The sequence below is a fragment of the Mesoplodon bidens genome, assembly GCF_964165515.1.
Source record: "Mesoplodon bidens genome assembly, chromosome: 2".
Classification (NCBI taxonomy): Eukaryota; Metazoa; Chordata; class Mammalia; order Artiodactyla; family Ziphiidae; genus Mesoplodon; species Mesoplodon bidens.
The window spans coordinates 167,150,018-167,222,106 of record NC_138177.1 but is presented as its reverse complement, the minus strand read 5'-3'; the positions used below and the strand labels follow the sequence as shown (position 1 = coordinate 167,222,106).

The following is a 72,089-nucleotide window of genomic DNA, read 5'->3' as shown; positions in this document are numbered from 1 at the left end:
TGCTGCAGCTACTGCTTTTAAACAATTTGGATATGCCCTGACTGCTGGGTCCAACTGTAGGCTGTAATAGGCTATAGGTCTATTTTTTCCTCCATGTTCTTGAGTGAGATTGTCCCATTCATGGATGAACAATACAAAGGGTCTAGTACATTTGGGGGGCAATAATGTGGGAGGGTTTTGTAAAGCCCATTTGAGTTCAGTAAAGGTTTCCTTATGTTTTATTTCCCAAGGAAGAGATTCCTGAGTGTTATTTTTAGTTCATAGAGTGGGGAAGCCAATAAAGAAAAATATGAGACTCAGGACCTACAATATCCTGCAAGTCCGAGGAATCCTTACAGGTCTAGGATAATTTTGAATGGTATTTATTTACTTTTTAAATATTTACTTATTTATTGATTTGGTTGTGCCGGGTCTTAGTTACAGCAGGTGGGCTCCTTAGTTGAGGGAGCAGGCTCCTTAGTTGTGGCATGCGACCTCTTAGTTGTGGCATGCATGTGGGATCTAGTTCCCTGAGCAGGGATCAAACCTGGGCGCCCTATACTGGGACTGCAGTCTTAACCACTGCGCCACCAGGGAAGTCCTAAATGGTATTTATTCTTTCTAAAGACAGAAAGATTCCTTTTGCAGAGAAGTCATGACCTAGATAATGAACCATCTCTTGTGGTAACTGAAGCTTATCTTGAGGCCTTATAGCCTTTATAAGCCAGTCATTGTAACAGATATGTTGAATTGATTCCTACGTATTAAATCATCTACATAGTAAATCAAGGTAGAATTTCTGAGAAATTGCAGCAGAGTGTTTAAATCCTGATGTTAAATTTGTGAAAAGTGTGGGGGAGCCTCAGTAAATCCCTGATGCATTATCGTCCGATACGACTTGTTTTCTCCAAGTAAAAGCAAATAAATATTGACTTACTTTGTCCACAGGGATGCTGAAGAAAGCAGAGCATAAGATCACAACTGTAAAGCATTTGGATTCAGTTGGTATATTTGCCAACAAAGTACTTGGGTTTGGTACCCCTGGAAACGTCAGTATCACAGTGGCTCTTACTTATGGCTCTAAGGTCTTATACAATCTCCATCCCCATCTACAGGGTTTCTTTAAAGGCAAGATAGGAGCACTGCAAGAATTGATACAGGGGATAATTACCCTCTGACTTAATAAATCTTCTATTATAGGGGTGACCCTTCATAGGGCTTCAGGCTTTAAGGGGTACTGAGGTGAGTTAGGAAGCAATTTAGAAGAATCATTCTGAATTTTAATACTTTTTATCCCTGATAAAAAGTATCAGGGATTTCAGAGAGATATATAACATCTATACTTCTATGGAATTTAGTAGTCTCCTCTGGACAATCAATTTGGGCTTGGAGAACACATAATGCTTCAGTGTCTGATGAGTCTGGAAAGTCTAAGGTTATTTCTCCTGAGGAAAATTTTATTTGGCCTTGTAATTTAGAAAGCAGATCTTTTTCTCCCCCCAAAACAAACAACTTTTTATTGAAGTATAATTGATTTACAATGTTGTGTTAGTTTCAGCTGTACAGCAAAGTTATATATGTATAACTTTTTCAGATTCTTTTCCATTATAGGTTATTACAAGATATTGAATGTAGTTCCCTGTGCCATATAGTAGGTCCTTGTTGTTTATCTGTTTATATATAGTAGTGTGTGTCTATTTATTTATTCCTCCCCTCCCCCCTCCCCCTTTGGTAACCATAAGTTTGTTTTGTCTGTGAGTCTATTTCTGTTTTGTAAATAAGTTCATTTGTATTTTTTTTAAAATATTTATTTATTTATTTATTTGGTTGCACCAGGTCTTAGTTGCAGCTCGCAGGCACCTTAGTTGCAGCACGAGAGCTCCTTAGTTGTGGCACGCATGTGGGATCTAGTTCCCTGAACAGGGATCGAACCCAGGCCCCCTGCATTGGGAGCGCAGAGTCTTATCCACTGCGCCACCAGGGAAGTCCCTGTATCATTTTTAAAGATTCGGCATATAAATGATATCATACTATATTTGTCTTTCTTTGTCTGACTTACTTCACTTAGTATGATAATCTCTAGGTCCATCCATGTCGCTGCAAATGGCATAATTTCATTCTTTCTTATGGCTGAGTAATATTCCATTGGTGTGTGTGTGTGTGTGTGTGTGTGTGTGTGTATACATACCACATCTTCTTTATCCATTCATCTATTGATGACATTTAGGTTGCTTCCATGTCTCAGCTATTATAAAAAGTAACTAGCTATAGAAAGCAGGTCTTTACCTAGGAAATTCACAGGGGTAGTACTGCATGATAGAAAAGTATGACTTTCAGAGAAAGCCAACAGTTATGGGTTCCAATAAAGGAACTCTTTGAACTTGACTGGAAACTCCCACTACTAAGATATTTTTATTACTCTGAGGAGGTTCTTCATGTATCACAGTGGTTTTAAAGTAAATAGAGTTGGGGGGATGGGGGGAAGGGAGTTCCCTGGTGGCCTAGTGGTTAGGATTCGGGGCCTTCGCTGCCATGGCTCAGGTTCAACCCCTGGTGGGGAACTGAGATCCCACCAGCCTCATGGCACAGCCACAAAAAAAAAAAAAGAAAGAAAAAGTAAAGTTGCTCTGGTATCTATCAACATGGTAGAAATTTCTCCATTTAAGTTTAGTTTAATTTTCATTCTTGAGTTAAAGGAATTATTGAAAGTAGCTTACTGGGCAATTTCTTGGAGCCTTATCATTGTTGACAGTCATCACAAGAATCTGGGAGTTGAGAGCTCTCTCTTATAGGGCAACTGGATTGCTAAAAGTGGCCTGTTTTTGGACTTCCCTGGCAGTCCAGTGGTGAACACTCCGCGTTTACAATGCAAGGGGTGCAGGTTCGATCCCTGGTAGGGGAACTAGGATTCCATATGCTGTGTGGTGCAGCCAAAAAAGAAAAAAAAAAAGTGGGCTGTTCTTCCAATGCCCCTTTTGATTACAGTATTTGCAGGTATCTCTACCAATAGGGGCAAAACTTGGAGTAGGAATGGACCTCTTGAAGTTGGGTCAAGGTTGTTACAGTTGTAGGGCCATGAATTTATTTTCTTGATAGCAGCCTTTTTCTGTTCTGTTGTTCTTTCAAAATGTTCAGCAAGGGCTTCCCTGGTGGCGCAGTGGTTGAGAGTCCGCCTGCCGATGCAGGGGACATGGGTTCGTGCCCCAGTCCGGGAGGATCCCACATGCTGCGGAGCGGCTGGGCCCGTGAGCCATGGCCGCTGGGCCTGCGCGTCCAGAGCCTGTGCTCCGCACTGGGAGAGGCCACAGCAGTGAGAGGCCCGTGTACTGCAAAAAAAAAAAAAAAAAAAATGTTCAGCAAGATGTTGAAGCTCTGGGAGAGAAGTGGCTTCTGATTCTAATTTATGTTCCCGTAAGAAACCATTGAGTTCTGGGTTAAGCCCATTAACAAAATGAGCACACAAGGCAAAACCAGTCCCCAGGTCTTTGAGACCACAATATTGTCTAAGTACTACTTCTAAACTAATTCAGAAATCTGCCACTGGTTTTTTTTTTTTCTAAAACAGGATTGTAATATGGCCCAGTCAATTCTCATAGGGAAAATCTTGGGAACTTCTTCAAGAAGCCGCTGACTTATTTTCTTGCTCTTTTTATTCTACCTCTGGAGGCATGTTTGTTGGGGCCTTCAAAATCTTAGGCAGGGTCTTTCCAATATATTTCTTGAAGCCTATTTTGAGCATTTCCTGGACTCAGTGTTAATAAACTGGTAAAAATCAGGTAGTCCAGGGTCACAGGCACCAAGAATTTTGAAATTCTTCTATAAATTTATCAGTGGTTTAGTCCTTTTTAGGGTCTGGAAAATCATTTACAGTGGTTCAAAGCTTGGCTCAAGACCAGGGTTTAAATTCTACTGATCCCTGGTTCATGAGAGTAACTTATTTTAAAGGACATCTGATATTTAGGGGGTTTGGGGGGAAAGGGTAAAAGATCAAAGGGGTTAGTGGGTTCAGAAATAATCAGGTTAAGGAGAATAAAGAGGAGCTGAGGGATTAGCTGCACGTCACTCAAGTCATTCATGTCGATCAGAGCTTTGGTCTTAAGTTTTTTGTTGGCTTGTGGTAATGATTCCTTTAGAAGAGGCTATTTTAGAGTCATTTTGTCTTTTGGAGGCTTCCATACCAATCGAAAATGCATTCCATTGGGTTTTTTAAAATATTTATTTATTTACTTATTTATTTATTATTTATGTATTTTGGCTGCTCTGGGTCTTAGTTGCGGCATGTGGACTCTTAGTTGAGGCATGTATACGGAATCAAGTTCCCCTACCAGGGATCGAACCCAGGCCCCCTGTATTGGGAGCATGGAGAGTTACCCACTGGACCACAAGGGAAGTCCCATGCACCCCATTGTTTTTGAAAGGTTTGGGATCATATCTTTTCAGGGGTACCCCTAAGGTGGACTACCTTATCTAAGTTAAAGTTTCCCCAAAGTGACCACTGTAATTCCAAGTTACCCTATGTAGGGTGCACTCATTTTTCCAAAAAGGGACAAGATCCTGGTCATTAAGTACATATACATAAGAAGCAGGAGCTTTTGAAGGAGGTAGGGAAAGAGTTTTAGACCGGGTGCAACTAACCTTTGCCTTTATTTATTTTTTGGCAGTGGCACGTGGCTTGTGGGATCTTCATTCCCTGACCAGGGATTGAACCCATGTCCTCAGCAGTGAAAGTGCAGAGTTTTAACCACTGGATCACCAGGAAATTCCCTAATCTTTGCCTGTAGATTCCCTAAAAATGACTGTATCTATAAGAGAGTGTGGGAATTTTACTGCTATCTAGAAACCCAGGGAATCATGGGTTTTCTCCCTTTACAGACAGAAGAGTGACCAAAAAGCTTGAAGACGACACCAGTATGCACAATAAAGTCAGAGAGCTCCAGACACAAAGAGCAGAGCTTGGATCCAAGAGAGACTTACCCTAGAACTCCATGGTCAATGAGAAAACAGTGAGCACAATGGGCTTGTTAGGTACTGGCACCTGGTTACTCACCAGCCTCAGGGCTTGTCAGGGGATAGTCTTCAGATCCCACTTATGACACAAGAAACTGTGAAACAATCAGATCAAATTAAAATGTTAAGAGTTTATTGTGCACACAAAAGAACAGTTCACAAACTGGGAGACTTCAGACTGAAAATGGCAAGAAGCTCAAAGGCATGTTTATAGGATGGCTTATAACATGAGATTGAGGAAGTTGTTTAACTTTTACAAGGATTGGTTATTAAACAATGGGGGTTTCCAAATGGCAGGGGATTGGTTAAAAGTGATTATCTTATACCATTTTAGGAAGATACTAAATTTTGGGTATGGTTATCAGAGGCATTTGCAAGAAATAACCTAAATTTAGTTTTGCTAACATTCATGAAGTAAGCTAGATTAAGTTTTGCTTACATGGCTTAACTGGCTTTGTCTGCTTGAGGGATTTTTAGGCTTAGTCTCCATTTTAACAGACCCAATTCAACATAAAAGGCCCTTCCTTACCACCTCAGCCTAAAGTAATTATTTGGTGATTCTCTTTAGCCACGAATAATTGGTACAGGAGGGGGGAGGGGGGAATCCCAAAGAGAATCCACTTAAAACAGGGACCAAAATTCCATAGTTAAGAAAGATAAAAGGACTGATTGTAGGGAGAGCCAATCTGGGACAAAGCTAAAACAAACAAAAACATACACATATACATCATAATACAATAGATAATAATTATACACAAGTGTCATTACTTTAATATAAAAATATGAAAGAATGGTGTTTACATGTTGTATAATTTATTCTTCATTTACATAAATGTTATTTAAAAATAGGACTAGTTAACAGTGACAATAACAGGACTAATTAAATAATGTATGAGAAATATGTAACAATATCTTTATGCATTACCCTCCTCTGATACAGCAATTTACTTTTTTTAAACAATTGAATATTTAAATTTTATAGGCTATATTATTCTGTATTCTTTTTTTTTTTTTTTTGCGGTATGCGGGCCTCTCACTGTTGTGGCCTCTCCCGTTGCAGAGCACAGGCTCTGGACGCGCAGGTTCAGCGGCCATGGCTCATGGGCCCAGCCACTCTGCGGCATGTGGGATCTTCCTGGAGTGGGGCATGAACCCGTGTCCCCTGCATCGGCAGGCGGACTCTCAACCACTGCGCCACCAAGGAAGCCCTATTCTGTATTCTTAAGACATAAGAACATAAGAATTTTTTAAAGGAGAATGTAAATTCAATAGGATTAATTAAACAAACATTGCTATATTTATTAAAAAATAACAATGGCATGTTCCTTTCTGCCTCATGATACAGGATCTTTTCACTCCTTTGGTTTCCTTTTCCAATAATACTTCTCTGAACTGCCTGCTGCCTTTAGGACATCCTCCTTTTCTTTTATGTAGTGGTAAAACTGAATACATCAAATGTGAAATTCTCTTTGACTTGCAGTTGTGCTCTTATCAAACCCACATTACACTGATTCATGGTGTCCGTCCAATGTGATGACATCAATCTAAATATCCTCTCAATAAAAATATTTGAGGGTGGAATACTTAGGATTTTACTTACTAGCAACAGCAAGTTTTGGGACTTGCAGGAATTAATTTCTAGCTCTCCAAAGATGTCCATCCATTTTTTATCTACAGGCTTATTTTCGTAGACCAGCTGTTTGTCAATCAGGTCCTTTGCATCTATAAATTCATCATAGAGGTTATCCATGTCTAAAATGTCCATCATTTTTAAACATTCTGAAGCACATTGAATGTCCTTGTAAGTTAAACCTCGCTTTCTCAGGGAAAATGGTTTTAAAGCACAGAGGTAATTTGAACTTGTGAAATCAAAATTGGATTCCAAATGAGTTATTGTTCTAGTAAAGAAGTTGAGAAAATCCTGTTTAATTTGGTTGCCCTTTTCTGGTGACATTTTTTTCAGTTCTAAAGCAGTTTTCTTTCCAAAAAGTGAGTCATTTTTTCGCTGTGTGAGTTTTTGTCACAATTTACACATAGTATCAAATAATGCAGGTGCAGACAGTTTATCCTTTTCTAGGCTCCTTATGGACTCTTCAGAGATCATCAAGCAGATCTGGAGAAAAAGCATATAAATTTCTATTGTACTGTAATCCTTTTCTCCATTCTCATCTTCAACGTACTTCCAAATTAGAGGACATTCTTCTTTTCCCACACTTGGAAATAGGATTCTATAGTAGGCCAACATTTTAACATCTTTCCTATGGCTGGCAACAATGACAGCCATCTTGTTGGCATCTGTCTAAGGAGTCTCTCTCCTTCCATTTCTACAAAGTCAAAAATCTCATTAAGTGCTTCTACATGTTTTGAAGAAACTGAAAAGTAACCCAAAACCTTCATTATGAAAGCCTCAATGTCACAGGAAAGCAAATCACACCCCTTTTTAGCAGTCTTGTGTACAGGCTGTGCAGGACATTTAGCAGGTAAGATATTTTCATTGTCTTTGGTAAGAAGTTTATAGACTGAATGGAATTTGCTGAAATTTACATCTGCACTATCTGCTGAATATGCAGACAGGTGAGCAAAGTCTAGTTTGTATTTGGACAGGATATCAACAATCTTTTGTTTTGTACTTTCTGAGGTTTCATTAAAATCTTCATAGAAATCAAGAAGACAGTTTGAAACTCCATTTTTCAAATTGAGGTACCTGAGAGCCAGGGGGAACACTTTTTATTGTCATGATTCAACACATCACTTGATATACCATAGAAAGCATGATACCAGAAAGCTAGTAAGATCTGACAGGATCAGCTCTATACTGTAAGAGGCCAACATATCATGATCGAAATCGTCCCTTTTGTTCACCCACAAGACATTTTAGTTGCAACCTCTGAATCAGGATATGTAACTTTACTCAGCTTCACAGAGCGATCAAGAGAGCAATAGGACAACACATGTTCATTTCATGATATTCCCAAGCTAATTCAGCAGCTGCTATTTTCCATTGAGCACTGGTGTGTTTTTGGGAGACAAAAACACTTTGTATTGATTCAAAAGTGCTTGCTTGTCTCATCCCGGATTTGTGGGATTCGGTCCCCATATGTGTCTTCGCATCCCCTTCTCCACCATGGCCAACCCCGAATTCTTTTCTCCATATTGTGCAGTATGCCCTGTTTGGATTATTTACCTCCCTAATCCAGTAGTAAGTGTCCTTCCATCTGTCATTAAAATAACATAGCCATTTAGTCTTCTTTCTTGGTATTGTCTGGGTCATGCTGGAATTGGTATGGAACTCACTCTCATTTTCATTATCTGAACTCTTAGAAAACATGGTCACAATATTCACAAAGTTAAAAATTACACTAGCACTATCTCCATACAGAGCAAACAGTTAATTGGACTGTTAACACTCCTGACTAGAACTTAAGTTGCTCTGAGAGAAGGCTACTATGGATAAACTATGTGAACCACACAAATGGTTGCCAATATCACTGGTCAAGGGAAGGCTGACAATCACCATATTCATCTGTGGTTAACAGAAGGCAGACTATCATTGTATTCATAAAAAAGGTGTAGTCTTCAGCCTCTTTTTCGGGGGGCCATAATATGGCTTTTGCGCCCCTCCTCTCCCCTGCTAACCTTTGCACTCACCGCTGAAAACCAGGGCATTTTTTTTACCCAGGAGGGATTTCTTGGAATATGGGACTTTCAGGGACAGTTGCAATCTAGTATGGTTGGTCACCAAAAATAAAGTTCATTACTCTCCCATTTTCATGAGTGAGAGCCTTCTAGTACCTTCAGATCTGCTATTTTGACTTTAGCAAATTAGGTTTAGCTAGACTTTCTGAGAAGTGTAGTCTAAGGTAAATCAGATAAAAATGGTTAATCAAATCTTTCTGACGGAAGTTTTTCTGAAAGTTTTGTTTGGATAAATCTGGCTTACCTTGAACTTTGCAGTATCTGGTACAGCTGTTCCACAGTTTCTTTCTTTAGCTACAGGGAACAGTTCTGAGACCAGCTGGGAAGTCAAGGTTGGCTGTTCCTAATGATTTAGCTGTGCTTGCTTTTGCTATTTCTAATAGGTCCATTCTACCTACAAAGAAAACACCAAACGCTCATTAATTCTATAGCATACCCCAAAAAGGTTAAGAATGACAAATTAAGGATGCACTTTATTATAAAAGCAAGATAAAGATGCTCACTTATGTTTATAAAATACTCCACAGTCTTGTTATGCCAGTAAATGTAAAAAAAGGGTGGAGACAGAAAACGCAAAAGAGAAAGGAAAATTAATACCGTTCCTCCCGCAGTCATTAGTTAACTTATTAAAAGCTGAAGGCAAGATTTGTTAAAGCTGCTCAGAGGGCTTCCCTGGTGGCGCAGTGGTTGAGAGTCTGCCTGCCGATGCAGGGAACACGGGTTCGTGCCCCGGTCCGGGAAGATCCCACATGCCACGGAGCGGCTGGGCCCGTGAGCTGTGGCCGCTGAGCCTGCGCGTCTGGAGCCTGTGCTCCGCAACGGGAGAGGCCACAACAGTGAGAGGCCCGCGTACCGCAAAAAAAAAAAAAAAAAAAAAAAAAAAAGCTGCTCAGAGCTGGTAAACTAATGTTGTCATTAATAGACATTTAAAAGTTTCCATTAAGAACTGCCTGCACTAGATTCCTCCACCCTGAGCCATTTAAAGCCACAATTAATCTTTAACCTCGAGGGGTATGAATGATGTCCATTTAAAAATAGGCTATGGATTGTGATTGTATGGTTTTGTCTGCTAATCAGATAATACCGCCCCCGCGGGCCTCTCTGGTGGTGCAATGGTTGAGAATCCACCTACCAGTGCAGGGGACACGGGTTCGATCCCTGGTCCGCGAAGATCCAAGATGCCACGGAGCAACTAAGCCCATGTGCCACAACTACTGAGCCTGTGCTCTAAAGCCCGCGAGCCTCAACTACTGAAGCCCGGGCGCCTAGAGCCCATGCTCCGCAACAAGAGAAGCCACCGCAGTGAGAAGCCCGCGCACCCTAAGGAAGAGTAGCTCCCGCTCGACGGAACTAGAGAAAGCCCACGCGCAGCAACGAGGACACAATGCAGCCAGAAACAATAAATAAATTAAATTAAATAATAAAATAAATAAATTTATTTTTTAAAAAAATAATACCGCCCCCAACCCAAAGCTACAGAGATTTCATACATCAAAAGAAATCAAAGAAATTAAATGACACAACAACCTTGGTTCCCTAGCCTACTCATATACTGTCGCCCTACATGTAAAAAGGGGTGAACCTGTGCGCCTCTCTTAGGCACAAATAACCCACCCACCTTTTTTACTTACAGGAAACGGGGTTCTGCTCTGCGACCTCTTCCTGGATCTCTCCCTCCAAGTGCTGTGTTCTTTCGGGTACACTACAGGGTCAAAGCCCTAGTACTGTCACCCCCGCGTGTTCGAGAAGGTCCTTCTGTAATACGACCTTCCCCGAGAGCGGCACTTCCTGCAGGATCGCGACCCGCTCCGCGAAGAAGACTGCGAGTGGCGCCCGTACTTTCTCTGGTGGCGCCGTCCGGACCGAGACCGTGACCTGCGCCTTCTCCCGGGCGGGCTCTGACTCCTGGACCACGACCGACTCCAGCGAGACGCTGGAACAGGAACGAGAGCGTCTGGAAGAGCGGGCGAGCCCGGCCACAAGTTCGTTCACGTAGCTAAGACATCGTTGATGCCGGCTCTGAAAACGGTCACTTCCCCAAAACCCAGAGTATCTCCTAAACCTAATCCTATCTCCCAACGATTTTCCCCGGGAGGGGATGTCTGGTAATCTGGAGACATTTTTGGTTGTCACCACTGGGGGAAAGAAGGGGATGCAGATAAACACCCTACAGCGCACAGGACTGCTCCCCGCCAAAAACCAGAATTATCTGGCCCAAAATGTCAGTAGTGCCTAGGGTGAGAAACCCTACCTTAATGCAAACGGAAAAAACAGGTCAAGTCTCAGAAGAGGGTCACCGCGCCGGGACCCTCTGGGTCGCCCAAGTAGCCCGCTTCCAGAACCGGGAGGTCCCCGCCTCCCGGGAATGACCCCGCCACTCACGGAGGCGAAGCTACGGCGAGGACGGGTCCAGGCTCTGAGAAAATAAACGGGACTTTAAAACCCCGATTAGTGCTGTGGGGCCGCGAACCCGGACCTACCTTTTGCACCACACGGGACCCATGCCTGAGATAACTGTGTGAGCGACCCCAGCAATAGAAACTTTACCACCTCACTGAAGACGGATACAGAGCCCCAACAAACGCCTTCTTTCGAAAGCTTAGGAGAAAGCAACTTCTCACACCTACCCTGGAACGCTGGACCCAAGCACCACTTCCGACGTACACATGTGAACGCAGCGCTGCGGAAAGTCCCCACAGCCGGCACCCGGAGCATGCTCAGAGAAGTCGGCGCGGTAGGCGTGGCTCTCTCTGGCCCTCCCTCAGCGAGTCCTACTCTCTCTCCGCGCCGCTCCCTCCGCCCCTTTTCCGCATGCGCAAGCGAGCTCCTGGGGCGGTGCTGCTCAATCCGGGTATCCGGAGGCCTGTGGCTGTTTTGTTTTCTTGGCTGGAGCTGGGCAAGTGCGGCGGCCCGGCGCGGCGCGACACCGGGCTCTGGACCGACTGCACGCGCGGGGCTGGACGTAAGTGCCAGGCAGGAGTGGGGGAAGGGGAGGAACTGCCGCAGGCTGGATGAGGCCGGGACCCGGGAGTGTCTGCCCGGCTGATGCTGCCTGAGTCGTTGGGTCCACCCTCTGGGAAGCTGCAGGCTCAGGCTGTGCCTTGCTGTCCACTTCCTGGCCACTTCCTGCTGACTCGTGTCTGGCCGGCGGCGGGAGAGGACGACCGCCTCCGCAGTCCGGACAGCGCCCTCCCCGACACGTCACAGGATCCCTGAAACTCAGCATGCCCCCCTACTTTAGAGCTGCAGAAACTGACACCCCGGAAGGAGTGTAAGCCGGCTGGTTCCCTGGGCGAGGGAGATGGCGGAGCCACAAGAGCTAGAACTAGTTTCCACATCTTCCCAGTCGCAGGCCACTCTCTACACCTCAGATCCCCAGAATCTGGAGGGCGGAGTTTGGGCACGAGTTGTGCGGGTAATAAACCAAAGAAAAACGGATTCGGGGCGGCGTCATTGGGGTGAACCGAAAACAACATACTGGCTTGCCGTTCCTCCCAGGGAAGAATAAAACGAGTGAATTTTCAAAATTGGACTTGTCCTAAAGGCATATTAGCACTGGGTATAATCACAGTTTTAAATTTAATTTTTAAAAGGGAGTTTCCAACTGAATTCATTGCTCTTTTTTAGGATATGTTTTTGAACAACCATGGTTGCTGGCTACAGAGTAGCTTCATGGACAGGTTAAGATTCACTGTAGGAGTTTGGATGTTTGCTTGATTATTAACAATTTACACTTAATGCAGGCTTTTTCATATTCTGAAATAGAGATCCTATGGATGTGTATCAGACCAGGTTTGTATGGCCCAGCTCTAAGGAATGTTTTATGTAAATGTCGTCTATGGTAATTTATCCATGGTAATATAGCAGTGCGTTTTCTTTCTTTCATTTCTTTCCTTCCTTCTTTAATTTCTTCCTTCCTTCCTTTTTTTTTTTCTTTCTTCTTTCTTTTTTTATGGTCTGAATTAATATTGACTTCAATTTTGTACTTTCTTTTGGCTGGAAAACATGTTAGAGTCACAGATAGAGCTTACTAAAATGAAATGGGTGTTCTTTACATAGAAATGACGCCAACAGACAGACTTGGAGAAGGAAAAAATAATGAAGTGAAGGGACGTGAGGCGGGTGCAGTGTTTAATTTCTTAATTAGAGTGTGAAGAAACATGTTCTATGACAAAATGTGTAAGTTGCTAAGAGAAATATTTTTCATCTGAGGCCATGCTTTAACTCAGAACTAAAGTTTTATCACTTGTCTCTGCTATGCTAGTGCTGCTGGACTGTAAATATCTAAGTCACATAATAACTTAGTTTGGAATTAAAATTAATAATCAGTGTAAAATTTTTTCAATATTGGGATGCCCACTTTTGTTTACATTGCTTAAAATATACCAAAGCCATCTTTTAAATTAAAAAAAAAACTTAAATGAGTCCACATTTTGTTTTCCAAAGTTATGTGGAAATTCATCAAAAGCTAAATCAAATATTCTGAAGTATATGTAGCCAGATAAAGTATTTGTAACTTCACTTTTATTAAATTATTCCTAAACTGTTAATTATTTTCTAGAAACATAAGTCAGGTTTGAAGCAAATCAATAGAAGTACTTTAGTTGGTTTTGTTTGTTTGTTTTTTCAAGTGACCTGAAAAAAATGTCTGGATTTCTAGAAGGCTTGAGATGCTCAGAATGCATTGATTGGGGGGAAAAGCGCAATACTATTGCTTCCATTGCTGCTGGTATCCTAGTAAGTGTCCTTGATAATTTGGGCCTTCATTATTTTGGTGTGTTTGTTTTTATGTATTTAAAGCTCTGTGTGATGTCTTTAAGTAAGTGCTATTTATTTTATCTTTGCTACTGAATTTTTTAAAATAAATGTTAATATTTTGTTTTATTTATGAGAGGGTCTAGTTATTCCATTTAAAGAGTTGACATTATGGCTTGAAATTTGATTAGATTATTTTACTTTAACTGCATGAAAAAAATTGTATAGTAAGACAGTATATTTTATACACTTACTCATAGCATGGATTATGCTTCCTCTTACTGAGTACATTAAATTACTAAGAAGTGTTTAAGAAACAATCAGGTCAAAACCATTCAAGAGATATGATTGCATTTCTCCATGATCCAGCGTTAACTTTCTTCTCAATCTCATTAGAAAATAGAAAGAAAGAACTCATAAAAATATATTGCTTAGAAGTAATTTATAGTATAAAATTCTTATTTACATTACAGATCCTTCAAGGTATCTGATATTTGTTTTGTCCTCTAATGTTGTCATATGCTCTAAACAGTAAATTTTAAACAAACAAAACTCTTAAGTTTCAATATGTCCTCTTTGCATAGTCTCTGACAGTTATAATCTATGAAAAATAATTATCCTATATTTTTCCAAAGTAATGTTAAAATAGAAAACTACTGTAGAAATTCTGCTCTTAAAAAAAAAAAAAGCTTTGAATTTTAGTCTATGAAGAAAATATCTTGAATACATTGAGCTAAGGGTGAAAAAAAAACAGTGAAAGAGTACTTGCACTAGCTAATAAAAAAGTCATTAATGGAGTATGGATCTGTCTGTAACCTGATCAAAATAATTTGATTAGCCTAAAATAGTTATTTTAAAATGATTCCCTGAAGATGGCAATTCTGAGAGCGAACTAGGTCAGGGTTGCAAGTGGGGATAGAGAAGGGGGTTACTTTCCAAACCTTCTAAGCTACTTGTCAGTATTTGCTTAATGTCATCTTATTGTAAGTTTCTGCTCAGGTGATAAAAAATATTTGTGCAGTTTTAATGTTTTTTCATTATATGTTTGCCCTTGATAGTGTCCAGAACCAAATGCAATTAAAATAAATTATAATTTGGTATTTAAATTGAATTTAGCATAATCTCTGAAACCATCTGTAGACTGCACTATAATTCATCAAAAGGGAAAGCAGTACTGCATAGCCGTTGTTTATTTCACAACACCAAGAGGCTAGCTAAAATTTATCAACGATAATTATTCCCTATATTATTTTGAATACTTTTTTTTTTCATTTTCAATAATATCTTCCTGGACGCTTATAATATATCGGCAACAGGCCACTCCTCCTGTCAGCTGGAGTCTGAATCACTTTTTTCCTTTCTCCTGCCATGAAATATTGTAACTTTTAGTTCACAAAATTAGATTACAGACTTTAATATGACAACATAAAATAATGACTGAAGTAGACTTAGAAAAGAAGTGTTAATAAATAATAATTGCTGTGGGACTTTAGGGTATCTAATCTTTCATCAGATACTAAGCCATATACTAATTATATGCAAGAAACTGCTGGAACATTTAAGAAAATTTTGGACTTTATTAGAAGGGATCTGTTCACTTAGATTCTTGGCTTGATTCCTTTCTTTGCTGGAAAGCAAGATTCCTTGCTTTCTTTTTATCCAGTAAGATATGAAATAACTGTAATTTCTCATTTTTATGGTTTGTTTGTTTTAGTTTTTTACAGGCTGGTGGATTATCATAGATGCAGCTGTCATTTATCCCAGCATGGATGAGTTCAACCACTCCTACCATGCCTGTGGTGTTATAGCAACCATAGCCTTCCTAATGTAAGTGTCATTGTTAGTGACATGACTTACAGATTGTCACAAAAGAAAAATGTTTTACATACAGTTGAGTAGAGTTAAATTTTTTAAGTGTTACCAAATTAACATACGGGACATGGTTTAAAAGTCAAATCATAGGGCTTCCCTGGTGGCACAGTGGTTGAGAGTCTGCCTGCCGATGCAGGGGACACGGGTTCGTGCCCCGGTCCGGGAAGATCCCACATGCCGCGGAGCGGCTGGGCCCATGAGCCATGGCCGCTGAGCCTACGCGTACGGAGCCTGTGCTCCGCAACGGGAGAGGCCACAACAGTGAGAGGCCCACGTACCGCAACAACAACAACAAAAAAAGTCAAGTCATAGAGAAGGACTGATGAAGAAAAGCAGGAGGCTTCTTTTCTTCCTTCCACCTCTCCTCTCCCACTTCTGTCTCCCAGCTTCTCTCAGCCAGCCTTTTATTTCTAGGTTGCCAGTGTTTATAACTTTACTTTCACGTCAGAAACCATATACTTCGTCTAAGAGTTTGTTTATTCATTCACCCAACAAATATTTATTAAGCTTTTATATTCCCAGGCTCTGCTCTAGGTACAGTAAATACAGTATATAAAACAGGAAAATCCATGCCTTTATGGAATTTATACCTTAATGAGTGAGGCAGATTGTAACTAAAGAGAAATAAATTAAATATATAACATGTAAGATAATGATAAGTGTTAGAAAAAGCAGAGGGGGGGATATGAGATGTCAGCAGAGGGTGCAGAAATTTTAAATAGAGTCAAGGAAGGCCTTACTGGAAGGTGATTTTTAAGTACAGATTTGAAGAAGTGAAGGACCTGATCGTGGATATACGTAAGAGAGGATCATTCCAGACAGACGGAAGAGCAAGCACAAAGGCTGTATGGCAAGGGGACCAGCATGGCTGGAGTAAAGGGTCAAGGTCATAAAAGCCAGAGAAGACTGCGGAACTGTCCAGACTGAGGAAACTAAAGAGACAGGAGAACAAAATGTCCCTCATGGTTCTGGACCGGATCCTTTTACTATTTAGAGCATTATTGGGACAACTGGGGAACTTGGATGAGGTCTGATGGTTAGCTAACGGGAATGGATCATTATTAATTTCCCGATCTTGATGGTTGCATTGTTCAGTAGAACTGTCTCATTTATAGGAAATATATACAAATTTCTGGGGTTATGGGTCATCATGTTGGCAAGTTTCAAATGTTTCAGGAAAACAAATTTATTTGAACTATACTTGGGACTTTTCTATAAGTTTGAGATATGTATAAAACTGGTAATACCAGAGAACAAAAGGGGTTGTTCATTCGAGGATGTGCCTAGTGGTGAAGACTGACGAGGCAGGGTCATGGCTGTCCCACAGAGAGCTGTGAAGTGTATTCAGGTGGCTCAGCAAGGAAAAAGAAGAGCCAATAGCCACTAGCCCAAGAACATCTGCATTGTTTAAAAATATGAAACTTGTTTTAAAATGTATTTGTTTTATGTACCAAATAACTTACAAGAGATCACTGAAAATAATTGAGAGTATTTTGATCATTCTTTTTAAAACTTAGATTTGAATGAATAAATTAAGACTTTATGTTGTGGTGAAAAAATTAAGGTTAATGTATTCAGTACCTACTCAATCCCTGTGCTAGGCACTGAGACTAAAAGTGAGAAATAAGATAGACACAGCCCCTGTGTCTTTCTAGCAGTAGACACTCACACACAGTTAGATGGAGATACACACACACACACACACACACACATACACACATATATGGTTTTCTAACTTCTTAACTTGATGTCTTGTGAACAGTTTCCCATGATATTTTAAAATTTGCAGAGGATACTTCTAAAGAAAACAAGGCTATCTCAATTTAGTATTCTGTGAAAGTCAGCAAAAGACTTCTTATGTCTGGAACGTGTAACAGGGATTGAAAAAACAAGATTTTACCACTTGCATCTCTTCATGTTGAGTATGTCTGATGTGTACAAATGGAAAACTAGATAGGACCAAGCTAAAGATCCTTCCAATCTTAGCAAGATATAATTTTGAGAATTTCACTGTCAGATTTTAACAAGCATCAGAATCACCTGAAGGCTTTGTTAAAATTCAGATTGCTGGGGCCCATACCCAGAGTTTCTGCTTCAATAAACTTGGGGTGGAGCCGGGGAATTTTCTTTCTAAAGAATTCCCAGGTGATGCTGATTCTGCTGGTCTGGGGACTATGGCCACTGCTTTACAGGATATCTGGTTGAGGGGACTTGCCTAAGGTGTATAAACGCATTACTCAAGACTTATGAAGACTTACCTTAAATTTGCAGAACTCTAGCTTATTGTACCTGGTAATTTGATGTCATGGATAATTTCCTTTTAAGAGTCAGAGACCCTGATCTCTTGGTTTTATTGTATTCACACAGGATTAATGCAGTATCGAATGGACAAGTGCGAGGTGATAGTTACAGTGAAGGTTGCCTGGGTCAAACAGGTAAATAGGTGCAAACAACATCTTACTATACACCCTTAAAATGAGAATTATACATGGAAGGGCCACTTGTCTGACTCCTTCAGATCAGAGATAGGTTATAGGTTCCAAGGAGAGGTTATAGGTTCCAAGGCCTAAGGTAAAAGTCACATTTGATCAAAGATTGCCGAATAGTATTTTTAAATATATGCACAGTTTTGAATATATAACCCTGTGCAATAATATGTGGATATAAATGTATACAGAGCACAGTAAAGAACAGTATATAATAAAGAATACGTGTGCAAAATAGAATTTCTGCTACATGAGGCTGTACCGGGACTTCCCTGATGGTCCAGTGGTTAAGACTTTGTGCTCCCAATGCAGGGGGCCTGGGTTGGATCCCTGGTCAGGGAACTAGAGCCCACATGCCGCAACTAAAGATCCTGCATGTTGCAACAAAGATCCCACACACAGCAATGAAGATTCCACGTGCCGCAACTAAGACCCAGCGCAGCCAAGTTAATTAATTGATTAATTAATTTTTTTAAAGAAGCTATACCATATAAATTATTTTCTTCCCTTTTTTGCCAACCTTACTTGATTGAATTAGCATTTTGAAATAGCTTAGGGTCATAGTTTTTTAGTGTGTTTTAAAATACACAACATAAAATTTACCATCTTAACTATTTTTAAGTAGACAGTTCAGTAGTAGGTGCATTCATTTTTGTTGTGCAACTATTAATCTTGCAAAACTGAATAGAATAATAGAATTTTAGTGCTTAGATTCACCTAGGCCTGCCCTGCTCAACTAAGGAACTCATATCCCCTGAACACCATGGCCATGTACCCAAGGTAGGCAGAATACAGGATATGTGTAGCACAGCTTCCTACAGGGTCCAATTTAGTCAGAGCTTTGAGGGGACAGATATTTATTGGGCAGTTTAAATGGTAAACTTAAAATATTATATCCATACAAAAATAAACCTGGATATAGGCAAATTTCAGGTGACTTATTTTTTTCTTTCCCTAATGAAACAGGAGAAACTGCAGTAGTCAGCTCTGGTCTATGCTTTCAGACTCGCCTTTGGTTCACTCTCTTTGTAGATCAACTTAAGTAGAAGAGATACAGAAATACCGATGTACCACAACCTTGTAAACTCTAAACAAAGAGATGAACGTTAGAGTTAGTGTTGGTAATAATAAGCCAATAATAGCTCGAGCTAAGACTAGATAGAGTATGGCAATCACATCCATAAATAAAATTTGTTACCTAGCACAGCTTTGGGGGTCCAGAGCTAGTTGTATTTGTTTTAGTATCTCATCTGTGAGTAACAGCTTATTACTTCAGAACTATTTTACCTTTTGGGTATGAAATCAGAAATTTATAACATTCTATTTGCTGTGCTTTATTGAGCAGGGCAGTGTTTTTATTAAAATGTATTTGTACTAATTAAACAAACTCATCTCAGAATTCATTTTAGGCCATCTGATGACTCCATTTATTTCATATCAAATCTTCATAAATATTGTATAATGTGATTTATAAGTTGGTTGTCTTTCTCTGTTAACATAATTTTAATGCAGCTTAGTCCTAAGTGCCAGCCACACTAAATTTGAATTTGCTTTGCTGCCTGACTTGCCTGAAAGGGAAATACGGTAGTGTTTAGGTTCACATATCACTGAATATGAATTTTTTGTTAAGTATACCTATGTTATTGTTTGAAGGTTCTCTTGGAGGGCTTTAAACTTTGGAGCACAATTTCTAAAAATACTTGGAGAATGAGCTTCTAAATATGGTGAAACATATTTCGTGAGATTTATATAGGAAGGGAGAGTAAAGTTTTTCTCAGTGTCATAGGTGGGGAAAGTAAGCATAGGCACTTAGAATATACAGACCAACCAACCAACAGGAAAAGGGCCAAGGTCCACACTGATGATACTCAGCACATTTTTCACTGTTCTTGCTTTAGACTTTAATGGCAACTACACATTTTTTTCTCTTTGGGTTTTTGTCTTCTTTTTGAAAAGTTAATTGAACTGACTGCTGCCATTTGAGAAACAATTCTGTTAAAATATTATTTTCCTTAAGGTGCTCGCATTTGGCTGTTCATTGGTTTCATGCTGGCCTTTGGCTCTCTGATCGCATCTATGTGGATTCTTTTTGGAGGGTACGTTGCTAAAGGTAAGAGAAAACGCAGTTTTTATTTTACTTCAATGGAATACTGAAATTTTGTGTTAAAGTTGGTTTTTTTAGAATAAAGCTTTTTTCATACTAGCAAGGCATTTGTGCCTGGGAACTCTCCTCCCCCTATCTGTATTTGTTTTGTTTGTTTGCTATGTTCTTAGTGTACCTTTCTTCTGTATTTTCTAATCTAGAGCCTGGAAGGAATGGGACACAGCTCTATACTTTGTTCCTCTTTGGCTTCCAAAAACCTCAAAAGCAGAACACATACGTTGCCCAGCTATTTGGCAAGTTTTGACTTGCTGAATAATATCCGGGCAAAGCTCTAACATCCTAGAATTGAAATTTATTGAACTAAAGCTCCCTGATAATATGATAGCATCTTCTTTTAGACAGAAAAGCAAATTAACACTTAAGGCGTGTCTGCTATATAAGGCCAGTTTAAGGCAAGCTAGGAAAAGACCTGCTTTTGGGTCCCTGGCTGAAATTTCCTTGAGGGACCCCAGAAAAACATGAAATCCATTTAATGTTCTGGGTAAAATTGACGATGCTTATCATAGTAAAAATATAATATTAATGATTTGCCAAACTAGACCAGCAGAGATCTAAGCTAGCTCATATTTTAACATTTTATTTCTTTGAATAAAATGTAATTCTTGGATTCAAATCATTGGTTTCCTGATTTTTTTTTTTTTTTTTTTTTTTTTTTGCGGTATGCGGGCCTCTCACTGTTGCGGCCTCTCCCGTTGCGGAGCACAGGCTCCGGACGCGCAGGCTCAGCGGCCATGGCTCACGGGCCCAGCCGCTCTGCGGCATGTGGGATCTTCCCGGACGGGGGCACGAACCCGTGTCCCCTGCATCGGCAGGCGGACTCTCAACCACTGCACTACCAGGGAAGCCCGTGGTTTCCTGATTTTTTATTAAAATTGTTTTAATCTTACAGATAGGAATGATAGGCAATTTTAAATATTTATATTTTGTCTTTTATTTATATAATTTATTATAAAACCATGTTACTAAAAATGTAGAAAAGAAAGAAAAGAAAAACTATAATAATCTTTCTACTCTTAAATATTTTGGTATATTTCCGTTGGTATCTTGCATTTTTTAAGTAGTTATAATCATAGTATAAATATAATTTTGAACCTAGCCTTTTGCATTTAACATGATATCATAAGTAGTTTTCTTGCTGCTATAAAATCTATCACCATCATATTTTAGAAACAAAAATGTTACTTTTTTATCATGTGAAGTGCATAATTCTTGTTCATTGTAGAAAATTGAGAATATGAAAGAGCTCAAAGAGGAAACTAAAATTACTGATAATCCTTCTTTCCTAGATACAACTATTAATACAGAGCCCCTTTTTGTAGGAATGTGTTCATCTCATAGACTTTTAAGTTATTTTCCTAAAGGCTTCTGAAGCCAGGTTATGCTTTGAGAATTATTAGCAGCAGATCTGGAATTTTATAAAGTGGCCTTTATATAGGATCTTTATGAGTCATTCTAGTGTTAATAGTTATTTAATGTAGAATATTTAATGTGGCCTTCTAGTAGAGAAGGCCTATACAAACCAGTGGCTATGGTAATCAGATTAATTTAAAACTATTATGAGAAAAAGTTGCTATTCATCTATTCATCATGCCTCAGTTTGTCAATTAGTCAGTGATGATTAACAGTTCCAATAGTAGAAATTTATGAGAATTTCAACTTCAGTCGAGGATAAAATGGGGACAAAATGGTCCTCTGGCAGTCTTGCCCATCTTAGTTAGGGGCTGCTTTCTCCATCCAGGTGTTTAAGCCCAAAACCTGGGTGGTTAAGGCCTGTCAAGAATGACACCTCTTTCTCTCACATCCCACACACCCCAGTCCATCAGCAAATCCTGTTGATTCTGCTATTAAAAAAAAGTGGTCTTGCATCTGACCACTTTTTACCTTCTCCATGGCTCCCACCCTGGTTTAATCCATTATAGTCTGTGGCCTGATTTCTTAAAATAGCCGCCTCACTGGTTTCTGTTTCTCCCCTTCCCCCCTTTAGTCTACTGTCAGCACAGCAACCAGAAGGATCCTATTGAAATGTGTCAGCTCAGGTCACTTTTCTGCTCAAAACCCTCCAATGGCTTTTCATCTCACCCAGAGTGAGAATCAAAGTCCTCACCATTACTGAGAGGCTCTAGAGGATCTGCACCTCCCAGCCTGCCCCTCATACTTCTCTGATCTGTCTCCTGCTTTTCTCTCTTTGGCCCACGTGACCATTCCTCTAATGTACCAGACCACTCCCACCCCAGGGCTTTTGCACTTGTTCTGCTGCTTTTGCATGGCTCCTGCCCCCACTTCCTTCTTCGTGTCCTCATGCCAGTGTCACCTTCTCATGTGGTTTTTCTGGCCACCTGTATAAAATATCATCATTCACTACATTTCCTATACCTTTCCTGCTTTTTCTCCTTATTTATTCTTGGTATTCTCTAGCTCCGTGAAGGCAAACACTTTGCCTGTTTTATGTACTGCAGTATCCTCAGCACATTGAACAGTGTTGGCACATAATATGTATTCAGTATTTGTTAAATAAATGAAGGAGGCTACCAGCGCTACACTCTGTCGTATGTATTGTGTCATTTAATGCCCACACCAACCACAGTTACCAGAAAAATCAATTATGTTAGGCAGGAAAACTGATATTCACCAGTTTATCAGAAACAATGTATTGAGATCATAAACCTCTAAATATTACAATTACTTTTACAGAAAAAGCCATAGTATACCCTGGAATTGCTGTATTTTTCCAAAATGCCTTCATCTTTTTTGGGTAAGTTTGTTTTGCATTCTTCATCCTATCTTTTTTTAAAATAATGGTTTATTTTATGTCATTTACTATATTTAGTTGCTTAATTTCCCCCGTCTAGTGCCCCTTCCCCATGTTAGTGTCATAAAATACGAAGAATGAGACTGAGAAAGATATTTTTACTACATGGGTTGGCTTGCTGCCCACCTTGGGAACATACATCGATTTTTTAAATTGCCACCACCTCCCCTTTAACGAAGAACTGTGATTTGTGTAGATTTAGTTACATAACACTGGCACTGTTCATTTAAAATCTGTATCTCTAACAGTTGTTTTTAATGAAAGCCTGCTTAAAATCACTTCTCCTTAAAATTTTGTTTCTGAAGGCATTTTATGGTTCTTACTATCCTTGGTGTCACAAGAATTTGTGCCATTTGAGGGGTAGAGGAAAAGCCCTGACATTTTTTAATCCTTCTGATGCAATGACAAATTAAAAGATTGCTAAGACCTTAATACTTTTATCACTTATCTTTTCTAATGTTCATTCTTTCCTGGACACTTAGGGCCTGCCCTTTCCCCTATCCCTGGCCTCCCACTCAACCCCTCCCCCCCAAAACAGCAACAACAACAAAAACTTCTCTTTATCCTGTGTATCAGGAGTTCTTAACTTCCGTTCCATGGGTAGGCTTCTGAAAATTGGGAACCTCCAGGTATTTCTGTATGCAAGACATTGGTTTTTCTGCTTGTTTCTGGGACGAGAGTCTGTGGCTTTCATCAGATTTTCAAAGATGTCCTTAATCCAAAAAAGGTTTTAAAAAAAACCTTTATATCCTGTATCTTCTTTATATGGTGTATATTCTAGGACAGTCTATTCTAGGGCTTTTCCTTCCCTGTCCCTTCCCACCCACCTCCTAAAAGGAAATAGATGCCCCATATCTATGTGAACCACTCATGAAATGCTAACAGGTGCCCTTTAATAGTCAGCAGTTAGTATTCACACTTTTTCCATTCTACCACAAAACATTTTTGCAATTTTATAAAATCAGTTTAGAAATAAGAAAAATATGAACTTACATGTGGCAAGATACACAGCCTCTTTGGGTCATACCTTGCATCTTGAAACTAGTGGAGAAAACCCAAAGAGTTTTTTTAAAATGTTAGGCCAAGGCTTCCCTGGTGGCACAGTGGTTGGGAGTGTGCCTGCCGATGCAAGGGACATGGGTTCATGCCCCGGTCCGGGAAGATCCCGCATGCTGCGGAGTGGCTGGGCCCATGAGCCATGGCCGCTGAGCCTGCACGTCCGGAGCCTGTGCTCCGCAACGGGAGAGGCCACAACAATGAGAGGCCCGCAGACCGCAAAAAAAAAAAAAAAAAAAAAAAAAAAAAGTTAGGCCACTGATTTTTGTGCAGAAGATAATAATGACCAAAGTTTATTGAGCACTTTTTATGGGCAAGGCATCATCTTAGTGTTACATGTGTGTTCTCAGTTAATCCCCAACACAACTCAGAAGGTCGCTCCATTACTATCACCATTTTATATGTGAGAAACAGGCACAGAGCTCATGTTTGAGATCATGTGGCTAAAATTCAGGCTATCTGACTTCAAAGTTCAGTCTCCAGCTACTATGAGGGTGAAATTTGAAATTTGGAATGAATTTAATTGACATTTTCTCCTTTTGCTGAATCTTCAACCAGTTGCTTAGTATAACACTGTACTTGAAAAATACAAAGTGAACAAACCTCACTCCCCAGGTTATGCAAATTTGGTAAATATGGGTAAGTTTGTTATTTTATAGGGTAAGGTAGCATGTGTTTATGAGAGGGACAGTGTTGATATTTATGATTCCTTTTCCTTTCAAGCTGCAATGCTGAGGCTTGGGCATCTTTAAAGAAGGACCAGGCACCCTGAGCTCACTGCTCCAGTATCTCCACAGGGTTAGAGGTGCTTGGGGGAATTCAGTGGCCCACAACTTCAGCCAAAGGAAGGCAGTGTAACAGGGTCAGAGGCAGGAGTTAGAAAAGCTTCAGGATGGAGTGGTGGGGAGGGGATTTATGAAAACCAGCCAAGGAAGGGCAAACAGCAGCCTTCTTTATTTTAATCATTATTTTCTCTGGCAGAGGTAGAGGATAAAGTAAGTTCCACCTTGAGATGCTGTTTTTGGCAGAGAAGTTACTCTGTCACAGCAGGGAGGAACAGAACCAGAGGACAGAGAGAAGATTCGTGGGAAACTTTTATCTTTTCCAATGAGGGAAGAAACATGTTAAGTTCATATGGTAGTTGCCACGTTTCACAAAACCTTGGAAACCGATCAGTGACTTGTCATTGTCTCAAATTAGTTATAATAAATTACTTTTCTATGCAATGAGTTTGGTTAATTTCTCATTTATTACTATTCTATCTATTAAGTCTAAAAACTAATTTGGTTTTGTGAAAATACTGTAAGCAAATCGAAATTAAATTCAACTAATAGACACCATTGTTAGAATAGTTGTAGCAGGTTGCCTACCATTTTGATTTACAACAGAACAGTTCTCAGCAACAGCTTAGAAATTACTGTTTCAGAAACAGATGTCAGTACCAAAGGTGACCATCTGACAATGTAGGAGGGACTGGCTCTTGCCCAAGAAACTATTGAGATTATAGTTTACATCTGGTGACTAGTGTGCTGAAGTTACCACATCTCTTTTAAGCTCTCTGGAGAGTAGGGTCCCTAATACCCAACTTTGGTTTTTCTTTTTTTGCAGCAGTAGGTTTGATATTACCTGGAAGAGCAGAGATCAAATCACTTTTTAGAGGTTTATGAAATCCTTTATAAAGAGAAATTCATATACTTCCAAGAGAGGGTATAGATGACTTCCTGGTTGCACTTTTTTTTTCCTGGTTGCATTTTTGTTTTCATCAAAAACCACTCAGGTGTTTACCTTTATAAAGGACTATGAAACCTGTTTTTTTTTATTTTTTGGCCATGCTGCTAGGCTTTTGGGATCTTAGTTCCCCCACCAGGGATCGAACCTGGGCCCCCTGCAGTGGTAGTGCAGAGTCCTAACCGCTGGCGCGCCAGGGAATTCCCTATGAAACCCGTTTTAAATCAACCATTTTGATTGAGGGTTTAACCTTCAGTATACACTGGAGATTGGAAAACAGATATGAAAACCAGCAGATGCCATTGAAGCGTCCACTCCTCTCTTCATTTCTCCCTTGCACTTACTCCCCACATCCAAGCCCTGATGATGAGTCTGCTTCTGAATTGTTTTAAACCTGTTCTCTTTTTGTCTATTTCCACTGTTATGTTTAGTCATCCTCATCCCTTCCTGAGCACTTCACATCCTTGACTGATACCTCTCTTGGATCCAGTTTTCCTATGTCAGGTTTCCTTCTAAAACAAAGCTCTAAGCCTGTCATTTCCCATCTTAAAATTTTTCAAAACTCGTAGCTGTCTACAGAAGAGGTCACCACTAATGACCATCCAACCAAATTCTGCCCACAATTCTGTTTTATTTAGCCTATACGGTATTTTTTGTTTTATTGAGCTGACATTTAAAAATCAAGAGATTTCATCAAAAATTGGAATTTGGGGCCTTTCTTGAAAAACTGGAGGATCTAACAACCTTGGGCCCTGCTCAGCAACAATCCGCTGGAGCTAAAGTTGTTTCTTTTAATGGGGGATGCATCTATGCATAGTCCCATCTCATGCATTGCCTGGGCCTGAGTACCAGCTGCCCCTTTAGTAGATCACAGGCTGGTGCCTGCCCCCTTGACTCATCTAAGGCACCGAAGGCCACTGTGGGCAATTTGCCACCCTGGTCAATTGGCTTACCAAATCCGTCCACTGCCGTTCCTCATCCTCCTTGATTCTTAAACTATACTCTGGCCATATGGGACTCTCCGCTGCTTTACTACACCACAGATATTTATATTGAGATATATATATGTGTGTGTATACATATTCTTATGCATATAATTCCACTCTGCCCTCTTAAACTGAAGCCTTGAAGACAACTATAGATACTTCCCCAACTAAAACCTAGAGTGTAAGCTCTGTGAGGGCATTTCCTGACACATCCATCTCCTGGACTTGTCCTGAGGCCCCATGGTCTTTTATTCCTCTTTGCCTTTTGATCTACTTTTCCTTTTCCTCTCCCTGGAACATCTTCCTTCATCATCCCACTAGCTCCTGTTCCTCCCAACCTCCCATTCAGACTCCTGCTTATCCTTCAAAACTCATCTAATATTACCTCCTCTGTAAATCCTTTTCTAACACATTCAGGCAAAATAAATTCCCATATGTTCTCTGCTCCCTTAACATGTGATATATATGTGTCTCCCCACCCCCACCCCCTATACTACCACATTGTGTCATCAAGAACATGAGCAACTTGAAGGCAGGGACTGTATCTTTACTTTTATAGCCCTAGCTTCTAGCACCTAGCACCTCGACTTAAAAAAGCCTCGTTGGCCGGGGGAAAATGGCAGCAGCCGTGTGGCTGACAGGGTCTTGGTGCTCTGGCCAGGTGTCAGGCCTTTGCCTCTGAGGTGGGAGAGCCGAGTTCAGGACATTGGTCCACCAGAGACCTCCCAGCTCCACATAATATCAAACGGCGAGAGCTCTCCCAGAGATCTCCATCTCAACGCTAAGACCCAGCTCCACTCAAGGACCAGCAAGCTACAGTGCTGGACATTCCATGGCAAACAACCAGCAAGACAGGAACACAAACCCACCCATTAGCATAGAGGCTGCCTAAAATCATAATACGGTCACAGACACCCCAAAACACACCACTGGACGTGGTCCTGCCCACCAGAAAGACAAGATCCAGCCTCATCCACCAGAACACAGGCACCAGTCCCGTCCACCAGGAAGCCTACAAAACCCACTGAAACAACCTTACCCACTGGGGGCAGACACCAAAAACAACAGGAACTACGAACCTGCAGCCTGCAAAAAGGAGACCCCAAACACAGTAAGTTAAGCAAAATGAGAAGACAGAGAAACACACAGCAGATGAAGGAGCAAGGTAAAAACCCACCAGACCAAACAAATGAAGAGGAAATAGGCAGTCTACCTGAAAAAGAATTCAGAGCAATGATAGTAAAGATGATCCAAAATCTGGGAAATAGAATGGAGAAAATACAAGAAATGTTTAACAAGGACCTAGAAGAACTAAAGAGCAAACAAACAGTGATGAACAACACAAGAAATGAAACTTTAAATTCTCTAGAAGGAATCAATAGAATAACTGAGGCAGAAGAATGGATAAGTGACCTGGAAGATAAAATAGTGGAAATAACTACCACAGAGCAGAATAAAGAAAAAAGAATGAAAAGAATTGACAGTCTCAGAGACCTCTGGGACAACATTAAACACCAACATTCAAATTACGGAGGTCCCAGAAGAAGAAGAGAAAAAGAAAGGGACTGAGAAAATATTTGAAGAGACTATAGTTGAAAACTTCCCTAATATGGGAAAAGAAATAAGTCCAGGAAGCACAGAGAGTCCCATACAGGATAAATCCAAGGAGAAACATGCTGACACATATTAATCAAATATCAAAAATTAAATGCAAAGAAAAAATACTAAAAGCAGCGAGGGAAAAACAACAAATAACATACAAGGGAATTCCCATAAGGTTAACAGCTGATCTTTCAGCAGAAACTCCGCAAGCCAGAAGGGAGTGGCAGGACATATTTAAAGTGATGAAAGGGGAAAAACTACAACCAAGATTACTCTACCCAGCAAGGATCTCATTCAGATTCGATGGAGAAATTAAAACCTTTACAGACAAGCAAAAGCTAAGAGAATTCAGCACCACCAAACCAGCTTTACAACAAATGCTAAAGGAACTTCTCTAGGCAGGAAACACAAGAGAAGGAAAAGACCTACAATAACAAACCCAAATCAATTAAGAAAATGGTAATAGGAACATACATATCGATAACTATCTTAAATGTAAATGGATTAAATGCTCCCACCAAAAGACATAGACTGGCTGAATGGATAACAAAAACAAGACCTGTATATATGCTGTCTACAAGCGACTCACTTCAGACCTAGGGACACATACAGACTGAAAGTGAGGGGATGGAAAAAGATACTCCATGCAAATGGAAATCAAAAGAGCTGAAGTAGCAATTCTCATACCAGACAAAATAGACTTTAAAATAAAGACAATTACAAGAGACAAAGATGGACACTACATAATGACCAAGGGATCAATCCAAGAAGCAGATGTAACAATTGTAAATATTTATGCACCCAACATAGGAGCACCTCAATACATAAGGCAAATGCTAACAGCCATAAAAGGGGAAATCGACAGTAACACAATCATAGTAGGGGACTTTAACACCCGACTTTCACTAATGGCCAGATCATCCAAAATGAAAATAAATAAGGAAACACAAGATTTAAATGATACTTTATACAAGATGGATTTAATTGATATTTATAGGACATTCCATCCAAAAACAACAGAATTACTTTTCTCAAGTGCTCATGGAACATTCTCCAGGATAGACCATCTCTTGGGTCACAAATCAAGCCTTGGTAAATTTGAGAAAATTGAAATTGTATCAAGTATCTTTTCCGACCACAACGCTATGAGACTAGATATCAATTACAGGAAAAAATCTATAAAAAATACAAACACATGGAGGGTAAGCAATACACTACTAAATAACCAAGAGATATCTGAAGAAATCAAAGAGGATATCAAAAAGTACCTGGAAACAAATGACAATGAAAACATGACAACCTAAAACCTATGGGATGCAGCAAAAGCAGTTCTAAGAGGGAAGTTTATAGCAACACAATCCTACCTCAAGAAACATCTCAATTAAACAACCTAACCTTACACCTAAAGCAATTAGAGAAAGAAGAACAAAAAACCCCCAAAGTTAGCAGAATGAAAGAAATCATAAAGATCAGATCAGAAATAAATGAAAAAGAAATGAAGGAAACAATAGCAAAGATCAATGAAACTAAAAGCTGGTTCTTTGAGAAGATACACAAAATTGATAAACCATTAGCCAGACTCATCAAGAAAAAAAGGGAGAAGTCAAATCAATAGAATTAGAAATGAAAAAGAAGTAACAACTGACACTGCAGAAATACACATGATCATGAGCAATTACTATAAGCAACTCTATGCCAGTAAAATGGACAACCTGGAAGAAATGGACAAATTCTTAGAAAAGCACAACCTTCTGATACTGAACCAGGAAGAAATAGAAAATATAAACAGACCAATCACAAGCACTGAAATTGAGACTGTGATTAAAAATCTTCCAGCAGACAAAAGCCCAGGACCAGATGGCTTCATAGGCGAATTCAATCAAACATTTAGAGAACAGCTAACACCTATCCTTCTCAAACTCTTCCAAAATATAGCAGAGGGAGGAACACTTCCAAACTCATTTTATGAGGCCATTATCACGCTGATACCAAAACCAGACAAAGATGTCACAAAGAAAGAAAACTACAGGCCAATATCACTGATGAACATAGATGCAAAAATCCTCAAAAAAATATTAGCAAACAGAATCCAACAGCACAGTAAAAGGATCATATACCATGATCAAGTGGGGTTTATCCCAGGGATGCAAGAATTCTTCAATAAATGCAAATCAATCGGTGTGATGAACCATATTAACAAATTGAAGAAGAAAATCCATATGATCCTTTCAATAGATGCAGAAAAAGCTTTCGACAAAATTCAACACCCATTTATGATAAAAACCCTCCAGAAAGTAGGCATACAGGGAGCTTACCTCAACATAATAAAGGCCATATATGACAAACCCACAGCCAACATCGTCCTCAGTGGTGAAAAACTGAAACCATTTTCTCTGAGATCAGGAACAAGTCAAGGTTGTCCACTCTGACCACTATTATCAACATAGTTTTGGAAGTTTAGCCACAGCAATCAGAGAAGAAAAAGAAATAAAAGGAATCCAAATCGGAAAAGAAGAAGTAAAACTGTCACTGTTTGCAGATGACCTGACACTATACATAGAGAATCCTAAGGATGCTACCAGAAAACTACTAGAGCTAATCAATGAATCTGGTAAAGTAGCTGGATACAAAATTAATGCACAGAAATCTCTTGCATTCCTATACACTAACGATGAAAAATCTGAAAGAGAAATCAAGGAAACACTCCCATTTACCACTGCAACAAAAAGAATAAAATACCTAGGAATAAACCTCCTTAAGGAGACAAAAGACCTGTATGCAGAAAGCTATAAGACACTGATGAAAGAAATAAAAGATGATACCAACAGAGGGAGAGATACACCATGCTCTTGGATTGGAAGAATCAACATTGTGAAAATGACTCTACTACCCAAAGCAATCTACAGATTCAAGGCAATCCCTATCAAACTACCAATGGCATTTTCCACAGAACTAGAACAAAAAATTTCACAATTTGTATGGAAACACAAAAGACCCCAAATAGCCAAAGCAATCTTGAGAAAGAAAAACGGAGCTGGAGGAATCAGGCTCCCAAACTTCAGACTATACTACAAAGCTACAATAATCAAGGCAGTATGGTACTGGCACAAAAACAGAAATATAGATCAATGGAACAGGATAGAAATCCCAGAGATAAACCCACGCACATATGGTCACCTTATCTTTGATAAAGGAGGCAAGAATATGCAGTGGAGAAAAGACAGCCTCTTCAATAAGTGGTGCTGGGAAAACTGGACAGCTACATGTAAAAGAATGAAATTAGAGCACTCCCTAACACCATACACAAAAATAAACTCAAAATGGGTTAAAGACCTAAATGTAAGGCCAGACACTATCAAACTCTTAGAGGAAAACATAGGCAGAACACTCTATGACATAAATCACAGCAAGATCTTTTTTGACCCACCTCCTAGAGAAAGGGAAATAAAAACAAAAATAAACAAATGGGACCTAATGAAACTTAAAAGCTTTTGCACAGCAAAGGAAAACATAAAGAAGATGAAAAGACAACCCTCCAAATGGGAGAAAATATTTGCAAATGAAGCAGCTGACAAAGGATTAATCTCCAAAATTTACAAGCAACTGATGCAGCTCAATATCAAAGAAACAAACAATCCAATCCAAAAATGGGCAAAAGACCTAAATAGACATTTCTCCAAAGAAGATATACAGATTGTCAACAAACACATGAAAGGATGCTGAACATCACTAATTATTAGAGAAATGCAAATCAAAACTACAATGAGGTATCACTTCACACCAGTCAGAATGGCCATCATCACAAAATCTACAAACAATAAATGCTGGAGAGGGTGTGGAGAAAAGGGAACCCTCTTGCACTGTTGGTGGGAATGTGAATTGATACAGCCACTATGGAGAACAGTATGGAGGTTCCTTAAAAAACTACAAATAGAACTACCATATGACCCAGCAATCCCACTACTGGGCATCTACCCTGAGAAAACCATAATTCAATAAGATACATGTGCAGTAATGTTTATTGCAGCGCTATTTGCAATAGCCAGGACTAAGTGTCCATCAAGAGATGAATGGATAAAGAAGATGTGGCACATATTACAATGGAATATTACTCAGCCATAAAATGAAATGAAATTGAGTTATTTGTAGTGAGGTGGATGGACCTAGAGTCTGTCATACAGAGTGAAGTAAGTCAGAAAGAGAAAGACAAATACCGTATGCTAACACATATATATGGAATCTAAAAAAAAAAAAAAAAATGGTTCTGAAGAACCTAGGGGCAGGACAGGAATAAAGACTCAGACGTAGAGAATGGACTTGAGGATCCGGCTAGGGGGAAGGGTAAGCTGGGACAAAGTGAGAGAGTGGCATGGACGTATATACACTACGAAATGTGAAATAGATAGCTAGTGGGAAGCAACCATATAGCACAGGGAGATCAGCTCTGTGCTTTGTGACCACCTAGAGGGGTGTGATAGGGAGGGTGGGAGGGAGACTCAAGAGGGAGGAGATATGGGGATATATGTATATGTATAGCTGCTTCACTTTTTTATAAAGCAGAAACTAACACACCATTATAAAGCAATTATACTCCAATAAAGATGTTAAAAAAAAGGCTTGTTGAATGAATTAGATAAAATCAGACATATAATGGTTACATGCTAAACATTGGTTAACTTTTTAGGAGGGACATATGTCTCCAAACTCAGAAGTTAAGGATGCAGGGAAGCTAGTGGTAAATAGCACAGCTGAGCACAGTGAAAGAATTTACTACCTTTGAATGATCAGTTTCTGTTCTGATACATCCCATGGGTTTTTTTCCATACAACTCATCAATTATTCTTTGTTGTTAGTTTCCCACGATTCTAAATCTCACAGTCTTTCTTTTACCAAACTCATCTAGTCATGTGATGTTTCTTATTTTATTCACAGAGGACTCATTTTTAAGTTTGGCCGCACTGAAGACTTGTGGCAGTGAAAACGTCTGATTTATTACTGCAGAGAAGTCCTGCATGGGTTTGGTTTTTTTTTTCACTGCTCACTCCCAGTCTTTTGTAATGCCATTTTCTAAACTTCTTTCTGAGTGTAGTCTCAACTTAAATTTGTATAATACTAAAATCATGAGAACTCCCTATTTAAACAACAACAACAGCAAAATCTATTGTGGTATGCATTTGATTAACTTGTAAAATGTTAAAGAAAAATATTTCATATGAGAAATTTTTATTACGTTTTATCATGGTATAATTTGTAAGAATAAAAATAAATCACAAAAGAAATTATGGAAGCATCTTATATGAGTATTTGTCATATCCAAGGTGCAAAACTGCAGTTAAAGTTCTCTGAAGTTTTAACGTGTTTATTTAAATGTGGCCTCTTCTGTGTCAAATGTTAAATGAAATATAAACATTGTTGTTTTTAAAAAACTATTCAGTGGTCAGAATTCTTTCTTAGTATACTTTGTGTTTGGTTTATATGGTTATGCCAAAAATTCTGTAAATATTTCAGTGTAAGTAACTATTGAGCATCTCCCAAGGGATGAGTGAACATGTTGAAAGAGAGTAGCCCCACAATCCTGCCTCCAGTCTCCTCAAAAGTGTCCCTTCAGTGGTACTGATTGGGGGGGGAGGGACGGGGGTGAGTAATAACTCAGCTGTGATACCTGGTCCTGGTGGGACGCTGACAGTCACTCCACAGCCACCATGGAAGGAAAGAGGAAGAGGATAGGGACTTGACACTGGTCTTTACTCACATGACTAATTCTGTTGTCGGTTTGATAATAAATTGGATTCCATTTCCTTGTATTTCTGTACTGAACCACTAAGCTCAAGGTAGACCAGCAGGGTCAATTATAATGAGAGATGTTAACTACTGGGAATTCTTAGTCTGTTCCTCTTTGGAATTCTGTTATCCCCCAGGCTCCCCACTTTGGCAAAATGGGAATTTTTTTTTTCTTTAATAAACCAGCTAACTGTGGGATACATGTTCTTCAGAGCTAAAGCGTGAAATGTTTTCTTTCATAAAACTTGCCACAATTAGCCATTCATTAAATGCCAAATATCACTTAGATTTAAATTGTGGTCCTTTTTTTAGTATTTATTTATTTATTTACATTTATTTGTTTGTTTATTATTTATTTTAATTTTATTTATTTATTATTTATTATTTATTTAGCGGCGTCTTCGTTGCGGCACGTGGGATCTTCATTGCAGCACACGGGCTCTCTAGTTGAGGCACACGAGCTCAGTAGTTGTGGTGCATGGGCTTAGTTACCCCGTGGCATGTGGGATCTTCCCTGACCAGGGATCGAACCCTGGTCCCCCGCGTTGGAAGGCAGATTCTTTACCACTGGACCACCAGGGAAGTCCCAGGCGTCCCCTTTCTATCTCAGCCATAGTTTCCTCCCACTGTGTACAGTTTGCATGTTGCCTGGTCATCAGCTATTCAAAGACATGGCTGTGTTGCTGTCATCTCACAGCAAGTCACTCCTGGTGAGGTTTTAGATCCACAGGATGTGAGAAGTGGAGGCGATCTTCGGGGTTGAAGTTCACCTTCTCTTCTTACAGATAAGGGAACCCAGACCATGGCAATTTAAATGATTTCCTCAAGGTCATAGAACTAGCTTTTAAATCTTGAGGCAGTGTATCTCCATCTTTGGCCACGAATGTCTTCCCCACAGTTAAATTCAGGATATGCTCAGGGAGTAGGAACTCCTTGTAAAACCACTGGAGTAAAAGCACAGTGTCTGCAAGGGCTAAATCTAAGTGAGTTCTTAGTTTTCCCCTGTTTTATATCATCTGCTTTGCTGATGTAGATGAGTTAACTGATAGCTTAATACTTTATTAGGCGCAAGAAAGAATCTAAATCGTCAATAAAATTGAACCAAAACCTTAATTTTGTGAACTGTGTGTCTGCACCTAAGAAAATAATGATAGCATCATCTTTCATGAAACCAAACATAATTGTTCAAAATTATTATAATATAAAACTATCCCGTATGTTTTTAGTCTTTTATTTTTAATATCAAATCTATCTCTGGCCTGTTTCATTGTACATGAGACTTTGCTGTTACGAGTGTTTGTCGCACACGCAAAAAAATGGGCAACAGTGAAAAGAAGTTGTTTTCAAACAGCCCTTGTTTTTCTTGGATGCTTTCGCTTAATATCCAACAGCCAAATGTGGAAACTGTAAAAGGAAAGCAAACATTTTTTATTACAGATGAACCCTTATCATATGCTTAATATTGTACACATATTGATTCTGGCTTGATCTTTTGAAACTTATGTTGCCCCAAATGTTGTTTCATCACAAAGGTCTTAGAAGTTCTTTCATAATATCTGAATTGGAAGATCTCTTAGATAGGTAGATCTCATTTCATATAGCTCTTTACATGGATCATTAGTGGTCACCTGGCTTTTGTTTGAACACCTCCAGTGACAGGAGACTCACTACCACATGAAGTAGTTTTGCAGACAGTTCAAATTGTTAGCAATTTATACTTCATCGCCCACTGGGCCTAGTTAAATTCTTTGGAGAAGCATAGAAAAAAATCTTTTCCCTCTTCTACATGACAGTCTCTCAAGTGTTTGAAGATTGTTCTTAGGTCTCCCTTGGGTCTTCTCTTCTGCAAGCTAAATAAATCGATCCTCAGTTCTTTGGTTGTGCCATATGGTACCCTGCCATACAACATCACTGCGTGTTGAATAGCCTTGGATCACAGAATTCTAGAACCAGAAATCAGAGTAGCTAAAGTTTATGCAGTGTTTTCTATGGATCAGTGTGCTAACATTTCACACATGTTACCTCCCTTAAATCCTTCCAACAACCTAGTGAGATATCTCCATTTCAGAGGTCACAGAGCTAGAGGTGGTAGAACCCAGATCTGTCTGACTCCAGAACGTCGAATTTGATCTCATTTCACAAATGAAGGAACTGAGCCTCCGCTCCACCCCACAGAAGTAAAGTGACTTGCCCAAGGGCACTAGCCTGTGGTGGGTGAGCTAGGACTCAATTCAGATCTGCCTCCCAGATAAGGCTGTTTCCACTGGGCCTCTCCCAAAGGGGAGGAATCAGCAGGCTCCTGATGTGTTTTCCTACTTTGCTTTAAAAACCAGCTCTCCTCATTTTGGCAGAACGAGCATTTTTTGGACCCTTACTGTGTGTCTAGAACGTCTATTTTAAATCAGAAGCAGCGGTGACACCAGTGTGACAGGGCTATGCTGTTTTGCATAAAACAGCAAGAGGAACTCAACACATTTTGTCATGTTTTTGTGCCAAAACAGTGGTTGTATTTAAATTTCTTGGCAATACAATCATGTAAAAAATAAACTGCAAATACGTGTTCAGAAAGCAATGGATGACCTTGAGTATACTGCAGTCATTTCAGAATCCATCCTACGTGCTTAATCCTGTCATACTGCTCACCCCTGAAACATTCATTTTATGGCACCATTTCCCCCATGTAAACCTTGGGAGCTTCCCATCACCTGAAGGATGATTCAAGTGACTCTGCCCACCATGCATCCTCCTCTTCACCAACTCGCCCCTGAGCCAGTGGCTTCATGCTTCTCCTGTGTTTGCTCTCAATCCTCCCCTTTCTTGGAATGTCTTTCACTTTCTGTCACTTAGCCACGTCCAGCAAATCCTGACCTCCCCAAGCTTGTGACCTCTGCCTCCTCTGGTTCAACTAGCAGCTACTGCCAAGGTACTTATTTAGTGCCTAATAGATAGAGCTGTGCACAGGTAAAGATCCAGTTCTTCTAAGTGCTTAGACCCCTGTTTTCTCTGTTTGCATCCACACAATAATCAGAACAGGGGCTTGTCCATGGGAGACTCACAAAACAAAGTTCCTTTCTTCATTTTAATAAATGGATGTCAGTGGGTCCTTGTGCCTCGGAAACATGAAATAAAATCTATGGTTTATGAAATTGAAATTAAAAGTTGAAAGAATGTATCCTCTTAGTGAAGGCAGAAGACATATGAAAAATTATAAATTGGATTTTTGTAAATCAGTATCTGGGTGAGGATCACTGTAATTTCCAGGAAGACAAAGGATTAGTACATGCAGCTCCTTAAGACCTAGAACTAAATTTTATTTAGATTTGTCTCCCCAGCTCTTCATACAATATTGATCACATATTAGATAATATATTTATGGAATTAATAATGAGTGAATGAATGAGTACATCTTAATAAAATCATCCAAGGATGGGATGGGTGTTCTTGGGGGTGGTGAGTGCCCCATCCCAGGAAGTGCTGAGCATGGTCTGGGCAACCAGTGAAGGAATGTCCCTTCCAACCCCCAGTAGTCTGCTTCTATGACATACAATAAAGGGCATTCCATAATGTTTAAAATGTCTTTTTGGGTGGTTTACCAAAAAAAAAAAAATCACCTCTGGATTTATCAGCTTTGGAAGTTTGTATTCTTGCTTTTTAAATGCAAGCTATAAGTGTTACACTGCTGAATAAATAGTTCTACTCAGCTGTAAAAAAAAATACATCAGAAGATGAGGGGAGAAATAACCATTCTCCAGTAGCTGCCCACAACACATACATGCTGTCTTTGGAGCCAAACAGACACCGATTCAAATTCCTCCTGTTCCATTTACTAGCTCTGTCACTGTGGACAAGTTACTCCTCATCTGCAGATGGAGAGACTTATTCTTACGCAGGGTTTTTGCGAGAATAAAATCAGATAATGTTGAAAAGCATCCAGCACAGAATCGGAAACAATAGGCTTGCAATAAATGAGAGCTGTTAGGCTTACACATTCCTTTGTGGTTGTCTAAACCCCTAGTAATAAACTTTCACATTCACATGGCAGTTTGCATTTTACATAATGTGGTCACATATGTTATGACCCCACTTGGTCTTCAAAACAACCCAGTGAGGTAGAACGAAGGTTACTGTTCTTATTTTACCAGTGAGAGAGGTCAAGGATCTTGCCTACATCAGACCTTGCAGAATGGTGACTAGAATCCAGGTCTTCTTGTTCCAGGGACACAATCTCCATTTCACCTGCTGCTTCAAGGGGCTAGTGTTGGGTGAGGGGGTGTTCCTCAGACTTCCTTCATTTGTTCAGCAAATATTTATTGCAACTCAAATAATTCAGCTGGATATTTGTCCTATTTGTGGTATCTCTCATTAATGAGCAGAGTGCTTAGTATATAATAGTTGCTCAGTAAGCACTTGTGGAATGAATGGATGGATAAAGCCAGTTTTCTGAGTCCTTTCACTAGGTTACCCTGCTTCTGCTAAAGGGGCAAGAACACTTGCAGGGGACTGGGAGAGACTAGCTGTTGGGAGAAGCCATATAGAGAAAAGCTGGTGCAAGATGAGGCAGATTACACACAACAACGTGGATGACTCCCAGAATAATTACACTGAGCAAAAGAAGCCAGACGAAGAAGAGTACATGCCGTGTGCTTCCATTTATATAAAATTATAGAAAATGTAAGCTAATCTATAGGACAGAAAGCAGTTCAGTGGTGGCCTGGGGATGGAACCGGGTGGAGTCAGGAGGGAGCAGTTTCAAAGAGTCAGGAGGAAATGTTTGGTGGTGATGGATATGTTCTTACCTTTATTCCGGCCATGGTTTCATAGGTGTATAAACATGTTTAATGTATCAAAATGTATGCTTTAAATATGTGCAGTTCATTGTCAAGTATACCTCTAGAAAGTTGTTTCAAGAGGAAGAGGAGGAAAGAGAGCATGGAGATGAAGGAAAGGGAGACGAGGTGGGTTTTCTCCATAGGTTCTCTCTGTTTCGCCCCTACAGACACAAATGCCAAGGCCTGTAGTAAGGCTGGTTCTCTGTCCCTTTAGTGGTCAGTATCTTGGCCTGCTGGGTGGAGAAAGGGTTGGCCTCGGACTCAGAAGAACTGCTTCCACTCACAAAAGCATGATGCTGGGCATTAGCCTGCCCTCTGTCGGCCCCCACTTCCCATTTATAACTTGGCAATATGGGTCCCTGCTTGCCCAGCCAACCTCAGCATCAGTTGGAAGATTACCTAAAGTGACACACATCAGAATGCTTTGTGAACTGTGAGTGTAGGTTAAAGGCAGGAGGGCAGTGGGGTTTCAGGGAATGAGCCCTGACCTCCTTTCTAGCCCAGTCATGACAACAAACACTGCAATGTCACAGAGACCCTCAGCAGCAGCTGAGTTGTTTGAGCTTTATGTCCCCTGACTAAATAACCCCAGACACCTATGCTGCAAGTTTTCTCGTGTCCACTAGCTCTAATTTCTTCAGCTGTGCCACTCACTCCCTGTGAGAACTTGGGTACTCATGGCTCCACTTGGAGGTCTATCAAGTGAGGGGATTGGACTCTCTGGCCCTTGTGGTCCTTCTGGCTCTTGCACTGCAGGATTCCATCACCTTCACGTCAAACTGTTCGCCCGCCCACTTTGGTGACTCCAGGTGGGGAGGAGACATGTGGCCAGTGACAGTTCTCGCATCCCTGACCCTCAGTGATTTTGAGGCATCAGGGAAATGGGAACATTTACTACCTCCTCAGCCCCCCACCAACACACACACACACACACACACACACACACACGCATGCATGCACACACGCTCACACACACATCTTGGATTTGTTTGTTTGTTACTTTACCCTCATAAATGCCAAGTTAACATATATACCCAGGTATCTTTTTAAGTTCATTCACTCAAAACCTTAGACATTAATAGGTTAAAACTCTTACCTTCCAGAAAGCTTGGTCATTAAAATAGTTAACCACGTGAGGTGACTTCCATATCTTGAGGTTTAAGAGTATACCTGTTTAAATTCATAATTAAATGTTACACACTTAGATGATTGCATTTGTTATCTCAGAATTAACCAAAATATTATAAGTCAACTATGGTATCTCAACAGAAATCCTCTTTTCTTCCACAACCAGGAGATAGACAAATTGAAGCACTGTCCTTCCTGGACCAGCTTAATTAATTCTATAGACATCTTTCAAAAGGAACTGGCAAGAGCAGTTACATCCAAAGGATTTAGGTTACGCAGGAGGTATACGACAGTCATGGATTAACACACTTCCCAAGACGGAACAGAAGGACCCTGTTAGACGGTGCCCCACTTAAGAGCTGATCCATTTAAAATGCAAAAGCTACCATGGAGAGCGACTCAAATAGCCACCCCTGCAGGTCCATCCTCACTGGTTCCCATAAAGTCCCAGTGACCTCAGCTCAAGATTCCACTTGTTAGGAAAGTAGTTTATGACAACTTGCTTCTGTGCCTGTTCTTTTCACCCATCCCTCCTCCGCCCAGAGAGCTCGGGCCCTATGCCTTCCCCAGTCGCTCAAAGTCTGCCAAATTTCCAGTACATAAAGTAGTGTTTACCTTTCATGTGAAGCAGGGAAATGCCATTGATAGGTTTATCTGTGTATTTTTAATGATGATCAGTCGCAATGTATTAAACAGTAAGATTAGCAAGAGTAGGTGTGTGCTTATTCATATTTTCATCTTATAGTGCGTGCCTTTAACTGATATTGGCATGTGGAGTGCAATCAGCACTCCTCATTTAGCTAGAATTACTCAGAAATGATCCCTATCACCTACATATATTTACCAGATAGCTGAGGCTTACTCATCTGATGCAAATCCTCTAAAATTATTATATTTTCTTGTCTTATGAGACAACACTGAACACATTTAGACTTTTAAAAAAAAATCAGAACTGTTCCTAGGAACATCCTTTTATGAAATGTGCCATGTAACGTGGAGAAGGGCTACAGCTGCTGAAGGTTACTGGCCTGTTCTCCAGCAGCCTAAGATTCTCATGTTCTTGTGACTGGTTTTAGGAAATTCTCTTCTCCTGCTAGGTTCTCTGCTTTCACTTCTAACTTCTACCAGGGTGCCTTGCCTCTAGAAACCTGTCCACGTCTAATCAGCTATTTCTAATCTGCCTGACCTGGGAAACCCCATAACTATGCTTGATAAGATGGTTTCTTAAATAAGTGCATATATTATAGATGGGCTCCACGCAATGGGGTCTCTTCACATGTTAAATGCTTGGCTTTAGGGGGTCAATTTGTTGCCATCTTGGCCTCTTGGAGGCCTCTTTCCGCTTCCATTGTCCAAATCCTTTTTTATCACTGGCTCCCTCATGTGGAAAGCAACATGTGAAGAGGAAAGCTGGTTGGTCTTAACTCTTAAAGGAATAATAAGAGTGTCTTTCCTCTATTCTCTTTCTTGGCTTCAGTGAAGCATAGGAAGCCTCCACACACTGGGCAGAGTGGTAAATGGTGTGAGAGGCCAGGTGTAGGGCTGCCAGATAAAATACAAGATGCTCAGTTACTTTTGGATTCCAAATTGGGTGCCTTGTGTTTTCACTTATTAAATCTGGCAACCCTATTCAGGGTTGGACTGCTACCATGAGTAGAATGTAAAGTGATGGCTGGAGACATTTTTCTTATCTGTATTTAATTAATCACCTCAGACTCTGTCCAAAGCTGAGGCCAATTGTTACATTAAAGCAATTCTAGCCAATCTCACTCTCTAAAACTCCAAACAGTACTTTCATACATGTTTCAGAGCTGAAAGGATGCCATATGATTAGTTACTATAATCATTTCATTTTACAGAGAAGCCAGCCAATGCCCAAAGTGACAAGCCCAAGTTCACACAACTCCTTAGTGACTACTTATGCTACTTTGTCTCTTATTTGGCATTCACTCCATGCTTAGAGATACAATATATGAAAGTCTAACCAATAAAAGCTGTTTGCTTGTAGAATAACAGTGAACAGTTCTGTACAGAATACATGTTTTCACCTAGCATGTAAGACTGGCAAATTGGTATCTCCCCAAGATTCTTTGCAGGTCTGTCATATTGCAGAAGCAAAAAAACATCAGTCCTCTGTTTACAGATCTCTAATGCCTTCCCATCTCTCAGAATGATCAGGCTCCTTGCTACCACTCTATCCTCAACCCCTGCCACTCTCCCTGTCACTCCATCCACATCAGCTACACTGACATCCTTGCTGTTCCCCAAACATGCAGTGCATGCTCCTGCCTCAGTGCCTTTGCACTTGCTGTCCCTTTTCATGGAATCTTCTTCTCCCAAATAAACTCATGGTATCTCCCTCGTTTTTTGCATTCAAGTCCTTGCTTAAAAGTCAGCTTCTTAGATAGGCCTTCCTTACCACCCTTCTAAAAGAGCAGCCCACCTTCACAATAACTCTACATTCCCCCTACCCTGATTTATTTCCCTTATAGTGCTTATTACTATCTGACATAGCACATATATTTTTTATTTTATTTATTTATTTTTTTTCTGTTTATGGTAAAAGCCCTCTCCCCATCTAGAATGTCAACTCGATGAGGCCAGGGAATTTGGTTCACTGCTGTATCCCAAATAGTGCCTGACTCATAGCAGATATTGAACAAATATTTGCTGAATGAAATAGTATTTAGGTGTTCTCAGGGAGTAAAAGGTAAGCTCTGTAGCATAAGGGTCTCCTTGGTCTTCTGTGCAAAATTTGATGAAATCACCAGTCCTGGGCTCAAGAGGCTGCAGTGTCCAGGTGACTTCTGAGGACCTTTCCAATTATGAAAGTTTGTAATTCTGTGTTCCTTTATTTTTTAATCAAGGTCTGGGCTCTTTGCCTCCTTTGGCTGGAGCTGAGGGGGTGGGTTCAGGGGGAAGGGGATGGGCACGTACACGTCCAGGGATGGGGCAAGTGCAGTCTAGGCCCAGGCCCTGTGCCCTGGACAATGATGGAAGAAGGGTGGTCTCACACTGACCTGTCAGAAGACCAGATCCCACACCCATAATGATGGTGAAGCTGAATGCCCCGGAGTCGGTGAGTATCTGGTAGCCAAGCCTAGAAATGACAAAGCAGAGGTGGTCACATTTGGGCATCAGGCTGCAGAGGTCACTGGGGACAGAAAAGACTGCATCAGTAGGGATGCTGTCAGGAAGGGCCACCAGGAGAACAAATGTCCCCTCCCTAGGCAGTACATTCCTGTCATTCTCCCACAAAGCTATGCAGACATGTAGAAGGGGAGGAAGGGATTTCAAGATCCTCTTTGGCTTACTTTAGTTCTCAGACCCCATGAACGATGAACTAGAGTAGAAGTCAGAAAACCCAAGTTCAAGTCCCAGTTCTGTCACTAGCTGCACGACCCTAGGCACTTAACCTCTCACAGTCCTGAGTTTCCTCATTAGGCAATTAAAAATGAAGGTTTTATTTCTACCAGGGCGAGATGGAGTACAGCTTGGCCATCAGACCCATCTCCCCTGCCTGCCCCCTTGGACACACCTGCCTGTCCTCTCTCCTTCAAAGCAACCCCAGGGCTTCACTTTAAACTATTAAGCGGCCCTTGGAGGACACCTGTGTGACCTTGCAGTAGGCAAAAATTTCTTAAACATGACACACAGGAGCTAAACATAGAGGGAACAATGATAAATTGGACTATGATAAAATTAAAACTACTGTTCATCAAAAGATACCATTAAGAAAGTAAAAAATCGAGGGACTTCCCTGGTGGCGCAGTGGATAAGAGTCCGCCTGCCAAGGCAGGGGACATGGGTTCGAGCCCTGGTCCGGGAAGATCCCACATGCCACGGAGCAACTAAGCCCGTGTGCCCCAAATACAGAGCCTGCACTCTAGAGCCCGTGAGCCACAACTACTGAGCCCACGTGCCACAACTACTGAACCCCGTGCGCCTAGAGGCCATGCCCTGCAACAAGAGAAGCCACCGCAATGAGAAGCCCGCACACCGCAACGAGGAGTGGCCCCCGCTTGCCACAACTAGAGAAAGCCCGCGCACAGTAACGAAGACCTAACGCAGCCAAAAATAAATAAATTAATTTTTAAAAAATCCCACAATTTGTGAAAAATGCTCTATCCAGCCTCCAAGCACAGCATCTGACTCATTTACATTCGCTCACCCAAATAGGAAATCGACCAATATTGTTTGTGGAATGAATGTAACGTCAACTGACTCATCCAATGACACAGAGCTAATAAAGCAGCTGATCCACACTTCCCAGAAAGCACTCTAACTGCCAGCTCAGTCCTTTCCCCATCTTTCCACCACATCCAGATGCCCCTCCTACGGAGGCAGCAGCGTCAGTAACCATCACAAAGAAAGGGGCCATGTGTTGGGTGTTTACTCCACGCCAAGCACTGCCCTGAGCCCTCTAATTATTATATGTCGCTGAATCTTCACAGCAGCCCTGGGACATGGATCTTATTATCCTATTTTACAGATAGAAAACTGAGACTTAAAGAGAGTTTGAATACCACGCCTAAGGTCACACAACTGGTAAATGTGACCTTGGTCTGTTTGTCCCTGAAGCCTGTGCCCTTTACTTCCAGCAGACCAGAGGCCACCCTGAGAGGGGTCATTGCTGTCACTGTGCCCTTCCCTTTGCCAGGTTCCCGCAGAGGAGAGAGGACTACTTCTTGGTCCTCGGCTGTCTCATCCTGATGAGAATGGACTTGCAGAGGGGTGCTGGAGCCAGCTCACACAGATACACAGGCCGATAGTTCTCAGCTCTTCTCAACTCCACATTCAGGGGTGTTACCTTGATGGCTTGAAATTGGCCACAGGGAGAAATCAGCAAATGCACTAAGTCAGGGCTTTGTTTCCCTGGAGAGCCAGTTGTTAGTGCTTTAGCAGCACACTGCTGGTTGACAGCTTTGCTTTGTTTTTTGGGGGTTTTTTTTTTTTTTTTTTTTTGCTATAGGCCAATAGTTCTCAAACTTGAGCTTGTCTGAGAATCACACAGAGGACTCATTAAAACAGACTGCTGGGCCTGCCCCCAGATTTCTAATTGTGTGGGTCTGGGGTGGGGTATGATTTGCATTTCAAACAAGTTCCCAGGTGATGCTGATGCTGTTGAGAGCCACTGTTCTAGGAGAGCCACAGAATCACAGAATTTGGGGGATAGAAGGGTAGGTGGTCCAGAAGGTCCAGGTCGGCAGCCCATGAGCAGAATTTGGCCCACACAATGTTTCTAATGATTTTGAATCTTTTGCCAATGCTTGGGAAGTACATGCAAAACTCTGGATTTCTGACTTTTGAAAAGTCGTTAGATCTGGCAACACTTATCCTGGGACCTTGCATGGTATTAGCTGCCTGGCACTGAAGAGCAAATGCCCATAGTTCCCTCCCCTCACCGGTCTCAGTTTTAACCTGACCTGCCTGGTCCCTACAGGTATCTGAGTGTAGGACCCTGCTAGATCAACCCCTCATTTTACAGAGGGGAACTCAGGAGCCCGGAGAGAGGAAAAAGCTTTGCTGAGAGTCACACAGCTATTGAAACAGTGGCAGGCACATCATTGGAGTCCATTACAGAGATGCACTGCTTCACACAGACCATCCCCTCCCCACCCCCAAATGGCATCCTCCTCACCCCCAAGCAGCTCATAGAGGTATATCTCACCTGCTCATAGAGGATTCCTATAATTTGGGGCTATGGTCGTCTCTGTTGTTAGAACTGAGGGATGCAGACCTCCATGATTTCTTTGAAATACCTCCACAGCGATGAGCTCTCATCACCCACCGCAGGTGCTCATAACCTTTACAGCCAGGTTTCAGCCACATGACCTTGGACAGCTAACTCCCCCAAAGTGTCATTTCTTAGGGAAAACTAATAATACCTCACCAGGTGGTTGTGAGGATTGAATGAGATGATGACGTAGTGATTTTAGCATAATGCCTAGCATTTAGAAAGCAGTCAATAAACAGTGCTGATTGTCATCAGTAATATCATTATTGTTATCACTAACTCAGTTCATCTGGAAAAATCTATCCCTGTGCCCAAGTCACTCTTTCATTATATGTGAGTCACATTCAGAAGATAAACAACAGGCCCCCACCGCAAAAAAAAAAAAAAAAAAAGGAAAGAAACAAGAAGATAAACAACTTCCAGAAGGTGATGACCAGGGTTCTGATCATTGCTGTCCATTGTCTGGGGGACACAGGATCTGACTCTGGTCCAGAGACCCATGGTCCCACCTCACTGTGTGACCTTAGCCAAGCTCCTTCCCTCTCTGGGTCTCAGGGATGGGCTGTACTCAGCATTTTCCTACATTAACATATCAAATCCTCTTAACCACACAGTACCTGGCCTCAAGTAGCATCCAACACCCCTATGAGGAGAGGAATTATCATTATCTTCATTTACCATCGGGTGACAGAGGCTCAGAGAGGTTAGGTAGCATGGCCCAGCTAAGAAGAGGTCAAGACCCCACGGCACACTTCACCACAACCTAAACTACCAGGGACTGAAAAACAAGCTCAATTGGCTTGAGCCTGATTGCCTGCTCTGTCTGCATTTGGGGAGGACTCAGGACTGTCTGCCTTTGCCCTGCACCTAAGCTGCCTGCTTTAGAAAGAAGTGGCCTGGACAGGTGATAAGTCCATACACAGTAGGGGCTGGGCAGAATTTCAGAATAAATTGGCCAACGGATATTCACTGGGGCCTCTGACTGCCCGGCCCTGAATGTAACGCCCCCCATTCCCCGGCCAAGGGCTCTGGGCACACTCCTTCCTGAGTTGGATGGGGTGATAAGGGGCTGAGCCAAGTGACCTACGTGGAAACTTTGGTCCACTTGACCTGAAATGCCATCAGCACAATGTTGGTGACCCCTCCGAGTAGACCCGGCAAGCCAAAGGTATATTGCACGCCGTAGGCATCATGGAGGTCCAGCGTTCGTTGAAGACACACCTGGGGACAAACACCATTATCAGCAGATCTGCATGTGGGACTGACACTCCTTACCCACCCTTTCACAGACGCTTGGCATCCAGGGCATCCAGGGTGATGGGCATCAGGACTCAACTAAATAAGTGCTTCTCAGATTTGAATGTGCACTCACAGCACCTGGGGAGCTCCTTAAAATGCAGAGTTGGATTTGGTGGGTCTGGGGCCAGAGATTCTGCATTTCTAGCAAAGTCCCAGGTGACACCAGTGCTGGTCTGTTGTCCACACTACTCACCTTTGGGGCTGATGATTCTGTGTTATGCTAGGGACCCTCCTGTGCACTGTAGGAGATTTAGCAGCATCCCTGGCCTGTACCCTCTAGATGCCAGGAGCACCCCTCTCCCAAGTGTGTCAACCAAAACTGTCTCCAGATATTGTCAAATGTCCCCAGGGGCTGATTGAGACCCACTGGTCTAGACCAAACCTAACTGCCATCCAAGAGACCACATGGCTGATTAACAGGAAAGAATCTGACCACACCTCTAGACGCCCAGTCAGTGCTCCTTCCGTTTCATCACTTGGCCTCCCAGATGGCCGGGAGCCAACAGATGTGGATACCAATGGAAATTTGATCAGGCTAGTTCCCTCCTCAGAATCCTCATGGTCTTGGGAATAAAAATTCAGACTCTTGAACTCGCCCAGAAGGTATTCCTGAGCACCTGCCATCTCTCAAGGCTATGGTGAGAGGCACACTCCCTGATGAACTTTAGGCTTCAGCCCAATGAACATCTTTCTGTTTCCTGGTTGGGCCACATGCTCTTCTCGCCATTGAGCCTTTGACCACACTGTTCCTTCTGCCTGGAGTACATTTCTTTCCCTAGCTAATATAAGTTCTTTGTCAATACTTGGGTGAGACATTCTCTGCTCTGGGAAGCATTTACTGACCCATCTCAGGCCAGCTTAGATGTGCTCCAGTAGCAGTTAACACACTGTGTTGCATTTATTTGTCCATTTCCTTCACTACACTATAGCTTGTGAAACAGGATGACTGTTAAAACAAATGTGTTGAATGAATGAGTGAATGAATGAATGAAAAAATCAGTGAATCATCTTTGAATCCTTCCCGCAGTGATAGACTCAAGGAACCTGAGGCACAGAGAAAGTGACAGACACTGAGCCTCATGATACTTGTGATACATGTTTTTTGGCCACACCGCGCGGCTTGTGGGATCTTAGTTCCCCCGCCAGGGATGGAACCCGGGCCCTCGGCAGTGAAAGCTCGGAGTCCTAACCACTGGACCGCCAGGGAATTCCCGTGATACACGTTTTGCTGAATATGTCCTACTTCCATCAGAGGATCTCAAAACCAGAGGAGATAAAAAGACAGGCGCTTCCACTCCAAAGATGAAAAGCAGACAACGCCATCTTTTGGTCAGATCGAACTGTTGGTAAGTTCTTCCTTATTTGGGATTGAAACTGCCTCCCTGAATATCCACGGTTCATCCAAATTCATCTTCTTGTGTCACCCAAAAGTCTATTCCTTTTTCCTCCATCAGGTCTTCAAACCTATGAAGATCTGTTGCTCCTAAATATTTCCCTTAGAAGTGTGTGATAACAAATTGGCTATAATGGAGCATTCTGATGTTACCAGTATATGTTGAATATTGAAGGAAGAAAAATCCATCCACTTAGAAGAAAAACTAAATAATCAGAAGTGGACGTGACCTGGATTATCAGCCCAGCATCCCTCTTTTGAGTGCTGCCCTTCCAACCCCCACTCACATGGTTCATGGACAGCAGACTTGCATGTATGATGTGCCCTACCTCCCACCCAGCCAAAGATGGACACATTATCCAAGCTAGACCAAGGAGCCCCTTCTCCAAAGAATTTGCAACTGGGGCCAAGAGATTTCACCTGGCTGCTCTCTTGAAGAGAAAGACGACATTCCACCATGTGGAGTAGGAGAAGAAGAAGGAAGTCTACAGAGTGAGAATAAAGCAGATGTTCAGGAAAAGCAAAAAAAAGGAGCAGGGACTTCTTGTGTTCCCCACAAGACTCGCATCCCTGGTGCCAGCCATTCCTGGGCTCCCAGCAGCATTCCTGTCCTTGGGTTCGGTGATACCCCAGTAGCCTTCTAACAAATCCCCCTTATTCCTAAGCAAGCTTGAATAGGTTCTGATACTTGCTCCCCAGATCTTAACAAATGCACCATCCAACTTGGGTGGGTCCCTCACCCTAGCTGTGAAGCTAAACTAATGCAGCCCTTGGCACTACAAGATGGCCCGCCATGTTCTAGGGGCCTGGACCCTGGTGGAAGCCAAAGCAGCAGGTGTTCATTGCCCAGCTCCTTACCTGCAGATACATGGCTCCCCAGATGGAGATCAGCCCAGCCACGAGACCCAGCACCATGGCAAGCCAAGGAGAAGGGATCAGGTAAGAGGGGGCGCCCACAGCCACACCTCCTGCCAGCACCGCATTGTGGATGTGAGTCTGCAAAGGAATAGCTTGTGGGTGGATGAAATGACACAGAGAGGACAGCATCTCTCTCAATTACTTGATAAGCCGGTAGCAAGACAACAGTGTAACGTCTTCCCTGCTTCTCTGATCCCGAAACTAGCCCCTCCCCTCTGCTGAGAGTTCACCAACGGTCTTATCTCACCCCACTTCTCAGGCTCAGGGAGCAGTCACCCTGATTGGGAGTCATTTAGCCTGAAAGTGCAGTTACTCAGGATCCTAGCCATGCTCACACTTAGTTGTGATGTGTCCTTAGGCGCTTAACCACTCAGTGCTTTAATTTTGTCACCAGAAAAATGGGGTTTTGATTGTATCTACTGATATGGTTATTGTGAAAATTGAGTTACCATATATAAAACTCTGAGCCCAATGCCTGGCATAGAACATGAGTAAATGCCCCCAAAATATAAACCATTATTATTGTTTTTTACTATTATTATTATTGGCTACTTGGTGCCTATGTCACCCTGTATTATTGGACCCCATCCCAAGAAGCTGGCCCTTGTTCCTGGGTTATGTCTCTGCTATGACCTTCACTTCCTCTAGAACTGGGGCCTTGCCTTGCTCTTAGGCTACTGCTCTCTGCCCCTCTCAATTCTACCCAGATCTTGGAGCTCTGGGCCCTGGGACCAGCTTCTGGGCTTCCCTGACCTGCTGCCTACACCTGCCTCCCTGGATGTCGCTACCTTGTCTGATCCTAGACTCCCTGTGACCATGGAGCTCACCTGTGGGGACCCTCACCTCCCCTTAGTGCTGTTAACCTGTCATCCTTGGCCATCTTCTCTCCCCTTCACCTCCGCCCCCTAACCACCCCCCACATCTGTCTAGACTTTCCCATCATGTCTGGCTGGCTAACCTCATGCCCTGATCATCATGGGACCTTGTTTTGTCTTTAGTCTACATCTCACCCACCTCTCCCCCGAAAACTCACACACAGACTCACAGCTACGTTGATAGTAGCAGCTAATATTTGCCCAGCACTTATTAGCTCTGGGCATGAAGCCCTTTACGTGCCTCATCTCTCAATTCCCACTTTACATATGCGGCAGTTGAGACTCAAAAAGTTTAAGTGGCTTGGCCAAGTTCAGATGGCTAGGGAAACAAAGTTCTTTACTTCTGATTCTGTTTATTCCATTCTTGAAATTTCTTGGGGGAAGGGGAGAGGATGACTCTTTCTACCCCAGTTTTTCTCTGCTGACTCTTGCTTATGGGAGCTGGCTTTAGTAACTAGCAGAAATGGGGTTCAGACTTGGGTTTGTTTGATGTCAAGGCTGATAGATTTAATCACTCCCCCCAGAGGGCCTTTGCTCATTTGACAGTCTCCTATGTTCCAGGCCCATTTTGACAAGGCAGTGCTGATGGGCTGATGCCCCACGATGCTGCAGACAAGACCCCATCACCCGATATGCTCTTTCCCAACCTGTGGGGCTGGCACTGAGGCCGGCGGGTGGGGTGTGAATATGTGTGTCAGGCCTAGAAGACCCAAGTGCTGCCCAAGGGACAGCCCCCCTCCTCACCATGTTGATCTTCCCTTGAGGGTGAACCAAGGCTGACACTGAGATGGCTGTCACCATGCTGACAGCAAGGGCGTAGTAGGTGTTGAACAAGGCCTTCTTTTTTTCGTCCGGAATGTCCAGCAGAGCGGAGTTGAAACTCGGCCAGAACATCCACAAGACGAGGGTGCCTGGAGGCCAGAGAGGGTCAGTGGCCGGAACCAGTATTCCTGCTCCAAAGCCTGAGCCAGGGGGACTTCAGGCAGGAGAATTCTGGACCTGGCAAGTCTCATCTCTGTCACTTTCTTGCTCTGTGACTTTGGACAAATCATGTCTCCTCTCTGAATTCTTAAGCTGGTAGGGCCCAACTAACATACTTTATAGGTAAGAAAACTAAGGTCTAGGGAGTTGAAATCACCAAACCCCAGGCCTCCTGACCCTGGCCTGTGATGGCTTAAATGCTTATTTAAAAAAATTAATGGTATGCTTTCATTTGGCCCAATGGCCTGGTATTCAGGTGCCTGCTGGTGATCTCACTGCCTGATTTCCTTCTTCTAAGCCTCTCCCAGCCTCTAAGTTCATCACTTTTACTGGAGCTCTTCAAACTATTGATACACCATGATTACTCCTCTCTTCCCACCCCCATTCTTCCCTCCACTCCTAGGCCCGCCTTTCTTCACGTGTCCAATTCTCTGCTTTATTGGATAACCTTCTTTAAACTGAGATGTAATGAGCCTCTCCTCTCCTTTGGATATTAATGAAGAGAAGTTCCCTAGAGGGGAATTCAAAGATGTGAATTCATCAGATACTACTTGAAGAAATGGATCATTACCGAGGGGCTTCAGACACCCAGAGAAGGTTGGAAAAGGAGAGAGAATTTTCTGGAGAGCCCGTTTGGAGCCTCTTGCCCACCCCAGATCTGAGCCCACCCACGCCACCTTGTTCTCACCCAGCATGGCGAACAAACTGGGGCTTGTTGCCGTCTGATCTTTGTCCTCCGCTGCATTAGGCAGAGGCTTTGGGAGGGAGCAGGCCACAGTCAGCCCGAAACAGGCCGCAAACACGTGGATGTACATCATGCTTATGTGGTTGTCCATCTGCAACAAAACCCAGTGGGAACAGTGAGTGTCAGCATCTTCTGCCCACAGGGAGGGAACCTCCCGTGTTCCTTGGAGAAAGTTCTGGCTTCATGTAGGAGGCGTGACTTGAAGTCAGGAGACTGACCCTGCCCAGCAGCCCCCCTTTCAGAGGAGTCCTGTGAGTTGCTGTGTATTTATTCCTGACAGGCTTCTGGTTGGCTTTATTTATTCAGTTGGCCGCGTCTTGCATCTTGCAGCCGTGTCTTAGTTCCAGGACCAGGAATTGAATCCAGGCCACAGCAGTGAAAGCGCCGAGTCCTGACCACTGGACTGCCAGGGAACTCCCCTCTGGTTGTCTTTAAACACCTTTGGCTGAAGTCCACTTAGGTGGGGGAAGAGCCACACGGACATGTACCCCACTGCTTCCTACATTTTGGCAGAATTTCAAATTTTGCATAGCGTATGAGTGGTATGATCTTTGCAACATGAAGCAGCCAGAATTTTTATAATACTGACCTAAAGTGTTCAGAAAATCCCAGCTATATGTTAATTTTGCTTTACGAATATCAAATTTAGTAACCCTTCATAACTCACTTCGTGGGCTACTGGTAAGTCCTGTCAGCTGTGCCTTCAACAAATATCCAGATTTGGCAGAATTTTCACCACCATGCTCCACTGACCCCCACCCTGGTTTAAGCCACCATCAACACTTTCCCAAGTTTTTGCAATAATCTTCTAACTGGTCTCCCCATTTCCACCCTTGTCCCCCAACGGACTCTTCTCCACGTAGCAGCCAGAGAGACCCTGTTAAAATCTTAGCTCATGGCATATTTCTGCTCAGAATCCCCCAGTGAGGGGGGTGGGAATTCCTCAATGTCTCCCTCAATGTCAAAGTCAGCCTTCTTACTACGACCTACAAGACCCTGCATGATCTGCCCTCCCACATCCTCTGAGACTGCACCTCCTGCTCAATCCACACACACTGTCCTTGCTCTTCCTCAAACCCACACTCATGCTCCCACGTCAGTACCACTTTGCACCGTCTGTTCCACTGCCTGGAGTGCACGGTGGAGGGAGTGGTCCACCCTGGGTACAGGCAATAAGGGGACGCATTGTCTGTAGAGAATTTAAAACAATTAAAGCAACTAAAAGTCCATCTGCTTTTTATTATCATCATGTGCCAACAATTCTAAACAGTGTCACTGACACAATCCTCCTCCTGAAAGAGGCAGACCACTCCCACGGCCCTGCCCTCCGTCTGCCACTGTCCTCAGATACCCACGTGACTTGCAAACCTGCTGCCTTCAGCTCTTTACTCAAAAATTATTTGCCCAGTGAAGCCTTCCTTGGCCAACCTCCCTAACACTTTATCTTCCCTCACAGCTATTCCTGTCTGCTTTCCTCATTTTATTTTTTTCTCCGTAGTACTTATCACTCTCTAACACACTGTATCTTTTGCCTATTTTATTGTTTATTGGCAGTCTTTCCCTCTGGAATAGAAGTTCCACGACAGCTGCATTTTCCCACTGCCTAGAAGAGTGCCTGGTACACAACAGGCTCAGAATAAATATTTGTGAAAGGAATGAGTGAATGGTAAGGAACCCTCAGTCGCACATAAAAATGAAAGTCTGTGGAATTCCCTTGTAAGAACTGAAGAAGTCTTGCATTTTTTTTTTTTTTTTCCTGTACGCGGGCGTCTCACTGTTGTGGCCTCTCCCATTGCGGAGCACAGGCTCCGGACGCGCAGGCTCAGCGGCCATGGCTCACGGGCCCAGCCGCTCTGCGGCATGTGGGATCTTCCTGGACCGGGGCACGAACCCGTGTCCCCTGCATCGGCAGGCGGACTCTCAACCACTGCGCCACCAGGGAAGCCCCGAAATCTTGCATTTTTAATCTCTTTCAGGTCCCCCAGGAATCCAAAAACCACATTTGGGAATCGTCAGCTTGGAATACTCCTTTCTTGAGTTGCCTCTACTGGGAACAGCTCTGGTTTCTGGCTCTAGTTTCCCCTGAACCCTTCCATGCAACGAACCCAGGCTAAATTGAAGTTTTTGAGGAGAAGCAGTGAACTCTCAAAATCAGTGCCAAACCCTCCCCCGGACCATCTAAACTAAAACATTGAAGCTGCAGGGAAGAGAGGAGATGGCTTTGAATTAATGCAGCTTTTTAAAACAACCACTATGAAAACCATAACAAAGCAGGAAAAGGCTTATAATGCATTGCCCACGGTGGGCTTTCCATCTCTGGGAATTGACCGCTTTCCTTGACAGTTTTTACCGTGGGAACCACCTTCATAGCATTTGCTTGCTATGTTTAAATGTTTAGCATAGACCACACTTTTACAACCCCATTTTGGCCTGTCTTTAATTTTTTTTAATCCCAGAAGCTTTATCAAGTGGAGACAGAGCCCTCCCCTTTCACCTGCTCAGCCCTCATCCCCGAGGTACCTCCTCACGGCACCATCACTCACATTGAAGACTTCCTTGCCGACCATCCTTGTGGCACTAAAGGCTGTCACCTCTATCAATGTCATCAACAGCAGCTGCAGCAGGTTGACCTTCCCCAGGATGACACCCACTGAGATCAGCACAGATGTAGCGCTCATGGTGGATATCTGAATACTGGGGAGAGGGGGCAAGACAGGGATGACTGAGAAGGAAGGATGCCTCCCATTCATTCATCCACTCATTCAGCAAACACTTGTTGAGGACCTACTCTCTGCCTGAAACTTTTCAAGAAACTGGGGATGGAGTAGGAGAGCAAATAGACAAAATTTCCGCTCTCATGGGGATGGAGGCTGCCGAGTCTGGGGTCTCCTTCCTCCCCTCCCCCCCTCAGGATGGCAGCCACACTCTGATTGATCTGCATACACTCATCTGTACTGAGGATGCTCCGAAGTTCTCATAGGAATGTCTGATGGTTCCCACGGGACCGCTTCTGGGATCTGACTACTAGGATTCTGCCCTGGGCTTCTCTTCTACTGTCATCACTCACAGATGCTCAATAGAGGGCGCTCTTCACCTGCCCGCCCATCCTTCAGGCACCACCACCTTCCTCTCTCCTTCTCCCTGTAGTGGAAAGAGACTGGGTTTGGAAGTAGGACAAGCCTGGCTTCCAGTTCCAGCTTTTCCACTTGAACAGCTATTTAATCTCACTGAGCCTGTTTCTTCATCTGTAAAGTAAGAAGGATGATAATACTTATCTCACGGGAGTGTTGCGGGGATTAGAAGGAATAGTCGTGCATGTGTGTCTAGCACACCATGACTGGCACAAAGAACTAACTCAGTGCTATTACTGATTCCTTCCTTCCCTTGACAAGTGAGCAAGCTTAGTGCAGGGATTCAGAAGGAGAAAACAATTTTTGTTTTCAAGACACTTATGATTAGCCTGGGGAGACAAAGCAGACATCATGACCCTGTCAATTAAAACCATCTGCAATAGCATGAGGCCAGAGGGGTTCACTGGAGGGAGAGAGCAATGTGAACTGGACTCATCAGGGAGGGCTTCCTGGAGGAGGTGGCACTGAGCTGGACAATCCATTGTGGTTAAACCAACCCACCCTCCTCTGGCACTTTGCTGAGACCACCCCTCCCCCTGGGAGTTGATGATGATGATGCTACAACCACCACCACCGCCATAATAGTGATAGGAATAATAATAATCTATTGAGCATTATGTATAACAGGCTTGCAAGTACATCACCTCATTTAAATTTTAATCCTCCAGGTAGCCCTCTGTAAATGGTGCTAGGGTACCATTCAGTACCTCCATTTTACAGGTGAGGACATTGAGACTGGAAGAGGTGACTGTTTTGGTAATGGCCACACAGCTAGTTAATGACAAATGTAAGGTTCAAACCCACCCATCTGGCCTGGATCCAAAGCCTGTGTTCTGAAGTCTGGACACAGACTTCCCACTGTTTGCTGCCAATGTAGTGCCCTACTTAAGGCTCAAGGACTTCAGAGGGAAAGCCAGAGGAGGCCAAAGGTATGGGGAAGGAGCCTCACAGGGGCCAGGAATTATTTGAAATGAAGGGTCACTCAGTGCTTCACTGTGGCTGGCCATGTTAGCTTTTGGGTGAGCACTCATTTAACTGGCAAAAGCCTAATTCAAGAGATTCTGTGCCAGTGGGAGGATTTCAGACCTCAGGGGCCAGTTGGGACCAGGGAGGTATTGAGACAGTGAAGTACGGTGCTTAGGACAGTCTTGTTCAGGCTGCCAGGGTTGGAATCCTGGCTCATCACTTCCTGGCTGTGTGGCCTTGGGCAAATGACTTAACCACTCTGTGTTTCCATGTCCTCATCTATAAGAGAGGCAAGGCCTACAGAGCTGTTGGGAGGGCAAAGTGAGTCAAGCAAAGTAAGGGGGTTGGTTATTGCTATGATAGGCCCTCCAAGACCTTCTAACATACCGCCTTAAAAATATCACAACTTTCAGCGTTCTTTTTATTTTCATCTTTGTTCCAATAACCATTTACTAAGTCCTTACTATGTGAGGAAGACAAAGGAGGATAAAACTGAATAAGACAGGCCCCCGCCCTGAAGGGACTGGTCATCGGTGACTCAGGGCAGAACCGATTCAGTGCCAGGTCAGGCCTCGGGCGGGTGAGGTGGCAGGAGAGGGAGAGGGCCTGTCTGAGAGGCAGGCCTGGACACCGCCCACCAGCCCAGCCAGAGCAGGAAAGGTCAGGAAGGAGCCCATTGTTCAAATCTGTGAAGCCAGCCCCATTGGGGGTCACAGCTGGGAGGACCCAAGTGGTCAGGGCAGGGCAGGGGCGTTCACTCGGGCTGTAAATGGCCTCTTCTTGTCTTTCCGGATTGAGTCGAGAGCAAACAGATTCCTGCAGGCAGGACGTCAGAAGAAGGGGGCAGCCTGGAGATGCCTGGAGACTCAGGCTCAGGAAGCCGAAGGCTTGTGTGACCTTAAGCCAAGGCAGCAGAAACACCAGACCAGGACCACCCTATTGGAGTTCCCCCAGAATGCCCTTTGTCACTTCCCAGGTGGTTACTGGGGTTATTGAATCCCCATGGGGATCAGCTCTAAAATGGTTTAAAAGAAAAAAGGTGAAGAGATTTTTTTCAGGGCCCGTGGGGAGCTGGCTACACTGGGTTTCTTGTCAGGACCACTCTGCAGTGTGTGGGAAAGGTTACAGAGTTAAAACTGAAGCCATTTCCACCAGTTAGCTATGTGACCCTAGGCAAGTGTCTTACGAGCTCTGAGAGTCTAGTTCCTTGCCTGTACGCCACATCAGACCCCTACTTGGAAGGGCTAAACAAACATTGTTTGTGAAGGGCCCAGCACAGAGCCTGGTTCATGGAGAGATATTTAACAGCAGTGCCCAGAGGTTTAGTAGGGTCTCAGAGGGGAGGGTAGAATGGCCTTGAAGGGGTCCCCAAGATACCTAAGGTGGGATTTACCCATCATCTGGGCAAGACAAAGTTTCAGAATTGGATAAAACCAAAAAACAATTTTTAAAGAAATTTTACCTGGTTCCTCCTATTAAGTGTGAATGACTTTTTTTGCAGGTATGTACAACTTAATGTATGTGTGTGTGTGTGTGTATATATATATATATATACTCTTGTGTAACTATCATACAGGATAACATAGAGAATGTTTACTGCACCACATAAATTTCTTTTGTGCCCCTTCCTAATCAGTAAACACTCGGGTAACCATTATTCTGACTTCTAGCAACACAGGTTAATTTTGCTAGTTCTTATAAAGGCATCTAAATAAATCAAAGTTAATTTAAAGAAACTAAAGACAAGCCTATTTCTTGTCCACCAGCATTTGAGGACTGAGAGTACTTCCTTCTTTTCAAGAGGCTCTCTCTCCGAGTGTGAGATTTCTATTTCTTTTTGTCTAATCTCTATTAATTTTTTCTTTGAACTAATATTTATTGTATAAGTTTATGAAATCAAAATCAATAAAAAAGAAAGGATACAGGGTGGGCTGTAGATCTGGGCCCCTTGTGATGTCACAGAGCAGGGTTGTCAGATAAAATAGAGGATGCCAGTTAAATTTGAATTTTAGACAAACAATGAGTAATTTGTTAGTATAAATAAGTCCTGAGTATTGCATGGTGTCGGTGCTAGAAAGAGAAGGGGACAAGCCAGCTCTTCTAGAATCTGCCCTCTTGGGCCCAGACCCCCAAGGACCCAAAAGTGATCCAGCGGCCATCCAGTTACCTGGAAAGATTGAGGACCATCTTCCTAAGGGAGAGTTGGTTCAGGAAGCCATCCAGCAGGACTGTCAGCTGCACCCCGAGGGCCAGCATGAAGAGATTGAAGGCCACGCTGCTCCAGCAGTGTCTCCGCAAAGATGTGTTGAGGAAACCCAAGCCAAGGACTGCCATGATGATAACATCCTGGAAGTCTGCTCAGGGAAGAGATGTTGAGAAGGAGGAAGAGAAGCAGACAAGGTGGAGGGTTGTGTGAAATTGGAGTTTTACAGAACGGCAGCTGGAAGGGACAGTAAAGATCATTGAAGAGTGCTTAGTCAAGTTACTTCCCCTCTTTGAGCCTCAGTTTTCTCATCTGAATAATGGGGATAACACAGACATACCATGCAGGTTTGAGGGAAGGTTTAACTGAGCTAATGCAGGGCCTGGCCCATAGTGAGTGCTCAGTAAATGCAGCAATTATTGTTATTATTAAACACAATGATATGAACACGTGTAGAGCATCAGGACAAGTCCTTGCACATAGTTTACACTCAGTAAAGGTACTGACTCCTGCTTTTGAGAATCCGGTTCAACCTCCTGATCATGTGTGAGAGAAAATAAGGCCACAGAAGCTGGTGACTTAGCTCAGGTCATGCAGAAGAGGGGGCAGAAGCGGGTCTAGAGGTTCATAGGCAAGAACCGAAATTATCTTCGCAGAAAACGGCTCTCTCCCTTTGACCCCTGCTGAAAGGGACCTGGTGGGGCAGCAGAAAGCACCAGAGCCACATGGGTGACCCTCCCCTTTTCCAGCCTCAGACCCTCCACAGGAGCTGCTGTGACAGATGAGCGCAAGGGACTTAGCTAATGTTCAGGAGGGGACAACGGGCGGATGCTTTGAATTAATTCCAGGTTTGCAAAATGGATAACAGTTTGGGCTCTGGAACCAGATAAGCTTGGGGTCATATCAGGGCTCTGGCACTTTCCAGCTGTGTGGCTTAATCTAGTTATTTAATGTCTCTGAGTTTTAATAACAGCCGACATTTATTAAGTGTTTACCAAATGCCAACACTGTTTTAACCATTTCATGTAAACTATCTCATTTAGTTCTCACAAGCATCCTTCAAGGTGGGTGCTGTTTTTTTTTTTTAAATATTATTTATTTGTTTGTTTGTTTGTTTGCCCCGGTTCTTAGTTGTGGCCGGCGGGCTCCTTAGCTGTGGCATGCAAATTTATAGTTGCAGCATGCATGTGGGATCTAGTTCCCTGACCAGGGAACGAACCTGGGCCCCCTGCATTGGGAGTGCGGAGTCTTAACCACTGCGCCACCAGGGAAGTCCCGGGTACTGTTATTATCACCATTTTACAGACAAGAAAACCGAGGCACAGAGGGGTTAAGGAACTTGCTCCAGTTGGGATTTCAACCTAGACGGTCTGCTCTGGAGCCTGTGCCTTGAGCTACCACACTATCTGCCCTCCTGCTTTTCTCATCTATTAAATGGGAAAAATTATCATACCTCTCTCATCATGTTGCCAGAATCAAACAATATGAGACACATAATTGCTCAGAATAGTAAAGACTATTTTATCAACAACCCCAACTATGTTCATACGTGTACAAATGCCTGGAGGGAGATCTTGAAGGAAGTTTTTGCCCCATGGAGATTATCTCTGGGTTTAGGAGAGTTTTTTTTTTTTAATTTTCAGTGTTAAAAATTTCTACAACCAGGGCTTCCCTGGTGGCGCAGTGGTTGAGAGTCCGCCTGCCGATGCAGGGGACACAGGTTCGTGCCCCGGTCCGGGAAGATCCCACATGCTGCGGTGTGGCTGGGCCCGTGAGCCATGGCCGCTGAGCCTGCGCGTCCGGAGCCTGTGCTCCTCAACGGGAGAGGCCACAACAGTGAGACGCCTGCGTACCGCAAAAAAAAAAAAAAAAAATCTACGACCAGCATGTGGACAGTAAGTAATTTTTTTTAAAGGAAAAAGCATGGGCTTTGAGGTCAGACAGTTCTGTTTGACTCCACCTCTATCGTTCCCTATTAGGTTAAACCATATTAAATTGCCAACATTTGACCATTTTGACCTTTAAAAATGGCAGTTTGGGGCTTCCCTGGTGGCGCAGTGGTTGAGAGTCCGCCTGCCGATGCGGGAGACACGGGTTCGTGCCCCGGTCCGGGAAGATCCCACATGCCGCGGAGCGGCTGGGCCTGTGAGCCATGGCCGCTGGGCCTGCGCGTCCGGAGGCTGTGCTCCTCAACGGGAGGGGCCACAACAGTGAGAGGCCCGCGTACCGCAAAAAAAAAAAAAAAAAAAAAAAAAAAGGCAGTTTTTATGTTTCAACCTCTTAGCTGCACGGCCTTGTGGGTTGCTTACTTTCCTCATCAGCTAAATATGGGCAATTATCCCCCACTCGGCGGGGGCTGGGAGAGCCAGAGGAAGTAATGTTTTGTTCAAGAGCTTGGCACCATGCCTGGCACATGGAGAAAGCTCAGTAAATGGTGGTTATTCACCACCAGCGCCATTATCACCATCACAGCAATAAGAATTCACCTGGTCTCCACCCTTGGCTCTGATAACAAGGAAGCTCTCATTTCCAGATCTCTCCAAAGCCTCTTCAATTTACATTTAAATTCACTTTTCATTGAAAAATATACATACCTAGAATCTTGCACATAGGACTTGGGTGGGTGTTGATGAGCCCAGGTCAGTCTGACAAACACCGGGTTATAGGAAACCTGGGCATCTCCATGGGATCTGGGGACTTGGGGAGTGGGTGAGAAGTGAACAATCAGGAGGATTCAACTTCTTTCACCTTTTTAATCTGACATAAGGGAAGGGGAGGCAATGTTTCCATCTCCTGCTTGCATCCCCTTAGGAATGGGGGTGGAATGGGGGTGGGCAGGGCATATTTTGTATAGGGGCTCGTCTTGGGATCCCTCAAATTCCTTCAGGAGCCGAGCAGGAAACTATGTATATAAAGGGTACAGTGTGTATTAGGGAGTGGTGAGGGCTATGGCCAATTGAAGACTGCGAACCCCACTTTAGATATTCAAATTCAATCTTTCCTTAAACACTGCTGTTAAAAGACTAACTAACAAACAAACACATCCACCATCTTGCAGCAATGCTATATGCAAAGGGTCCAGACTTATCGAAGATTCCATGAGTAGGGGGATGCTTGCATTTTCCTCTCATTCTGCAGAAGGGGACCAGAGACAGCCTGTGACTTACTTAAGGGCACACAGCATGTCAGTAGCAGAGCCAAGCTCTGGACTCCTGGTGCAGTGCCCTCCCATCAGGCTAGGCTGTCTCTTGCTCTTGTTTGCCCGTAATGCACTAAAGGACCTTAGGCAAGTCCCTTGTCCTCTTTGGGCCTCCGTTTCCCTATCTGTAACACATGGGAGTCAGACTTGATACTCTGTAAGGACCTCACCACTCTGGTGTGTTCAGAGGAGGGGTTCAGTGGGTGGGGAGAGGAAGGGCACCAGGATTATGGCAGACGTGGGACTCTAAAGATAGAAAGTCAGAACCTCTTGGTTGGGGAGCTTTATCAGGCACAGCTGCCACGCCTGCTGCCAGGTATAGGCACTCAGGACCCTCCTCCCAAGACCCCCCAGTGTCCTTGAGGGTGGGGTTGTGCTTCGGCCAGGGGGATGAAATTAGGGTGGCAGTTTCTGGGAGCTGTTGACAGAGCACATTCACCCCAAACTGGTCAGTAAATAACATTTGATTTCAGGGTCCCATTACTCTCACCCCATGCATCCTCCCATTTCCTCTCCCAGCCTCCCAGGGCTCTGGCCCACCCCTGCTCCTCCCATGTCTCACGACCTGGACCCCAACTTCAGCGCTGGGCCCCAGCTCAGGGCATCCCCACTGGTGTCAGCCTCTGCCTCTCAGACCCTGCGCTGAGCCCCTCATCATCTGCTGGTCTGATAAGCTAATGATGCTAAGGTGTCCAGGGGTGATAAGGAGAGGATTGCTGCAGGGGCCCCAACAGCCGTGCCCCAGAGGGGAGTTTTACATATTGTCTAAGGCAGGCCTTCAGAAGTTTATGAAAGTCCCATGACTTAGAGAAAGTCTAACCTGGAAGTCCTGCAGGACAATAATTACCATCACTGTAACAGCGGGTACATATATGGTGCCCGCCACATACCAGGCACTCTTCCAAGTGCCTGCCAGCCTTAACCTTCAACAAGCCCATGCAGGAGGTACTATTTATTATCCCCATTTTACAGATGGGGACAGGGAGGCACAGAGAGGTGCTGTAATTAGCACAGGTCACACAGCTAGCAAATGTTGGTGGCAGAGCTGAATCCCGACTCTCTGGGCTTAACCACTATATCATCCTGCCTCTCCATATATTCTTCACTCTTCCATAGTGTCAAACGAAGAGTGTGGGCCTCTGAGTCAGGTTGTCAGAGTTCAGAGTCTGGCTCTACTTCTGTGTACCTGCTTGCTACTCTGTAAAATGGTCTGAAACAATAGCACCTGCTCAGAGGTTTGCTGTGAGTACTGAGCTCGCTGGCTCCTTCGAATTGCTTAGCCTAGCACTGGGTGCATGGTAAGTGTTAGTAACTATTATTCCACGCCTGCCACTTGTTAACTGTGACTTCAGGCAAGACTGTTGCCCCTTCCTTTGGCCTGGCTGCCCCTGGGAGTCTCACTCTGTGTCCCCACCCACCCTAGCCTCTCCCTCTGGCCTGCAGACACTTCAGCATCGTCAGCTCTGAAGCCAGGCCCAGCTTCTGTCCCTCAGGCCCTGGGCTCGATCTCCACACTGTGCTCCCCACCACTGACTGGGGGGACCTCTGCAGCCCCTGTCAGGGACCATCCATGGAGCCCCATGCTGCCTTCCCCTTCCCTGCAGCAGCCTGGGAAAAGAAAAAGAGATTGCCCAATCAAAGGGACAGTCAAGGCTGAGATATAGAAGGTACCAGGATTTGGGGGTATTTATATGTCACTGGCAAAGCCGCTCTTGTCTTTTAGTAGCTCTGCTTACTGCTTCTAAGGAGTATGGGGGCAATTGGATGGTAGCCACAGTGTAGGGCCCAGGATGGTCCCCCAATGTGGCAGCTTGCAAGCAGGCTCTGTGTGATAGGTTGTCAGAGTAATGGCCCCCAATGAATCATGCCTTCCAGTATACACCCCTCCCACCTGAGTTGAGCCTTGTGATTGGCTTTGGATAATGGGACATTAGCAAACCCCATACAAGCAGAGGCTTGAAAAGCACCTGCGCATTGGGGCTTGCCCTCTCTTACTGTGGTAACTCATTTGCTGCCATGTGAAAAGTCTGGGCTAGTCTGCTGGAACCCCATGGGATAGCTGCCAACCAGCACCAACTGACGAACGTTTGAATAAGGTTATCTGAGGCCATTCAGCCACAGTCAAACCTCCGGGCTAGAGATGCATAGTGACCCTAGGTAAAACTGACAGAAGAGCTGCATCACCAAGTACAGCCAAAATTGCTGAACCATGGAATCATAATCAGGAACAAGTTAGATGATTTCTGTTTTTTTGTTTTTTGTTTTTTTTTTGCGGTACGTGGGCCTCTCACTGTTGTGGCCTCTCCCGTTGAGGAGCACAGGCTCCGGACAGGCAGACTCAGCAGCCATGGCTCACGGGCCCAGCCACTCCGCGGCATGTGGGATCTTCCCGGACCGGGGCACGAACCCGTGTCCCTTGCATCGGCAGGCAGACTCTCAACCACTGCGCCACCAGGGAAGCCCGATGATTTCTGTTTTGAGCCACTACGTTTGGGGGTGGTTTGTTACACAGCAATAGATAATGGATGCACTTGCTTCCCCCAAGCATCTCACAGGCACCTGAATCCCAAGCCCAGAATGAACATATCATTGTTCATTTACCCCACTATCTGCCCCCCTCCCCTTGTGTCTCTCATCTCAGGAGTGGGTCCTTCATCTGCCAAATCTCACATATGAAGCCATCCTTGACTCCTCCCTCGTTTTCACCAAGAACAGCTGATTTTATCCCCTAAATAGCTCTTGAATCTGACTCTTCACTTCTCCTCTATTGTCCCTGCCCATTTGGCCTCATCACAGGTCATCCAGGCCAGTGGTCATCAGAGTAGGGATCACACCCCTCAGAAGATGCTCCAGACAATCCATAGGGGCTGCTGGAAGAAGAGATATTAGCACTCTAGTTCTATTCATTTTTACTAACAAAATTAAGAAATTAAACTTTATTCATAATAAAAGATAATACTCTTTATCAGTCTTGGTATGTGTTCATTCTTCTAATCCTTTCGACAACTAAATAGGTACTATCATCATGTGACTGAGGTTAACACAGAGGCAGAGAGAGGTTGAGTGATTTGCCCAAGGTCTCACAGCTAAGAGGTGGCAGAGGCAAGATGTGAATCAGTCGAGCTCCAGGAGTCCTCAGACTTCCAAGAGCACTAGAGTCACTTAGAGCGCTTGGTAAAACACAGATTGCTGGGCCCCACCCTAGAGTTTCAGATCAGTAGGTATGGATGGGGGCCCAGGTATTTCTAACAAGTTCCCAGGGGATGCTGAGGTGGCTGGTCTGGGGACCACATTGTGAGAACCATTAATCTAGGCTCTTCTACCCCTAAAGGCACTTGGTGAAGTTTGCAACTCTGCAAGCATTTAATGTTCAGATGAACCCAGGAGCCTCCTCTCACGTGCTCAGGCTGTCAGACAGCTTAGTCTCCTAGCTTCAGAAGATGTTCTAATGGAATATTGGGCCACTGAGCAGGGGGGTGACATGTGTTTCTCGATATTCGTCATGTTGCAACTAACGACAGGGATTTGTTTTTTTTAAAAATTTACCTCTATATTATGGAAAATTTTAAGCATACACAAAATCAGAGTGAGTAGCATGATGAACGTCATGTACCCGTTCCCAGCTTTGATGATTGTCACATGGGGTCAATCTTGTTTTTATTATCCTTGTTTCCTTTCTTCTTTTTTTTTTTTTTTTTTTTTGGCATGAAGCAGACCCTAGACATCATTCCATTTCAATATGCTTCTCTAACAAATAGGGCTCACTATATTTGTTAAATTGTTAAACCTGTTTCTAAATAGGTTAAAACCCACCTACTATGCTATTATCACACCTAACAAAACTAACAATAATTTCTGTATATTATATAATATTCATGTTTTATTCCAGTTTCCAGATTGTCTTAAAAATGTCTTTTTTAAGAATTGGCTGGTTTACATACGACCCAGAAATCCCATTACTGGGCATACAGCCTGAGAAAACCATAATTCAAAAAGAGTCATGTACCACAATGTTCATTGCAGCTCTATTTACAATAGCCAGGACATGGAAGCAACCTAAATGTCCATTGACAGATGAATGGATAAAGAAGATGTGGCACATATATGTAATGGAATATTACTCAGCCATAAAAAGAAATGAAATTGAGTTATTTGTAGTGAGGTGGATGGACCTAGAGTCTGTCATACAGAGTGAAGTAAGTCAGAAAGAGAAAAACAAATACCATATGCTAACACATATATATGGAATCTAAAAAAAAAATTGTTCTGAAGAACCTAGGGACAGGACAGGAATAAAGACACAGATGTAGAGAATGGACTTGAGGACACGGAGAGGGGGAAGGGTAAGCTGGGACAAAGTGAGAGAGTGGCATGGACATATACATGGACACTACCAAATGTAAAATAGATAGCTAGTGGGAAGCAGCCACATAGCACAGGGAGATCAGCTCGGTGCTTTGTGACCACCTAGAAGGGTGGGATAGGGAGGGTGGGAGGGAGACGCAAGAGGGAGGAGATATGGGGATATATGTATATGTATAGCTGATTCACTTTGTTCTAAAGCAGAAAGTAACACACCATTATAAAACAATTATACTCCAATAAAGATGTTTAAAAAAAAAGAATTGGCTGGTTTAAATAACTTATCGTTTACAGGGACTGGATTAGATTAAGTGGATTGACAGATTGCTATGTAGTTTTAACTCAATTAACCTTCACAAAATGGACTAATGGCTCAAACAACTCCTGTCAAAAAACACAGATTGAAGGCAGAACAATAATGGCAGCCAAACATACAGAAACAAAAGAGCAGAGTGATACTTCTCCTCGTGCAGATTCTCTGTCAGCCACATTCAGAGTTTAAAAGAAAAAGTCAATCTAATCATATCTGACAAGAAGTCAAGCAAGATAATTTGAAATTGTTAAGAAGACCCCGAGGGATGGATTGCCATCCACTATCATTTATTCATTTATTTATTTTTTTGGCTGCATTGGGTCTTTGTTGCTGCACGCAGGCTTTCACTAGTTGCGGCAAGTGGGGGCTACTCTTCATTGCGGTGTGTGGGTTTCTTACTGCAGTGGCTTCTCTTGTTGCAGAGCACCGGCTCTAGGCGCGCAGGCTTCAGTAGTTGTGGCTCACGGGCTCAGCTGTGGAGCACGGGCTTAGTTGCTCCGCGGCATGTGGGATCTTCCCGGACCAGGGATCGAACCCGTGTCCTCTGCATTGGCAGGTGGATTCTTAACCACCAGGGAAGTCCCCATCCACTATCGTTAACAGTAACAATGGACCTTGCCTTAAGAGTGACTGACACCATCATGATCAGTAATTTGAAAATATTTTATATTTACTTTTGATTTCTTTCAAATTTTCTAAGTTGTGTACATGTATAATAATGTACAAAATGTATTCATGTAGCAGTACGTATAAATATGGTGCATGCTTGAATAATGGTGTGCATGATCAGAAAAATTTGAAGCCCCCTGGTCCATACTACACTACAGCCTCCACACTGGCCTTCTACCTCAAGTCATGCTCCCTTCCCCATCCCCATGCCAGCCCTGGAATGGCTTTCTCCATAACCCAAACCCAAACTGATCACACTCCTGCTTCCTATTAGATCAAAAGAATGAAGGGCAAACTTCTTACTCAGTGCAATGGGTCCACCACACCCTGCTTCCCTATTTATGCTCCAACAGCACTGCACTGTTAAACCCCAGATTGGTGCAGTCCGATGAGTGTACACACAATGGTTCCTACTGCGCTCTTGACCCTCCATTTTCACATGGTAACTCCTACTGAGCCTCCAAGTCCTGACTGGGCAGTCACTTCCCTCCAGAGGCCTTTCCTGACATAACCGTCTCACTGCCTGGGTTGTGGGCCCTCCTCTGTGCTTCCATACAAAGTGAGCATCTGAGGACACATATCTATTATATGTTAGCAGCACAGCCTAGGGGTAAAGAAGAGGGACCCTGTACCCAAATGACAAAGTTTAAATATTGACTCCTACGCCTACTGATTATATGACAAGAGACTCAACCTTACTGTAAAATGGGGTTGTGAAGCATCATGGTTAAGGGCATGGAAACTCAAACCAGGCTGCCTAAGTTTATTTTTTTCCCTTAATTTAGTTTTATTTATTTATTTATTTAATCTATTTAATTTAAAAAAATTTTTTTAACTTTTATACAGTAGTATAGTTGATTAACAATGTGTTAGTTTCAGGTATACAGCAAAGTGATTCAGTTATACATATACATGGATCTGTTCTTTTTAAAATTCTTTTCCCACTTAGGTTATTACAGAATACTGAGCAGAGTTCCCTATGCTATACCGTAGGTCCTTGTTGTTTACCTATTTTAAATATAAGGCTAACTAAGTTTAAATCTGCTGTGCTATTGCTAACTGAACAACATTGGGCAAACCACTCCATGTCTAAGTGCCTAGTTTCCTCACCAGAACCACGGAGATCATAATAGTACCTGTCTTGTAGAGTTATGGTAAAGCATTTAGAATAGTGCCTGGTACCTAGTAAGTTATCAATAAATATCATCCCTGATTAGCATGCGTTTGGATCTCACATGGTTTGTAATACAGGGTTGAGGGAATGAAGGAGTGAATGGATTGAATTACATTGTACCGGATTAAAAAGAATTAAAGTAAATTGAAATGAATTAAAATTGTGCCCAGGTCTCACTTGTCCAGCACTGAGAGCCCTCTCTGGGCTATAGCCCATTAAGCAGTATAGGGACTTCCCTTCCCAAGTCATCTCCTCCTTCTTGCCACTGCTGAGGGCCCAAGGGATGCCTTCCCTTTGCTTCCAGTTAACTAGTTAATATCAATTAGAAACAAGCAAGCGCTCAACTAGGCTCAAGTTTCAGCTTTGTCCCAGGGACTTCACTCAAGGAGGCCCTTCCATTATCATAAACAGCATATTGACCCACAGATATACTTGAAAACTCATCTCAACTTTTAAAAAAAGCAAAAGCCACACCACTGTGGATGTCTGTCTTGTTTAGAGTTGTTCGCATCACAGTCTATGAATATTTTTAGCTGCATATAAAATAACAACCATCCTACATTCCCCTTCAGCCAGAGCTTATGGCTCTGGATTTGCAGGCAGAAAGCAGACTTCCCATTCCCTAAGTGAGAGGAAAGCTTCCAAAAGGAGGGTGGCACAGAAATGAGAAAAAGAGACAAAAAAAGGAAACGAAATCCCCCAAACCCAACAACAACATGAAATTCATTGCTTTTAGGGAGAGAGAAGCGGGGGTGGGGGAGCAGAGAAGCAGAGAATTGTGAAGACCATTTGGCAAAGGGAATTCTAGGAACACAGAAAAGGAGGCCCCTCCCTCTGCCCTGACAAATAAAGGGAGGCTTCACGGAAGAGGTGATGGTGACACCGGTCCTAAAGAAGAGACTGTATTGTTGGCTGGGTCTTTGCGCAACGAATGGAAGAGGATGAGGGAACCCCTTTCCTCGGAGACTTTGTGGAAAGGAGCTCCTAGGCCCTTGGAGGACCACAGACCTCCTCTTCCCCTGCCCCTGCTATTTGCCTCTGTGACCACCTCCCCTCTGGACACTCACCTCGATAGGTCCTCATGAGCTTCTTCTGTTCCTTTACAGCAGTTTCATAAGAGGTGAAAAAGAAGAAGACGAGAATGAGAGTCACCTCCAGCATAAAGGCCCACAGAGTCAGCAGGCCCCGCACAGACTTTTGGTACTTAGAGCCCATCCTGTGTCCGTCTCTGTGCGTCAGTTCCACCAGCACCGGGCATTACACCTCGGCTCCACACCCACTCGGGGGAGGGATAGGGGAGACACCCGCCAAAGGCCTTATCTCAGGCTTCAAGGCTGGCCCTGCTGGCCTGTCTATGGAGTTAACACAGGGGCAGAGGGGCAGTGACAGGGAGGAGGGAAAAAATGCATTTATTCCAACATTAACTGATTCATTCAATCATTCATTGATTTTTTTCATTCAACAAGTAGTTGCTACATTCCTACTACAGGCACTGTGCTCAGTTGAAAAGAGGGCATTCGTTCATTCAATCCCCAAACATGAGAATCCTTCTCTATCCCTTACTTCGTTTACCTTCACTATATCTTGCAAGAATGGCAAAGAATAGATCAACTCAACACCTCTATTTTACAAATGGGGAAACTAAAGCTCAGATGGGGCTTTGGATTGGCAAAATTTCTCTTTAAAACCTTACCACATGTCAGGGAGGGCACCAAGTGGGCTCTTAAAAAGGACATATTGAATGAACGAATGAATGAAAGCAAAGAGCAATGCTAAGCCCTGGGGAGGACACAGGACCCACAGAGGACTAACTCCTCAGTTGAAATTATTTTTATTTGAAACTGTATTTAAATTGACCTGTTTCTAAATCTCTTAAGGACAAGTGGGAGAAAAGAAAAGAGGCCTGGGTCCGGCTCTAGTAAAACCCTGGTGAGGCTAAAATTGTCCCCCATTCTGGTCACCTGCTCACAGAGCATCCCAGGACTCCGCCTGGGGCATGAACACTGCAATGCATTTGAGGATGGCCACCGGCCTTAGCACGCCCAACCCACAATGGAGGACAGTCCCCTGGAATAGGATTTAGGGCACCTGAGATCTAGTTCTGACCCTGCAGCTAACTTTTCCTGTGGTCACATCCATTTGCTCAGCAGAAGATCTAATACATAGTAAGCATGGAGAAAGGGAGGGAGGGAGGAATCAAAGTTTTTTACCTTCTGCACTGGCCAGCCACTGGCCACTGAGTATAGACTGAATTTATGGGAGCCCAGAGACTAAAACTTGGCTAGGAGTAGCAGGGAGGCAGATTTTGACCCAACATGAGTGGATACTTTATTGACCATTCATGGGGTAGTGAGCACCCTGTCACTAGGGGAATGCAAGCAGAAATTGATGATTGCTTGTCAGAGATGTCTGGCATGTGATTCATATCTGGATCAAGGGAGATTTTAATCACCCGGTAGAATCTTGTCTTTTTGTTTTTAGATGAAGAAACTGAGACCCAGAAGGTCACACCCAAGGTCATACAGTCATTGACATCAGTCACTTCTTGCTCAGCACAGCTTTATTTACAGAAGTGAAAAAATTGAGAATAACCTGAATGTCCAATAGTAGAAGACTGGTTAAGTAAACTACAGGACACACAATCTGCCACCCATATGATGGTTCTGAACATGGGGGGAAATCCAGAGGAAAATGCTTTTAAGGTTTCTCAAAAACGGCACAGAGGATATGTTATTTGGTGAAAAAGGAAATTACAGAACAGTGTGTAAGTATGATCCCACTTTTGTAAAATAATAATGACACAGTATGTTAAGACATGCATAGGAAAAAAAATGGCTGCAAACCACTACCTGGTTACTTTTGCTTTAGGTATTTTCGGGAACTAAAATTTACTAAGCACTTAGCATGCTAGGCACTGTCCTAGGCACTTTACATGTATGAACTCAGTTAACTAGCCTGTGAGATGGGACTATTAGCCTTTACTACAACAGAGGAAGCTGAGGCACAGAAAAGTTAGGTGACTCGCCCAAGTTAATGGGGCTAGTAAGTAATAGAGCTGGGATTTCAACTCGGGCAGTCTGACTTGTGCACGTGGGTGTTTAACCACTTAACTTTAGCCCAGATAACTTCTCAGTCTTCTTCCACTTCTAAAAGTCTAGGAATGTAGGATTCTAAGGCTTCTGCTATCTCAACAGTAAATAAGGGAGTAGGTGCCCTGGTCTCTAGAGATTAGCCCTCATGGTCAGTCCTGGTTCTGATTTCTGGTCCTTTTCTGGCCATCAGCACTTCTTATGAGCTGGGTTTCCTTAAAGAGGGACTCGCCTGTGAGGGGGATAAGTGAATGTGACCCCTGTTGGCATGGGTCCTGTACCAGCAGGTTGTAAGCCAGGCAGCCCAGGGAAACCAAATGTCAGGCAGGTGAACACCAAAGATTTCCAGTGGTTGCCAGCTCCTGTGCCTGGAGCCCCTGATGGTTGCGTTTACCAGCTAGCAAATTCAGTGATGACGGCAGCTGGTTCTCACAGGGGCATCCTAACCCACTGTGTGTCCTGATCCTGCCTCAGTGAGGGACTGACCGCTTGACAAGAGGACCAAGCTCCTCAGTGAACAGAAAGGCTTTTTTTATTAAAGGGAGGGGAGCCCCACAGGTGGCCTCTCCCAGAAGACTGGTCAAAAGGGGAGTTTTCTGTCTTTCTCTCTAACTCTTGCAGAAGACCCCTGTTTTCTGATGACAGTTCCAGATAGTCTGACTCCAAATCTTCAAGGCAGGGCCCCTAGTACAAAAAAGCACAGGCGATCTAGGCCAGAAATGTCATAAAGCAAATCAAATGTTAATTGTTTACTCTAGGTGGGAGGTGAATGGCTTTTCACTGAACATTTCTTTCAACTTTTTTGGTATATGTTTGAAATTTTTCATAACAAAAGGTTGGGGGGAAAAGGTTCTGTGTGCACCTGCCACTCCCTATGCCAAAAGCACCCTTCCACCGAAGTATCTGCATGCTCCTGCCCTCGCTGACTCAGATCCAAGCAACAGGAGACCAGGGACTTTTGACTGTTGTATCCTCAGCACATGATGCTTAGTCCATAGTAGGTGCTCAATAAATATCTGTTGACTGAATAACAGCTGCCATTTCTGGAATGCCAAGCACTGAACCCAGCATTTTGCATACATTATTTCATCTACTCTTCCCCTCAAGCCTGTGAGTACAGGCATCACCACTCCCATTTTACAGATGAGAAAGCTAAG

General features: G+C 43.0%; 2 protein-coding genes across 3 annotated transcripts; one reads left to right on the top strand and one right to left on the bottom strand.

The window, feature by feature from the left end:
• The first annotated feature begins 11,494 nt into the window (after positions 1–11,494).
• On the top strand, positions 11,495–33,569 carry TMEM50A (transmembrane protein 50A). 2 transcript variants are annotated; one of them, XM_081226380.1, is made up of 7 exons: positions 11,495–11,644; positions 13,314–13,419; positions 15,152–15,264; positions 17,677–17,744; positions 19,813–19,905; positions 22,651–22,711; positions 33,073–33,569. In XM_081226380.1, exons 2-7 carry the CDS (start codon positions 13,327–13,329, stop codon positions 33,116–33,118), a joined length of 474 nt encoding a protein of 157 aa, XP_081082506.1. In that variant the 5' UTR covers positions 11,495–11,644; positions 13,314–13,326; the 3' UTR covers positions 33,119–33,569. The 2 variants fall into 2 exon arrangements, with proteins under 2 accessions (XP_081082506.1, XP_081082507.1); XM_081226381.1 differs by lacking the exon at positions 11,495–11,644 and adding an exon at positions 12,130–12,241.
• A 1,666-nt stretch (positions 33,570–35,235) lies between these two features.
• LOC308612038 (RH-like protein) lies at positions 35,236–69,058 on the bottom strand (the record flags this gene model as incomplete). The annotated part of the gene is made up of 10 exons (XM_081224244.1): positions 35,236–35,325; positions 39,847–39,920; positions 42,899–42,978; positions 46,703–46,836; positions 49,166–49,303; positions 50,845–51,011; positions 51,770–51,917; positions 54,370–54,520; positions 58,091–58,277; positions 68,911–69,058. 10 exons carry the CDS (start codon positions 69,056–69,058, stop codon positions 35,299–35,301), a joined length of 1,254 nt encoding a protein of 417 aa, XP_081080370.1. The 3' UTR covers positions 35,236–35,298.
• Positions 69,059–72,089: the final 3,031 nt, after the last annotated feature.

What these genes read in the sequence shown, in the direction of transcription:
- TMEM50A (XM_081226380.1), top strand. Translation starts at nt 13,327, where the DNA reads ATGTCTGGATTTCTAGAAGGCTTGAGATGCTCAGAATGCATTGATTGG. An exon ending in CCATTGCTGCTGGTATCCTA is followed by an intron (nt 13,420 to 15,151) that starts GTAAGTGTCCTT and finishes TGTTTGTTTTAG; the next exon opens with TTTTTTACAGGCTGGTGGAT. An exon ending in AATGCCTTCATCTTTTTTGG is followed by an intron (nt 22,712 to 33,072) that starts GTAAGTTTGTTT and finishes TTTTATTCACAG; the next exon opens with AGGACTCATTTTTAAGTTTG.